General features: G+C 41.4%; 1 protein-coding gene and 1 non-coding gene across 2 annotated transcripts; both read left to right on the top strand.

Annotated features, from left to right (window-relative positions):
• The first annotated feature begins 7,132 nt into the window (after nt 1–7,132).
• TRNAC-ACA lies at nt 7,133–7,204 on the top strand. Its single transcript has one exon. It is a non-coding gene; the product is annotated as a tRNA-Cys (tRNA).
• A 25,311-nt stretch (nt 7,205–32,515) lies between these two features.
• Nucleotides 32,516–36,529, top strand: LOC122432416 (lysine-specific demethylase 6B-like). Its single transcript, XM_043454324.1, has 4 exons — nt 32,516–32,556; nt 34,218–34,858; nt 34,897–35,393; nt 35,638–36,529. Exons 1-4 carry the CDS (start codon nt 32,516–32,518, stop codon nt 36,259–36,261), a joined length of 1,803 nt encoding a protein of 600 aa, XP_043310259.1. The 3' UTR covers nt 36,262–36,529.
• The last annotated feature ends 35,560 nt before the right edge of the window (nt 36,530–72,089 follow it).

The raw sequence follows: 72,089 nt of genomic DNA, 5'->3' as shown, positions 1-72,089 counted from the left end.
AAATGTAGCAGAGACCCCCAAACTCCCTAACTGTTGCTTTAAATTTTAGCCTGCACAAGAACCGTTTACTTAGAGAATATCAGAGATGGAAGGAACCTCAATGATCAAACCCTAACCTCATATATTGTAGAGAAAAACACTGGGGACCAGTGCTCTAACATGATTTTCAAAGATCAAAAATTTCTTTAAACTCTTTGAAAAAAATCTACATCTCTAGTCCTGTAAGTAGTCAAGAATATTACTGACACAAGAGAATGTATAATGTACCTTGGAAATATGTTCTTCAAAGATTGATGAAGATAAAATGCTTAATCATTTAAAGGGATATGTTTCTGCTCTCAGGAAAATTAATCCAGAGCACCTCATTACCTGAAGCTGCCAACTAAATGAGTCATCATAAGAGTTAAATTATTTTTTCCTTGTTTGTATGTTCAGTTTAATTATTGCCCTTTTTTCTCTCCCCAAGCCTACCTCCTTTGAGAAAATGCATAGGTTATTTGACCAAAAACACATTCTTACAGATTACAAGCATTAAGTCATTGTTTACTCTAAAACACATCTCCAGTACTACAAGCCACATTTTTATATTAATCCAGCCTCAATTCTCTTGTGCATAGGTCCTAAATCATAAGCTAGCAGCTCTTATATAGAACCTTGGAAACTTAAATGCTTAAGCCAGTCCAGATTGTTACCTGACAGAAATCTTTTGTCCAGAACCTTTATCACACTCACAGCTTCAGTGAAACTATCTACGTTCCATCTTTGTTGAACGATTTTGTCACTTTTTTAAATGGGATAAATAATGCAAGTCAATATCAGAACACTCTAGATCTTGGACTATTGATCTAGTGGCTCATCTACTACTAGGCTGGTGTCTGATGCTTTCTCAAAGTAGAAATATAAGGAGAAAATCTGCCAACAGCAATGATCTATGGGGCTTGCTGAGGTAGAACACATTCTCAGTACAACCCTACCCAATTTTGGTGAGTGATGCCATGCTGAAATTTAACAGGTAGGGGAAAAAAAACACCTCGATAGGAGACATTTCCCAAACTGACAACTGCAAAGAATTTAGGACAAGCAAATCCAAATAGATGGGAAATGTAATTACAGGAAGACCTCTTCTAATAGTGACATTCAATGCATCCTTGCATGTAACATTTTGACAGTCAATCTTTTTTCTCTCTCTCATCTCTATACTGCTATCCTTTTTTATTTCTGATAGATTGTGAGAGATCTAACATATGTCTTGAGAACAACTCTATTTTCTGCTATTGAGAACTGTTCCTCCCATCAGGAAAGCGTAGTCTGGTATATATCTCTTTGCTAGTGACACTGGTTTTATCCTCTGGTAAAATAAATGGTAGGCTGGTAAACTCCTCCATCTCATGAAATTCTTACTTCTCTTCCACAGCAAAGTCAGCAGCTTCTTGTTTCTTTGCTCCTCTCATGATGCCATCACTGTATTCTAAGACTTTTTCACACAACATCTAAGCTATGAAAGTCATTCATTTAAAGTCTACGAGCTAGAACAAAAGCAAGTCAAGTGTTTGCTTCTGCTCTGTCTTCAGTGGGAAAAAAAGACTTAATCTTATTAAGCAAATTAATAGTGAAACTAAGAATGCAACCCAAAATATGTACACATACATCCTTTAGAAACTAATCTAATGAATCACTGCTAAAAGAATGGTGCTTATGATGATTCTCCTCTCTCTTGTAAGACTGCCAGGTACGTAAAAGTCAAACTTCCATACCTGATTTTTTGGACAACAGAATGTATGAAGAAACAGGTACTTCAAAAACAAACAAAATGGAAAAGTCTTTGATCGCCCATTTTTCCCTGGTAACCCATCCTCTCTTCTCACCGCAGCCAAGATTCCTGAGGTTCCACAGTTCTCTTTACCCCCAGAAAGTGACATAAAAAATTCAAAGGAAAATATTGTAGTAGAAAATACCCTTCAAAACTCAAGTTAGTATAGAAGAAAGTTAAGACGCTGGTGCCCATGTGTTTTGTGGCACAGTGTTCACTGACCTCTCCTATGCCACACCCAGGACCACCTCCTATCAGGACCAGGGAGATTCTAACTCAACACCAAGTAACACAGACTTCCCTGGTGGTGAAAACTGCCTCCCAATGCACAGGATACAGGTTCGGTCCCTGGTCAGGGAGATAAGAATCCCACATGCCTCTCGGCCAACAAGCCAAAACATAAAACAGAAGCAATTTTGTAATGAATTCAATAAGGAGTTCCAAAAATATTTTTTAATTAAAAAAAAAAAAAAACCACCACGTAATAAAAAGTAACTTGGGTTAAGCCTGGTAACCACTGAAATCACACTTGGGGAGCTCTTGATCCGCCCATTTCTGCCAAAAGGGTACATTTTCTACCACATGGATAAATAGAATGAGAGTTCTAAGCTTGTTCAAGAGATACTTTCTGCCAATAATCACATTTCCTGTCAGTCATCTTTTGATATCTTCCTGATTCCACACACACATATATTGTAATGGAATGAAATACCTATTTTAAAAATGAGATAATAACAATGCAAGATTCACTAATGATTTTTGATTAAAGGGATGAAGTCTGGTCAGGAGAGGGGAAAAAGAATTAAGAAACCTGCAGTCTAGGAGCTCAGGAAGACTGAACATGGGTTTGATGGAATCAGCCAGTGAGCAAACACAATGGCTTGGAAAGGAATCTAAACAGGGGGATGTTGACTTCAGAGAGTAAGGAAGAACTCCATGCTGGATGAATTGGTTTTGGTAAATTTTGGGTCCTAAAAATAACACACACAAAAAAAAATTGTCAATGACCTGTAGAGCTCTAATGGAAAATGCTAAAAGGCTGACAAAGAGAGTGGTAGGAAAAAATAAATAAAAATGAACTAGATGCAAAGAAATGTCTTTGTCCTGAATTTCTCTCATAGGTCTGTAACTACCTGATACCTAAAGTTTTCCTTTCTGTAATGCACATGTTATGCCAAGACGCCTCATTCTTGTAGTAGCTTTGTTCTACACAGTACAGCCCAACTGTTGTATAAGCTGATGACATCATTCATTCATTCACAATTACTAACTCCTACTGTATGTCACGCATTCCATCAGGGACTGTGTGTATAAAACTGTATGAAACATATACTTTTCACAGTAGCTCAGTGTCCATACCTGCTGTGGAGTGAAGCACTGAAACAAAAAATAACAGGGCTTTAGGGATGCATGCCAGAGAGCCAGGCCTCCACACCTACCCACGTCTTTCTCCAGCACTTCGTCCCAAATATCCAGGCTACGATTTCCTAATCATCTATTTCGGGTTGAGGACACAGTACTTTCTGATCCAACTGAATAACACTATCAATTGAAATTAGAGTCCTGCTCCTAAATAATACTCTTGGTCCACTGTCCATTTGGACACAGGAAGAAGGCAGCCTGAGACAAAGAAACACCTCTCTCCCTGACTATGTATCCTGGAAAAATGTCTGGGGATTGAGTAAGGAAGGCCAATGTGCTTTAGTGATTTCTGACTAGGGCATTCCTCCCCCAAAAGCCACATCAATTAACCCACTTCATTTCAGCCACTGAGTCGACATAAAATTGAAATAACTTACAGTTACTGCCAATTTGGGATCTATCGAAACCAATGATCCAAGAATAAGAGGTTCCACAACCCATTATCCAATTCCACTCCATTCCTTTTAATTTGGTAAAGTAGAAAATCTGGTAGCTTTGTAATGTTTTCATGACTTGCTTATAGAAAAACGTCACAATCTACCCATCAATTAAGTAAGCCTCAGCTCCATATTATGACCTTGAAATGTGATCATTCTTTCAATGGAAAAATCAGAATTAATTCGATGTGCATTGATTTTTAACCTCCTCCCTTTTCTTTCCTTTCCAACAACATCTTTATTGCTGAACCAAAAATCCCAGAAATAGACACAGGATCCAGACTCTCTCACAGTCTGTCTCTGGTAAGGAAATAGCTATAAGCTATAAATAAGAGCAGTGATTGCCAATCTTCTGAAATGTGCAGTATCTTATCGCCACTTAATTTTAGGTTACACTCTGGTTCTGCTTTTCCACTTTGCCATTAAAGTGACTGAGACCTTAGTGCTGGGCAAAAAGCACGGTTCTCATGGTTCTGATGGAGCCCAGGGTCCCTGAGCGAGCAGAGAACACCATGGACTCCCAGCCCTTCCCTGGACCTCTCCAGCCTCACCTCTCACCTCTCATCCATTTACACTCTACTCTCCAAACAAACCAGATCGCGATGCAGTTCTTCTCTTGGATCTGTGCCTTGTACATTTACAAATGCTGGACTCCTACTGACTTGGCATCATCATAGCAATCATCTCACCCAAGTGCAACGTGCCATCTTCCTGTCCATCTCCCCTAACAAGACTGTAACTACCAAGGCTACTGGTCTATAGTGCTTGGCATCTACTAGCTCTGTACTTTGATAAAATACTGAATTGATGAGTGAGCCCTCCTAAGCATGGGTCAGAAGTTCCACCACGGAGCACCTTATTGGCTTCCAAATAAGACAGAGCTCCTCAAATGTAGGGGTAGGGTCTTTTCTCACATCATAACGCCTAATCTTGTTCCCAGAACACTGTTGAATAAATATTCGTTAGATAGGTAGGTAGCTACTAGCTGTTGTGGATGGAGGGAGGGATGGATGGATAGATGGATGGGTAGATGGATGGGGGCAGAGAGAGAGTGAGTTTGTCTTTGAGGGAGATGAGAATAACAGTCAGCACTTGTCAATGAATATTCAAGTTGAGGGTAGACAGGATGAACGTCTTCTAGAGTCCTCAGTTAGAACAAGTTGACTCTGGAGTCAGTCTGATCTTTCCAGTTAGACTGTCTCAGGTTCAGTTTTCTCATCTGCCAAATAGGGCTAATGACTGTCCCAAACCTGACAGGGTTGTTGCGAGGATTAAACGAGTTTTAGAGAAGTGCTTGACACAACCTAAGTGCTAAAATACTGCAAACCAGAAAAACACGTGTGACTGCCACTTACATTTTCAAATCTGAAACGTCCTCCTAGTCCTGCCAGAAATGCTACTTGGGATAATTTTCTCTCAAAAGCCTGTTAGAAGGAAGACACCATTCTGAATGAATCACTGAGGCATGGAATGCAATTCCATCTAGTCACCTCGGTATTTAACCAGTTATTTTCCCAGGAAAAGACACCAAGGTAAAAGTCATAAAAACCGGCTTACAGAATGAATCTTCTAGCAGTCCCCAACCCAAGCTCACATTGTTGGTAATTTGCCCAAAAGCCAAAGACACTGAACATGAAGGAAACACTTTAGTGGGTGTTCTGCCAGAGAAGGAAATTACTGGTCTTTTTTTCTTTTTCTTTCTTCTGAATAAAAAATTAGCATTTCAAGGATTACCATACTAAAAGGACCACACCAACTGTATTTTTTCCCCAGCCAACTGGTTTTTTTGTTTGTTTGTTTTTAAGATAAGTTCTAATCTACAATATTTACACCATCTCCCCGCTTTTGTCTAACCCAAGTCAAGGCAGGAACCGCTGAGGCCCTTGAGCAGTAAGTCTTCAGACACTTCCCCGAAAATGCAAATGAGGGAAGGATTTTTTTTTTTTTTAATGTAAAGCTCATCGCCTGAAGAAAGGCAGTGCCTCTCTCATGCACCCACCTCCTTCTCTCAATCCCATCCCTCTCACGATCCAAAGGCTTTTAACATTTTCTTTAAAGCAGCCCAGGAATCTGCCCAACGACGTGTTACTACTGGGGTCCAATTTGTCCTGAAGTTTACAATTAATGCAGTAATTAAAACCCTTCTGAAGGGCTCTTGGTTCAGTCAATGGTATTTTATTTTCCAGAAACGGAGGCTCTCTTTCTATAAAAGCACAACAGGAGGAACATTTAAAAACTATATTTCAATTGCAAACAACATGGCAGCATTCCCAAATGGCAAAAAGACAATAAGAAAATTATTGGGGGGGGTGGGGGCTGGGGAGGGCGGTGTCCCTGAGGTGGTGCTAAAGGTGTAACTTAAATTCTTTTCAGCAGCATCCATGCACCACTGCTGCTCCTGCAGCAAAGAAAACTCATTCGAAAATGGAGCAAATTAGCAGAATTAAACAGATGGGCGCCCTGGGTCATTATCACACCACTTCATTAATGCATCCAGGATGAAGGCAATGTAACACAACAAAACCACGAGAATTAAAGTTTACAAAAGAAAGCAAGCCTGTGCTTTTCTATATTGACTGAGAACTTAAGATTTAATAAAGACTGACCATATTAATGGTCGATTTTCAAACACAAGTCAAGACTCAAGAGTAATCAAGTTTAGAATTCAACCAGTCAAATGAAGATTTTGGTCATATCTACAAGGAGTGTTCCGGGTAGCTCAAACGGTAAAGAATCTGCCTGCAATGTGGGAGACCTGGGTTTGATCCCTGGGTCAGGGAGATCCCCTGGAGGAGGGCATGGCAACCCACTCCAATATTCTTGCCTGGAAAATCCCCACGGACAGAGGAGCCTAACAGACTTGGGCTCCTCCCAAGGGCCCAGATACTTTACTTTACTCTTTGGTCCCAAAGAGTAGGACAGGACTGTACGACTAACACTTTTCATGTCTACAAAGTCATTCCTTGCTTAGCACTTCTCTCTGAAGCTGTCTGACACACAGCCAGGCTCCTCTCCCTGCCACCCCCTGCCTGGAGCTCCTTCAATGGCCCCTTCTTTGTTAAGACACTTCAACCAGTCCTCCGCCCAACTTTCCAAATTCACCACCCTTTTTTTTCCCCTAGATGACTCACCCTCAACAAAACGATCTGGTTTCCATCCTAGGTGCAAAGTGTTGGTTGGCCTTCCTGCTCCAGACCAGGCGTCTGTGCAGAACGGCCTAAAGGCAAGCCCTCCCCCTGGCTCTGGTTAACTTTCCAGCCAATTTCTTAACGAGCTTTCATTATCAACTACACCTTCTCTCTGACTCATTTTCCACCCTTCCTCACTCTTTTCAGATATACCCACTGCTTCCCCACACAGAGTTAATTCTTTCACCACTCATTTAATTCATCTCTTTTTCAAAGAAACCCAACACATCTTGGAGTGGAAAAGTATCCTGAGTTAACTGATTGCTTCTTCCACTTCCCTGGTGGCTCAGACGGTAAAGCATCTGCTTACAATGCAGGAGACCCAGGTTCGATCCCTGGGTTGGGAAGATCCTCTGGAGAAGGAAATGGCAACCCACTCCAGTACTCTTGCCTGGAAAATCCCATGGATGGAGGAGCGTGGTGGGCTACAGTCCATGGGGTTGCAAAGAGTCGGACACGACTGAGTGACTTCACTTTCACTTTTCTCCTTGTGGGGAATTCTCAGGAGTGGGAAGCCTGGCCTGCAGGGGAATTGCTGGTGTCTCTCTCTCTCTCTGCTGGAGAAGGAAGGGGGCTCTGAGGAAAGAGGATGGTCAGGGACAAGTTAGGTCAAAAATGACAAATGTCGGGACTTCCCTGGTGATGCAGTGGCAGTCCTGATGTGAAGAACCGACTCACTGGTAAAGATCCTGATGCTGGGAAAGATTGAGGGCAGGAAGAGAAAGGGGCAAAGAAGATGAGATGGTTGGATGGCATCATCGACTCAATGGAAATGAGTCTGAGCAAGCTCCAGGAGATAGTAAAGGACAGGCATGCCTGGCATGCTTCAGTTCGTGGGGTCGCAAAGAGTTGGACATGACTTAGGGACTGAAAAACCACCACCAGTGGTTAAGACTTCACCTTCTAATGGACTGGGTGTGGGTTCAATCTCTGATAGGGTAGCTAAGATCCCACATGCAAAACAAAAAACAGAAGCAATACTGTAACAAATTCAGTAAAGGCTTTGAAAGTGGTCCACATCAAAAAAAAAAAAAAACAAGAATGACTTTTGTCTATCACCTTGCAAAAGACTATAGCATTTCTCCCTGCCTCTCCTTTCTCTGAGCCGATCAACCAGAGAATCTTGATAATTCTTTTTACAGGGAAAGGTCACATTCTCCTAATCAGAGTTTGAGTTGTGAATGAAATAGGATTGAATACATCTACCTGTTCTCTTTGCTTTCTGGTTTCTTCCGCATCATCTCAACCTGCAGCTCCCTCCTCTGATTTTCATCTCCAAAAATAGCAAAGGGGAAGAATGAGAGGAGAAAGCCACCCACCAGAGGAAGCAGAGCTGTGCTTTGGAGAGTCCCTCATCTACTCAAAGTGCGATGCAAACTACAAACCTGCCCAATAATTGCACACAGGCCTGCCCTCTGCCTCATGAAAGTCCTGCTCCTAAGGAGACGAGATGCTACATAAAAGTCTTTCACATTTGAGGGAAAAAAGTGCAGTAAGACATGCTTTAAAATACTCTGTTAGGTGCTGCTGGAGACCCACAAATGTATAACCTTCAATCCCTCACCCACAGCCTAATCAGGCAAATAAGCACACAGACATCATCACTCACTGCTAAGTGCAGAATGGGTACCAAACACGGAGAAAAAGTAAGACTACTGGACCGTCCTAGTGACTTGAAGTGGGAGAACAACGTCGGTTCTGGGTCCTGCCCCTCACCTCCATTCCTCTCTGGGGTTCAGCTGAAGGAAATAATCATTGGCATCATTTTTATAAATAGGTGGGTAAGTTTTCAAGTGTTTTGACTACTTCCAAATCCAGAATTCTTTGGTAGACACTGCCTGGGTACGAGGTTTAGCCACACTGGCTCACTGAGGTTTCCCAGAGTCTCCAATTCAATCTATCCCGGGTCTGTGGGGTGGACCCACAGCGCTCCAGGAAGCCAGCCTCTCTGAGCATTGACGCCGACCCCTGAGCACGCGCCCGGGGGTCCCATCCACGCTGTGAGCAGGAAAGGTCAGCGGGCCTGCCCTGCAGAGTCCTCCAGCCATCCCTGGGAACACAAGCCCTTCCACATTTGGCCACAGATAGTGAAAGGAGGCCCCAAATGACACATGGCCCCATGAATCACAGGGCCAAATCCTCCTAACATGGGAGGGGTTCATGAGGATAATGCTGGGGAGAGGAGCCCAAAGGACTCCCTTCGGTTCTCTTCCCCATCAGCAACGAATCCTAGCTATGTTTTATTCCTCTGACCTACAAGTGTTTCTAACATTCTTCAATCCATTCCATCTCAGTTCAGTTGCTCAGTCACGTCCGACTCTTTGCAACCCCATGGACTGCAGCACGCCAGACCTCCCTGTCCATCACCAAGTCCCAGAGCTTAGTCAAACTTACATTCATTGAGTGGGTGATGCCATCCAACTGAGAGAGTCAATTCCTAGGCAGGTTGATAAGAAGTCTAGGGGTCCCCATGGAGAGAGGAGTCTGGAATTCTCAAGGAGGAAGAAAGGACAAACTTTTTTTCCCCTCTACATTCCTTAGGATTATATAGCAATAATGTATCCTGCTTGAGGACAGTCTCTGGAAAAAACCTTCTGGCTAATTCTGTTATCTCAAAATGTAAATCATGGGAGTAGGTCTGGTGAGGTCTTTACAACCTCTAGACATTCTTTTGATTCATTGTAATAAAACTAATTTGAGAGTATATAATTCCAGTGCTAAGGCTAGCAAGGGGGTACTCTTTCTACCCCCTTCTGATGTCTATGTCAGAAGCTTTCTCTATCTCCTTTATACTTTAATAAAACTTTATTGCACAAAAGCTCTGAGCAATCCAGCCTCGTCTCTGGACCCGGATTGAATTCTTCTCCTCCGGAGGCCAAGAACCCTAGCGTCTTTACGTGATTCAGCAACAACCGTTCACAACCATCTCATCCTCTGTCATCCCCTTCCATCTCAGTAGTGATAATAAGATCTAAGGAAACTTTCCTTCAAAGTTCTCTTATGCTGTTAGACATGGAGGAATTAAGATACAGAGAGGTGCTCTATCAGCACCCACTACAAAGTTAGCTGGACGAGGCCCTGTAGGGTGAAGCACTTGACTTTTTTTCATTTACTTACTTTTTATTTATTCATTCAGTCAGTCAGTCATCATTCCATCTCTCACATCACCCAAGCCCAGCACATTAAATCAAACAGGCATTTACAGAGCAAACAAAACCCAGAAATGGAGAAACAGGAACCCAGGAATGTCAGGTGGCAGGGGGAACTGGTGGGCATTCAAAATGCAAAGACTGCGACATTTGTTTTATCTTTTTGAAATGAGGCTGGAAACCACAAGGGCTAACTAAGCCTGTGATAGCCTTCTCACAAATTTTCAGGAGCCCGTCATTCATGGAGACAAATGCATTTTTTGAAGGATAGCTCATTTTCAGTTCAAATCAGTCACTCAGTCGTGTCCGACTCTTTGCGACCCCATGGACCGCAGCATGCCAGGCTTCCCTGTCCATCACCACTCCCAGAGCTTACTCAAACTCATGTCCATCAAGTCAGTGATGCCATCCAACCATCTCATCCTCTGTCATCCCCTTCTCCTCCTGCCTTCAATCCTTCCCAGCATCAGGGTCTTTTCCAAGGAGTCAGTTCTTCCCATCAGATGGCCAAAATACTGGAGTTTCAGCCTCAGCATCAGTCCTTCCAATGAACATTCAGGACTGATTTCCTTTAGGATGGACTGGTTGGATCTCCTTGCAGTCCAAGGGACTCTCAAGAATCTTCTCCAACGCCACAGTTCAAAAGCATCAATTCTTCAGTGCTCAGCTTTCTTTATGGTCCAACTCTTATATCCATACATGACTACTGGAAAAACCATAGTTTTGACTAGATGAAACTTTGTCAGCAAGGTAATGTCTCTGCTTTTTAATATGCTATCTAGGTTGGTCATAGCTTTTCTTCCAAGGAGCAAGCGTCTTTTAATTTCATGGCTGCAGTCACCATCTGCAGTGATTTTGGAGCCCCAAAAAATAAAGTCTGTCACTGTTTCCATTGTTTCCCTCTCTCACATTTTCAGTTAGAAGCACAATATCAACTTATATGGGTTTTTTTTTTTTCTTATTATTTTAAAATTAAGCAGCAAAGTGCTTAAGTGCCACTTAGAGCTCTTGATCTTGTGAAAATCTGGAAGCCTCTCCCAGGCCCACAAGTGATTTATTCCTGTCTACCAACTGCCCAGCTTGACTTTATGGTTTCATTTACCCTGAGAGTGCTGGCCCCTGTCCTGTGCTGGAAAGTCATTTGCTCTCAAAAGGTATTGTCTGGTCATCCCCTCTTCTCCTTAAAGCCCATCATGTGGTCAGGGGAAGACGAGAACATGGGTTAAATCACAAGATGACCTTTTTTCTTTTAACTTCAGAAACTACTTTGAGAAAAGATGGCCTTTCTGAGACCCCTGAGCCAACAGACTATAAAATACAAACCTACATCGTAAAGATAAGGACTTATTCAGCAATGTGTCTGAGTGTTTAGCCCTTAAGGGCTCAAAGCATACTTACTGGGAAAAAAAAAAAATGACTATGAATGTGAAGATCGCAAGCAGTGGTCTGCTGAAGACTTTGTTGGCTTTAAACATTTTGTTGAGGATTTAAAACAGTGGACATCCTTAGGATACTGCTTAGTAAAGGTTAGAACATATTATTTAGTTAATAACTTTGTGTCAAGTCATGCACTATGCAACTATCCATAGAAATCAATGATACTGGGGTGAACATGCTGGTTGGTTGCTTGCTTGGTTGGAGAAGCATTTGTTTCACCCATGCATATCTACAAACTGTTACAAATGCATTTGAAACTAAGGGCATGGGACTTCCCTGGTGGTTCAGTGGGTAAGACTCAGCACTTTCAATGCAGGGGGCCTATGTTTGATCCCCAGTCAGAGAACTAATAAGATTCTACATTGCACAAACAAATAGCCAAAAACAAAACAAATAAAAATCCTCCCTGAAAATGGCTATACTACCCAAAGCAATCTATAGATTCAATGCAATCCCTATCAAGCTACCAACGGTATTTTTCACAGAACTAGAACAAATAATTTCACAATTTGTATGGAAATACAAAAAACCTCGAATAGCCAAAGTAATCTTGAGAAAGAAGAATGGAACTGGAGGAATCAACCTGCCTGACTTCAGACTCTACTACAAAGCCACAGTCATCAAGACAGTATGGTACTGGCACAAAGACAGAAATATAGATCAATGGAACAGAATAGAAAGCCCAGAGATAAATCCACGAACTTATAGACACCTTATCTTCGACAACGGAGGCAAGGATATACAATGGAAAAAAGACAGCCTCTTTAACAAGTGATGCTGGGAAAATTGGTCAACCACTTGTAAAAGAATGAAACTAGAATACCTTCTAACACCATACACAAAAATAAACTCAAAATGGATTAAAGATCTAAATGTAAGACCAGAAACTATAAAACTCCTAGAGGAGAACATAGGCAAAACACTCTCCGACATAAATCACAGCAAGATCCTCTATGACCCACCTCCCAGAATATTGGAAGTAAAAGCAAAAATAAACAAATGGGACCTAATGAAACTTAAAAGCTTTTGCACAACAAGGGAAACTATAAGCCAGGTGAAAAGACAGCCCTCAGATTGGGAGAAAATAATAGCAAATGAAGCAACAGACAAAGGATTAATCTCAAAAATATATAAGCAACTCCTGCAGCTCAATTCCAGAAAAATGACCCAATCAAAAAATGGGTCATAGAACTGAACAGACATTTCTCTAAAGAAGATATACAGATGGCTAACAAACACATGAAAAGATGCTCAACATCACTCATTATCAGAGAAAGGCAAATCAAAACCACAACGAGGTACCATTACACGCCAGTCAGGATGGCTGCTATCCAAAAGTCTACAAGCAATAAATGCTGGAGAGGGTGTGGAGAAAAGGGAACTCTCTTACACTGTTGGTGGGAATGCAAACTAGTCCAGCCACTATGGAGAACAGTGTGGAGATTCCTTAAAAAACTGGAAATAGAACTGCCATATGACCCAGCAATCCCACTCCTGGGCATACAAACCGAGGAAACCAGATCTGAAAGAGACACGTGTACCCCAATGTTCATCGCAGCACTGTTTATAATAGCCAGGACATGGAAGCAACCTAGATGCCCATCAGCAGACGAATGGATAAGGAAGCTATGGTACATATACACCATGGAATATTACTCAGCCATTAAAAAGAATTCATTTGAATCAGTTCATGCCCATCGAGTCAGCGATGCCATCCAGCCATCTCATCCTCTGTCGTCCCCTTCTCCTCCTGCCCCCAATCCCTCCCAGCAACAGGGTCTTTTCCAATGAGTCAACTCTTTGCATGAGGTGGCCAAAGTATTGGAGCTTCAGCTTCAGCATCAGTCCTCCCAATGAACACCCAGGACTGATCTCCTTGAGAAATTAATGCAGTGTTGCTTGTTTTCCTTTACTGAAATTCTGGTTCACTAATTCACTTAGGGCCAAGAACAGACCCAAGTAAGCTGAGGAACCTTCATCAGGATAGATAAAAGTCAGTCAGACCTCTGGGAGTGGCCAGGAAATTCCTTTGATCCGCTAAGAAATGTCTGGGAGCTAAATAGATTACAATGGCATTGTAAAAGGATTCTCAAATCAACAGCTCTGAGAGTTTATTTCTCTTCAATATAAGTAGGCGAATATCCTGTGCAGCAAATAAAGAAACGAATGAAGAAAAGAACCAAATTACATAAACTGGGGAAATACTAAATCATCATCATAATAGCATTACAACAAGCACTGTAATTATTTTCCATCTTCTAATCGAGAAGCAATAATACGTCAGATAAATTTATAATACACTTAGGTCCTGCAATAGTTTTAATGGGTGGTCGCTATTAAACGTTAGTCATAAAAAATGTAAAAACAATTAAGAATAAGACCAGAGACATGAACTTCAAAGAATGATGGCCAAATAATATCATAGAAAATAACTGTTACTCCCAACAGGATATGAAAAAAACCTTACCTCAAGATAAACACAGAAGCATGTTTTCTGATAATAGCAAAGAAGCCAGGGTATTCTCTTTTCTGCTCCTAAAACCAAAATTATATCGCTTTCAAGTAAGAGTGCTGATATATATTTTTCCATGCTCCTCCCCAAAAAAAAAAAAAACCACAGTAGTAACTTCTTCCCCATTGGGTGAGATTCTTTGGTGAGAGTTCTATTATCTCTAGTGGCAGGTGGGCCTTATTATACAGAAGTTATTCAAGAAGAAGAGTGCGTACATGCTAAGGCACTTCGTTTGTATCTGACTCTTCAACCCTGTGGACTGTAGCCCACCAGGCTCCTCTGTCCATGGAATTTCCCAAGCCAAGAATACTGGAGTGGGTTATCATTTCCTTTTCCAGGGAATCTTCCTGACCCAGGGATCAAACCCAAATCCCTTACGTCTCCTGCATTGGCAGGCAGGCTCTTTACCACTAGTGCCACCTGGAAAGCCCCCAAGAAGGGGCAAATGTCTAGTATTTTTTGATACACTCCCTGTTCTAATTGTTTTTACAACTCAGGACACACATATATGCAACATACTCCTGCAAACAATTTTTAACACATTCTGAAAATGTAAAATGAAACAATCCCATTTACCACAAAAGTGTTATCTTAATATGCTTCCTAAAGGTTTGGGTTTTTTTGTTTTTTATTTATTTACTTATTTTTTGGTTTGTCACAAGAGAGGTGCTTTCTCCTGCCTAAGAGAAAGTCTTAGATCTAAACTCTTGTGACACGTAATAGCTGCTTTCTGATCAAAAGCATACACCTATCTTTTCTCCTCTGCTGGATCATAAATTTCTCAAACTTCTCCATATCCTGCCTAACAATTACACCATGCAAAGAGCAGTCCATGATCAATCAATAAATAAGTACCCATGGAATTAGGGAGGGTAGGGAATACATGCTATGACTTTCAGTATCTACATTATAAAGGTCATCACATACGCTACCTTTGTTTTTTTTCTAACAGCCAAGTAGAGAAAGCCCCCTGCAGAAGGAAATGGCAACCCACTCCAGTATTCCTGCCTGGAAAATCCCAAGGACAGAGGAGCCTGGCGGGCTACAGTCCAAGGGGTCGCAAGAAAGCAACTAAACCACCAATAGAGAAAGCCTGCACTTAGTATAAAAGGAAGTTTTCTAACAGGCCTGATTTGGTTCTGAATCTCAGCTTCCTCACTCACTCAGCTTTGTGTCTTGGGCAAATGCCATAACTGCTCTGAGACTGTTTCCTCTGAAAAATGGGTATAAGGATGGCAACCTCTGAGTTATAACTGGGATGCAGTGAGGTAACAAACAGGAAGGACTCTGCATAGGATGAGCAAACCAAATAAGCTCATTCATAGGAAGAAGACAGAAGCAGCATTGTGCCCAATTTAGCGGTTATTAAGGTGGGTTTTCATCTTGCTCAATTTCCTAAGATATTTTAAAGGCAAAATATCCACTCAGTCCGATTCCATGGAGACCACAGCAAGATGGGAAATCTTCCCAAAGCCCATGGTGGCAGTTGAGCCGCCACCAATGAACTCCGGTTAAGCAAGCAGAGCCTGGCAGGTGGATCTTTTTCTGTGTTGGAAACTTCCCTCAAAGTCATTCTTGGATCAGGGCCCACTGCAATTCCCCTCCCCAAGAGCAACTGCCCTGATCAGCATGCTCAGTGGCGGGTGGAGGGGTCTCCACTTCCCTCCCAGGGGGGCCTCAGACACATTCTCTCAGCCCCCATCCCACCATCCTGTCTGCCTTCGTGGTGCCCACTGTCCTTCCATGAGCATCCCTGCTTGGCGTCCATTATTACGCATTCTCCACGCCACGTCCCAGAGCTCCTGTGGATAGGGAGGGCATGTTATCACTTAGCGTTTCTAGGAAAGACTTTCTTTTTTCCTTCATTCTCTGCGTCTTTCACCTGCCACCATCTACAGCGTCCTGCAGGAAGAACCTACTCTGCAAAGCCAGCATGGCTGAGCCTGGACACACACTCTTCAGTGACCAAGCAACTTCCCAGACGCGACTCACACAGAGAGAGACTGCCTCGGGAAGCAGAGATGCCCAGCCTTCCGAGAGCATCTGAGACACCAGGAGGTTGGAATTAACTTGCACACACCACTATGTTTAAAATGGCTAACCAGCAAGGACCCTCTGTATAGCAGAGAGAATTCTGTTCAAGGCTGTGTAACAACCTCAATGGGAAAAGGATTTGAAAAAAAGAAAAAAAAAATCACTTCTACAATTATCTTAACTTAAAGTTAAGAAACACCTGGAGAGTAGTATAGGTCTAGGGTGGACTCGGAAATCTGCAGTTCTAACGAGCACCAGGCTGGTCTGGGCTGCTGGCACACACACCACCCCGGAAGCAGCACTCTTGTTAAAGAACCTCTGGTGCCATGGACTAAGGAAACATGAATTCGTTACGGGAGTGGAGGGCACGGCACTCAAGCAAGTGATGTTTCTGCCCCTTTGCTACCTCCTGCCATGCCGCAGCCACAGGCATCCCCCTGCCTCCCACCAGGCTCCATGGTGGAACCTCTTGCTCTTCCCCTTGTGTGACGAGGGCATTTACCACGACCGAGGTGCTAGAACTACACTATCACAGCTCACACACACTCATCTCTAAGAGAGATGCATTATTCGCATTGTATATCAAGTTTAGAGCCATCAAGGAATGTCTCCAAGATCATGAGCGACAGATATAGGTCCAGAAGGCAAGGCCTGACCCTGAAGCAGGGTACTAAGTCCAGGCCAGCCTCCAGATCTTCCCTTCCAGACCCCATCATGTCTCATCTGCTTCCTGGAGAAATATTCGTGACCATGTGTGGAGTTCCCTCATTCAGACTCGAACGTGTTAGAACAAACTTTTCACAGACAGACATGGTATCAACTCCTAACAGGATGACCAGGCTTGTTCCTTGTGAACTGTTGAAGACATGAAAGTGTTAGTCATTCAGCTGTGTCCGATTCTTTGTGACCCCATGGACTGTTGCCTGCCAGGTTCCTCTGTCCATGGGATTCTCCAGGAAAGAATACTGGAGTGGGTTGCCATTCCCTCCTCCAGAGGATCTTCTCGACCTAGGAATCAAACCTAGGTCTCCTGCATTGCAGGCAGATTCTTTACCATCTGAACCACCATGGTTTGGTCCAAATGGATCTGACTTCAAAACTCTCAAAAAGTATCCAGTTCTCCCCACTCAATCACCCATATGGACACTCCCTGAAGATAAACAGGAAAGGTTTCCATTTATCTGCATGGAAACAGGTGCTCCCCACGACAAAGAGGGCATGATGGCCTTGCTCAAAGGATGGTGGCCCCTAAATTCTCTCTGACTACACTGCTCCGAACCTCATCATGGTTCTAACAGAGGAAGTCAAATGACCTGAATGCAAATAGATGTTCTGCCTCCAGCAGCTGCCTGACCTTTAAGTTCTGCAAATCACTTGGAATCTTGGGTTAAAATTGGAAGAGAGTGATATATCTCTCAAGATGGTGTTCAGGAATAAAGGAGGGAAAACATGTAAAGCATATTTGGCACACACAAGAAACTCCGTCAATTCCCTTTTCTTACCCAGCTTCTGATTGTCCAGAAAATCCCCAGCGTTGTGAATTGAAAACACCTTAGACACCACAAGAGTCCAAGGTCTCCAAATTACCTGGAGAGAGTTCCTAAAACACAGAGTCTCGGGGAAAAAAAAACCTGAACCAAATGAACTGTTATCTCCAGGAGTTAAGTCCAGGGATCTGTACATTCTAAAGTGCAAACCCTGTTTGGAAACCACTGGTTTGTCCAAGATCAGAATATCTGGTCAAAAAACTCACCTGTGGTTCCCTGGGTGAATGAGACCAAGGGGCCTGCTGCTGAAGTCAAAGGTTTCAGAGTTGTTCTTCCTATGTTTTGGAGATTTCTTTTTCATCCTTCGGCCCATTTCTTTTGATCTATAAATGTACGGTTTACATAAATCTGATTCTAGCTTACGTACACTTATTAAAAGTAGTCAAACCTGGGTCGGGAAGATCCCCTGGAAGAGGGCAACCCACTCTAGTACTCTTGCCTGGAGAATCCCACGGACAGTGGAGACTGGCAGGCTACAGTCCATAGGGTTGCATAGAGTTAGACACGACTGAAGTGACTTAGCATGCACATGCAAACCCAATGTAAAAAACAAATCTTTGCATGAAAACACTACCATGGCAGAAATGAAAATAAGAAATTCAAAAGTGTTCTTCCCATGGTGGCTCAAAGTCCTCATCCAAGTATAGCCATGAATGCATCAGATCAGCAGCTGACTAGACAATAAAGACTGTATACAGATGGTCAGGAGAAACGTATTCAGTTACTGTCAGAATAATAACTTTGCATTTTTTGACTGCCGCTTATTAAAATGCCCAGTCAGAGCTTCAGATAAAGGTAGCTCTAATGCACGGTTCAAGGACACTTTGACTCAAATATTTTTTTCAAATTAGATTGATAGACATCACTTCACAAGTCTTTACGTGATGAAGCATTAAATTCCCATAGGACCTGGGTACCTACTAGAAAGATGGTAGTTAGTTCTCAAGTCGGTGTGCCAAGAAAACTTTGAACAATCATCTGTCATTGAAGTGGCTTATGTGGTAAGTAGGAAAGAGCTCCTAGCCACAGGGAAAAACACTAATAAAAAGGGTGGCCAGCAGTAACCCTTTAGCTACACTATATATAGCAATCTGATTTTTTTTAAAATCCTATCTTCATACAAACTACCTATTAGATCTCTCAAGTTGAGAGATTCTTCCCAACCCCACATCAAAAAAAAAGATGTTTTTTTAAATGGCTTCCTGCTACTTAGGTTCAAACACATAGAAGTATTGCTAAGACCCAGTCTTAATAACCCAGAGGCTGGCCGTTAGTACTTCAACCCACCCCTGTCTGGAGTCCACCCTTGGCACTTGGCTGGAACTCTTTAAAATGCCTTCATGCTGCTAATGAAGTACACTTTTAAAAAAAATTTTTTTATGTGGACCATTTTTTAAGCCTTTATTTAATGTGTTATAATATCGTTTCTGTTTTACGTTTTGGTTTTTTGGCCATGGGACAGTGGGATCATAGCTCCCTAACCAGGGATCGAACCCACACCCTCTGTGTTGGGAGGTGAAGTCTTAACCACTGGACTGCCAGGGAAGTCCCAGACGATGTGAAGTTTCACTTCACTTTTTACTTGGAGGACAACATACACTTTTAAATGCAAAGTGCTTGGCAGCAGTCAGCACTCAGGACATGCTTCTTTGGGCAAGCTCTCCTTCCCCCATCTTCTGAAATCATTTTCTAGGGACACAGCTAAGGGCTTCCCTGGTGGCCCAGTGGTAAAAACCTGCCTGCAGCTGACCACTTCCTCCATCCTGAATCTTTGTAGGTCTTCCTTTTGCTTCTCTGGCTGCTCTGTCCCCTGTCACTTTTGTCCCTTCCTCTGCCTCAGCTTTAAACGCTGCTTCATGCTTAAAGGCTTCTTCATGCTTCATCTTCTACTCATCTTTCCCCCCGACCCTCTTTCCCTAAGGAACTGTATATTTTCTGCACAGAGAAATACTACGTCCCTGTCCAAAACTCCCATGTTCTTAAATCCAACTCAGACTTCTTTTTGAGTTCCATCCATCCAAGTGCTGACTCGGCATTTCCATTTGGATGGATCAAAACCACACTGAGCTTCACCCTCCTTGGGCAGTATTCCCCTCCCCTTTCCTCTCATGCACACCAGGGCTTGTCCCAGAAACTCGGGAGCCACCCTCCACCTTCCCCTTCAGCAGCAATCCGAGCTGATAACCAAAATGAAAAGATGCCTCCAAAACCAGCAGGAACACTCTTGCTTCTCTTCGCCCCCACCTGCTTCCTCTCTAGAGCAAGCCTGCATCCTGATCTCAGCCAGATCCCCGTCTCAGCGCCCTGTCGCCCCACCATGTCCCTTTTCATCCATTCATCCATTTCATCCATTCTCTGCACAACAGCAATGTCTTCAAAATGGAAGTCTTATCACTCCTGTGCTTAAAAACTTTGCAGTGGTATTTCAGGCTTTTAGGACAAAGTCCAGAATCTGAAAAATTCCAGAATGATCTGATTTTTTTCCCATTACCTCTCAGATCTCCTCCTGGCCTCCTTTGCCCTGACTCCCCTCTCTGCTGGTCCTCTTCTCCCCATCAGGCATGGAAACGTCCTTCAGTCTTCCTTTCTCCTCCTTGTCTTCCCACTCTCATCAGAAATGTCACTTTCTCAAGGAGACCTTCTTGTATCTTTCAAACTAAGATTCTTCTATGTTCTCATCATACCTTGCACTTTTTCCCATATAAAACTTAGCACTTACATAATATATATATAATTGTGCTAAACTTTGTACATGCACACACACATATGTATGATTGGCCAAAAAGTTCACTCAGGTCTCTCCTAACACATTCCTTTCGACCCAAAACAACACACATGTACATGTATGTATTTCACAATCCTTTGTGTAGCTGTTCTTTCTGCCCCATTAGCTCGGAAAGGGCCATGCCTAATTATATCATCACTGAGATACCAGAAAGCAGCAGAAAGACTGGCAAACAGATGCCCAATAAATATTTGTCAAATCATTATGTAAATAAAGGACACTCACCACTTCTCTTTTTCTATCACTTACCCACACTGTTAAATAATTTCATGACTCTCATCATTTATTTAAGCAACATCCTCTGAATGGCCCTTACGATCTCTCTCATGGTTCAGGACTGCCTAGATCGAAGAGGAAAGGAATAGGATTGGGGGAGGGAGATGCTATACAAATTGACTGAAGAAGTGATAAGTGAATAATAAATTTCTAATCCATTTCAATGAATGAACAGATAGGTCCTTGATCAGCCTGTAAGTAAGACCCTGCCTTGAGGTTCATTAGTCAGCTGAAACCCAAGAACGAATGGCCCATGATGAAGATGAGGCTGAAGAAAAGTACCATACATATATTATCATTCTCTATCCTTTTCACATAATTCTTAGGTATATCCTTTATCTTCTTGGTATTTAATAAGAATTTTGAGAATGGAATGGTAACATGCAGAATGTAGATGCACAAAAGACTAATTATTTCACATAGCGTTACAACCATGCACTCATTTTCTCCATTCACCTGTTTTGAAGTGGTCCCGCTTCTTCCCAGGGTTCACAAAAGCAGCACAAGCATACACCCAGCTCACCATAAAATCACCAACAATTCTTCTAACAGGAAGTAGGTGGATGATATCAGGGCCTTAATCATTTTCATGGTCTTTTCGATTAGTATTTTAAAAAGAAATATGACTGAGTACATAATGACAGTTATTTAGCAGGTTCCTGGAGATACAACTACTAAAGAAAGTTAATAAAAGTGATTAAACATGGTGGAATGATTACTCATTAACACAGTTAGTTAATACAGTGGGCAGGTAGAACCTAACAATTTTGCTTTTTCAGGCAACTTGATCAGCCATTTTTAATTTATCCTACTAAGAAGAAATGTGATCATGAAACCCAATTAAGTTGGCAGTGATAAAGCCCGAGCGTATTTTGCTACAGTCATCTATACCAAGGTCCATCAAGTGCAGTGCAGTGCCCAGCTGGGTCTGACTCTTTGCAACCCCACTGACTGTAGCCCACCAGGCTCCTCTGTCCATGGGATTCTCCAGGCAAGAATACTTTAGTGGGTTGTCATTTCGTTCTCCAGGGGATCTCCCCAACTCAGAGATTGCACCCAGATCTCTCGTGTCTCCCACACTGCAGGCAGATTCTCTACCACTGAGACACCCCTATATCAAAATGATCTGTTAAACACGGAGCTTTAATAGGCATCTCAACATGCCAGTGAAAGGCAGTGACTATGGCCTAACTCTCTGCCTTTCCAGGGGTAGCTGATGAAATCAGACATAGTGAGCAGCACACCTTAAAGATTCAGTACAAAACCAACCCGCAAAAAGCTAAGTCAAACACAGGAATGAATACATAGTTTATATGGTATTTATCTACCATAAACATGCACGGCTATTAGGATCTACTCTGCACATAACTATGGGGCTCTCCCACTGCCATGAGGCACCAAAAGGCACATTTGTCTACTTTTCAAAGGATAGCTGAGCCATTGAGAATAAAATGACCACTGCAAATTGGAATTCTGCCTATTTTAACCAATGTGGTCAGAAGTGACATTCAGCTATGCATCAGGTGTCAGCATCAGTCTCTCTCAGAAGAAATTAAAGACTAGAACATCTTGTGTTTTGTCTATTAACCGGCATGAATTTAACTGTTAGATTTGTGCTGTTATATATTTGGGACACCACTTGTTACAGGGTGTCCTAACTAGTATATCTACTATGAGAAAGGTCATGTTCTACAGGGACAGAGTCCCTTAGGTCAGTCTTTGGTAGTATTTCTATTACAAGTACCATGTATTCCTTTTCCTTATTGAAAATAAGACAGTCACTCTAGAAACTTTAGAAATGCAGCCAAATAAAATCAAAGTTCTTAACATTAAGAACTCTAAAGTCTAACCAGTAACATTTTGTTATATAGCTTTCCAGGCTTTTATTTCTCTTTAGATTGACAGACGGATGATACAGATAATATCTAATAGTATTAAAAGCAATCATACACAGACTGCATTATAATACCTTTTTTTCACTTGACAATGTACTAGGAACATTGTCAGTCCTTATACTTTCTTTCCTCTACAACGAGATTTGTAAAGATGATACAATAATCCATTATATAGCCATACAGTGTTTGCTTTTTGTTCAAGGTTTTGGGGGGAGGTTGTTTTTGGAGGGGAGGTTTTGGTCACGCTGTGTGGCATGCAGGATTTTAGTTCCCCAACCAGGGGTTGAATCCACGCCTCCTGCATTGGGAGCGCAGAGTCAACCACTGGACCACCTGGGAAGTCCCTAGCCACACAGTTTTCTGTAACCATCCTCCCACTGAGGGACATAGTGTTTGGGACAATAGGTAGCAAAGGTACAAGACGCAGATAGAGAATCATGCCATTATGGGGAAGACTGAACAGAAACGCAAACGTATGGATCCTTCCAGCCAACAGGCACATGGAGAGCAACGCCATCACTGCAGCACAGGGATCCATGTAGGAGAAGGAACTGGATAAGAACACTTGGATAAAAGTTGAGTAAGTCATCCTAAGGAGTCCTGATCTTCTCCTGACGGCAACTGAAGAGGTTTAAGAAGGGTATCGCATGATCTTTTGTTTCAGAAAAGATCACTCTGGCAATAGTACAGAGGATGAATTTAAGAAAGGGAGAAGGTCCGAGCAAAGGTAAGAGACTGTAACAGAGAGGATGGGAACTAATACACAATCAGTGGAGCTGGCGTAGAAGGAAGGCATCGGAGATGGGTTAAGAGGGTAGAGTCAGTACGATCTGGTCACCAATTGGACCTGGGGCAGAAGGAGAAGTTTCTGGCTGGGGTAACTAGGAAGACATTGATCCGACCACACGGTGAGGGGTTAACTAAGTTCTCATGAGCACCTCTCCTCTATCTGGCTCAGAAAGCTGTCAGTCCAGGAAGCCACTGGGAGTAAGAGCAGTGACTGTGATAGGCGCAGTGACAGTATCCAGGTGCCTCGCAGCGGACGTGATGAGATCCTATTTGGTATGTTTACCATAAAGTTTCTGTACGACATTTGGGCAGATTATCTGGTAAGTGCTTGGATATACAGACCTGGAGCCAGAAAATAGGGTCCACAGAGATACGGACACAGGAGCCATGAGTGATAAGCATCGTTAGATCTGCTGGAAGAGGTGAGCTCACGAGGGGCGAAGGGAAGGGAAAGACTCAACTGGATGCAACGCGGCTGAGCCCCGCCCGGCCCCCTCGCAGCCCCCATGGCTCTGCCAGGGCCTCTTCATGCGGTAATTGAAAAAGTCAGATCGAATTATTTCTCATTTGACAACTTGTTTCTGCTCTGCTCAACCTCTTCACCAAAGGACTAAAATATACCATCTTCTTGCCCCAACAATAAGAATCGTAAGCTGAGAACGAAGGTCTCTTAACCCAACCCTGCCTGAAGGTGGGAACTCTGCCTATCATCATCAACACGGGTACCCATGTGGCTGGAAACCAAGATCCCCTAGTCTCTATGCTGGCCTCCCCCATTTCCACAACAGGGCTCATTATGAGAACCTGAAATAGTGCCAGATTTACACTGTTAAGAGAAAAATTCATAGTTAAGCACTTTGAATCTTCTTTGTCATTTTGTAAAACAAATGACTGAATTTTCTTGCTTTAAAGGTTTACAGCTGTAAGTTAACAACTCATTTTATGGCTTCAAAGACAGTATTTGCTTCTTGAAAAAACAATGCCCATGAGCACAAATAACTCTATTTTAGACAATGTAATAAAAATGACCCAAAAGGCAAGAGAGGTGAAAATCTTTGGAGGAAAGAGGAGATATTTTTTCATGAAAGTCCCCTCTCCTTAAGCTCTTTCTCACTTTCCATTTGTCCAAAAGTTTTACCATTGTTTTTCCATAACTGCTCTCTGTAGAATAAGACGAAAAAATGAGAGAGGATGAGAAAAGTTCACGGGTAGTAGCAGAAGGGGTTTGCATGTTGGCTCACTTCTGAGATGACAACCAGATGAGTTTGAATGGACCGTGAAAAGCTCTTTAGTTCCACTTTCTCACTTTGCATATTAGGGAACTGAGACCCAAAGTGGTAAGGTTACTTACCCCAAACCATCCAGGTACTGATCTACAAAGCTGGAAGTGGAAAGGAGTTTTCTTGACCCTGAGACTGGGGTACTTTTTAACTCATGAATAAGCTGAGGACACTCCAAGAATCTGGGTGCTAGGATACCATGGTCTCCTGGGAGAGCAAGACATATTCACAACTAGAAAAAATTGCAAGACATCAGTTTTTTTTTTTAAAAACAAAGATAACATAAGGGAAGTTTGTAATGGCACCATATATGAAGTATATGGAGTAAAACGTCATTTCTAGGGTGTTCTGTGTTCAAAGGCTAGAGTGCATATATATCCGGCAGGATCACTAGTAGGATTGTCATGGAAGCAGCAGGATATAGCTGCCCCTTGAAGGAGACAAGTTCCATGAACAGAAATGAGGGAAAAGCAGAACCAGGCAGAGGAAATGGCATATGTATGTATAAACAAGAGGATTGGGAAAGAACACAGCCTGTTTGTGAAGCAGTTGGACTAGATCAAATCATCCACACAGTAAACATGAGAAAGATTAGTCTTAGTTTGGATTAAGGAGGACAGTGAATGTCGGGCTCTAGAGTTAACAATGATGCATCCATAGAAAGTTTGAGAAAAAAAAAGTAAGTCTAATAAAAGCAGTATTTTAGAATGACTCGAAGCCCACTGCAGGGTTTAATGGAAGTTGATTTGGAGCAGTGGACAGAATAGAAGCAGGAAAATTAGAAAAAAAGAAAATTAGTTGAATAAATAAAAACAATTAAAACATTCCGATACAAATCCAAGTATGATAAAGTGTGTCTCTGGACTCTGTTGATAGAAATATGAACAGAAGTGCAATATTCTCATGGTGACTGAAGGTCAAGTTTACTCTTTAAACCTTTTATTGGTTTTTATTAAGCTATTATCTGTTGTAATTTTGTTATCTGGTGGCTTCAGATTCAGGAGCCTAAATGCTGGGCAAATTAAGAGTTGAATAGATTAACACCTCTTTTCTAAGAATTTTTGTTTATTAATGACACTGTAATTAGAGGCAATAACGTTGAATAGAAAACAACAATATAAAAACTGCTCACCACTTCATACCCATTAGGATGGCTATTATCAAAGCAATAGAAAACAATTCATGTTGGCAGGACTGTGAAGAAATTGGAATCCTTGTGCATGGCTGGTAGGAATGTAAAATAGTGCAGCTATTGTGTAAAACAATACGGTAGTTCCTCAAAAAAATCAAATATAAGAATACCATATGATCAGGCAATTACCTTTCTGGGTATGTACTCCAAAGAACTGAAAGTAGGGTCTTGAACAGGTATTTGTACACTCCTGTTCATAGAAGCATTACTGACAATAGCCAAAAAAATAGATGCAATCTGAGAGTCCATTGACAGATGAACAGATAAACAAAATGTAGTCTACACATGCAATGGAATATCATTCAGCCTTCAAAAGGAATGAAATTCTAAGACATGCTAAGACATGATACAATACAGATGAGTCTTAAAGACATTATGCCAAGGGAAATAAACCAGTACCAAAAAGGCAAATACTGTGTGTTGCCACTGATATGAGGCAAAACATAATCAAATTACAGAGACAAATTAGAGTGGTAGTTGCCACGGGCTACAGGAGGAGGGAATAGGGAATTATTGTTTAACTGGTTTGGAGTTTCAGCTTGAGAAGATGAAAAAGTTCTGGAGATCAATGGTGGTCATGGTGACCCACGATTGTGAACACTTAGTACCACAGAACTGCATACTTAAGAGACAATTTAAAGGGTGAATTTTATGTTATTACAACATGGGGGGAAAAAACACTCACCAGAATAAGAATGTGGTTCAAAATGCTTGGTTTCTTTTTAAATAAAATTCCCACTGCAATGAAAGAAAAGGTGTCAGTGTTTCTGAGGAAGAGATATGAGCCATCTTAGTGGATGGGAATGAGGGCCTTGGAAGAAAGAGTATCTCAGTGTCCCGATCTGCAGAGAAGTAGACAGCCTGGGGCGTTTCAAAGCTGTGGTCCTTGTGAGCTGGTGGCATCGACAATAAGCTCTGAACAAAACATCTCCATCCGGGCGGCCACCAAGGAGCCCCGATGGCAGAACCACCGCCCAAGGACAAAGTCTAATGACTAATTCTATCTGAAGCAATCACAGCCACCCTTCTCAGAAGACAGAACCTCCTCTCCAGGTTCTGCACTGAGTAGCAGCCGGAGTGCTCCCTGCGGTGGAAGAAGATGCAGCCACTCCGTCTGCTGCTTCGCTGAGGACACATCATCACCCCTGGTGTCTCCGGCGCTGATGGAGAAAGTGGAGGAAAAGAACCTCCTTGTTCACAGCCCAGATGGACAGGCACCATCCCATCTCCAGTCTACCCAATAGCTGCCATGATATTCACAACAAAGGGAAGAAAAGGTGAAAAGTAACTTATCCAAAGTTTGGGGTTTTTTTTAATTACTTCTTAAGGATATAAGCAGTACTTTTCCATCTTCAGTTACAAGAACTGAACTGAACAGGCCTGGGTCATCAAACACCTACAGGGGAAAATCAAGGGAAAACACAGAATTGAGAGCTGAGATCTAATACCCAACTGGAAATGTGATGGAACGATTTGGGAATGGTGAAATCACTGCGGATGGTGACTGCAGCCATGAAATTAAAAGACACTTAGTCCTTGGAAGGAAAGTTATGACCAACCTAGATAGCATATTAAAAAGCAGAGACATTACTTTGCCAACAAAGGTCCGTCTGGTCAAGGCTATGGTTTTTCCAGTGGTCATGTATGGATGTGAGAGTTGGACTGTGAAGAAAGCTGAGCGCGAAAAATTGATGCTTTTGAATTGTGGTGTTGGAGAAGACTCTTGAGAGTCTCTTGGACTGCAAGGAGATCCAACCAGTCCATCCTAAAGGAGATCAGTCCTCGGTGTTCACTGGAAAGACTGATGCTGAAGCTGAAACTCCAATACTTCGGCCACCTCATGCGAAGAGTTGACTCATTGGAAAAGACCCTGATGCTGGGAGGGATTGGGAGCAGGAGGAGAAGGGGACGACAGAGGATGAGATGGCTGGATGGCATCACCGACTCAACTGGCATGAGTTTGAGTAAACTCTGGGAGTTGGTGATGGACAGGGAGGCCTGGCGTGCTGCGATTCATGGGGTCGCAAAGAGTCAGACACGACTGAGCAACTGAACTGAACTGAACTGCTGAAGACAGTAGCAGGGAATCACTGATGCTCCAAAAATTTCTCTGTGCTAGGAAGTCTTTACAACACAGGGAATTTTGTCCCTCGGCTGGGGCTAGAGAGAACAGAGCATTTGGATAAAGACAGAATATTAAAATTCAGAAATAATTCAGCAAAAAACCAAATTTTTGGGAATTAAACTTTTCAGAAACCCAAAGGTTGATCCAGAGGAGGAAATGGTGTGCTAAGAGGATGTAGCTCTAAATTCTACTTCCTACAGAGACCATCTCACCAAGTTAGAGACCAGAAGAAAAAGAATCAGGGGTTTTTGTTTTGTTTTCTCCAAAACTCAACCTAGAACAGTGATGGCCACCATCCAAGGAGCTGAGATGCTCATTTATTTATTTGATTATTTAATATTTAGCCCACACAGAACAGTCAAAGAATAAGTCTATCAAAGAGGAAAAAAAGATACAGACTCAATGAGCGGTAGTTACAACCCAGTGGTCTTAGCAAGTCCCTCAACTTCTTAGCTTCAATGACAATTCCCAGACTAGAAACAAACATTTAGGATAAGAGTGTTACTGTTGTGGACCTTCCAAATTCAGTCAAGCACACGAGGCCTCACTCTGATCGTGAACGCCATGCCCCGGGCTAGAAGTGGGCGTGCCCATTACCCAGACTCCAGAGCCCTCGGCAGACACGTCCCCTCGTGCTGGGCTCTGTTCATCAAAGGACGTCATTCCCTCCTCTAGCTTCGCAGCATCACCTCCTAAACCCGGCCCCCAGCTCCAGAAGCAGGCCGTCCTCAGAGCTATGCTCTGCCGGTCCCCAGCACAGTGGACTGGAGCTGATCTCAAAAGCCAGAGCCCTGGGCTTTGTAGGGGGAAGCCCCGGAGACAGAGATGCAACCCAGGTTACCATCTGTGTCCCCGCGGGAGGGACAAAGAGCATATCAGGAACAGAAGGACATCTATAATTAGATCTGTGTGTGTGTTTGTGTGTGTGGGTGGGTGTGCAGGCCACACAGCCTGCAGGATCTCAGCTCTCCAACTAGGGATTGAACCCAGGCCACAACCATGAAAGCACAAAATACTAATCACTAGGCCACCAGGGAACTCCCAGCGTTCACATCTTGTGATCTAGGACCTCCATATATGGACACACTTGGACCCCAGACAGTCAAATTCCAAGGTGCCAAGGGAAGACTTGACAGTGTTACGATGAGCAATCACCAATACATACTTCGATGCCTCACAGACTCAGATCCACTTGTGGGCCCCATCGTTGACCTAAGGCTTTCCCCTGAAGAGTCCCCACCAAGGAAATAGACGCGAAGGGAAGACAGCTGAAGTCCAAGTCAGGAATTGAGAGTTCTGTTCTCCCATGTACCATTCAAGCTGTGTGTTAAGTTTCTTTTTGTTTTTTTAGTTATTATTAAAAACAGGATATAAATCTGACTAGGGCCTAAAAGGGAGAACCAAAGTTAGGATGTAGTTTCCCAGGAAACTATTTTCCATAGGGGAAGATAACCTGCTTCTCTTGAAGACCAAAAAAAAAAAAAAAAACCAATGTCAATAACCACTTGAAAGTGGAAGAGTTAGCCACTCAGTCATATCCAACTCTTTGCGACCCCATGGACTATAGCCTGCCAGGCTCCTCTGCCATGGGCTTTCCCAGGCAAGAATAACCCTTAGGCATCTCTTTCTAGGATGCCTAGATGGCAAGTCTATATTGGGGGATAACCCCATGGACTGTAACCCACGAGGCTACTCTGACCGTGGAATTTTCCAGACAAAAATAATGGAGTGGGTAGCCATTCCCTTCTCCAAAGGACCTTCCCAACCCAAGGATCAAAACTGCATTTCCCGCATTGGCAGATGGATTCTTTACCACTAGTGCCACCTACGAAGCCCATATTAGGCGATACAATCAGATCTATGCCAAGCAGAGATTGGTCAACCCATTTTAAGCTTTCAACTTGACCAAAATTTCTTTAAAAAAGAAAAATCTTCAACCTGTATGGGTCATTCGGAAATGGAGAGCCAGGAGACCAGCCTTCAGAAACAGGCATGCTTCAAGCACATCTCATCCCTAAACAAGATGAAACACAATGAGACTACAGTCTCTCAACTAGCACTTACCTCAGTAAGACTCCAGTCTGAATTCCATAAGTCTCAAATCAGTCAACTCTAAAGTGCCACTGGCTATATCACTAATCAAGTTATTCAAATACTGCAAAGTGACATATCTGAGAGAGTGGCTGGGTCATACATTCTTTCATTATGTTACTTCAATTTAAATTTCATGGTAACAGACGAGCACAGAGTAAAATGCGCATGCACAAATTTAGCGCATTCACATATGCATGTAAAACTGTCCACAATAGACATTTCTGTTGTTTAAAAATAAGAACATTAAAAGTTACTTTGCATTTTCTTATGAAAACTTTTGACTAAAACATGCTGTTACATTATGGCTTTGGTAACACATTACATGAGCCCATAAGAGCCCAGTTTTTTTAATCTTTTATTTTCTTTAGTTTTCTCATTATATACTTTCAATGACTATAATCATCCATGAATCCATACCACTATTTCTCATTATGCACTTTGTTTTCTATATTACAATTCATTTCGGAGAAGGCAATGGCACCCCACTCCAGTGCTCTTGCCTGGGAAATCCCATGGATGGAGGAGCCTGGAAGGCTGCAGTCCATGGGGTCGAGAAGAGTCAAACACGACGAAAGCGACTTAGCAGCAGCAGCAGCATAGAGAGAATTTTTTACATCATTTGATGTAAAAACCAAATAAAAAACCTAAGTATTCCTAAATACTAAGAGCAGATGAGTTTCAAGATCTTTGGACATCCAGCCAGTTCATCACTTGCCACTGAGATTTAGAAATAAGTTATAAAAGATGTTATGTTTATAATTAAGAAAAAAATAACAAGAATAAAATGGGCATCAAAGCAAAGGAGATTTCCTGAACACTGAATACATTGCCTTTGACAAGGGCAATAACCCACCCAATCATGTTTTTTGCTCTCATTTGCTATAAATATTCAGGCCAGCAGAAGCACAGACCATTGTTTTGACCCTCAGGGCTGTTTAAGCTTATGGGTCTTACTTAATACATTAAGACATATGGGAAAGTTTCCCTAGACTCAGAAGACTTAGGGATCTCCCACAACTGAGGAGAACTTCCCCCTAGTGCTTGTAACACATTCTGACTCAGATATTTAAATTTACCTTTTAAAATATTTTTATTCCAAAGAGCTGTTTTCCCAAATGACCTATCTAGGTTTCATCTTTTAACATAAAATATATATAAATACATACATGGTTTTTCTATTCAACATCAATGTTTTACATACACTCTAGAACTGACAGTAAGATTTATACAGTTTAAAGAGAGCCATCACAAACACTTGGGAATTATATTTACATGTGTATTTGTGAAATTCAAGCTGTCAAGTGTATCTGTTCCTATTGCTACCATCCAAATATAGCTTTCATTAAGAGTAATTCTCTTTAATTATTGGCTGGAAAATCCCTGCATTGTTGTCATTTTCATAACACCGTAAGGTCAGCACAGTTTATTAAACAGCTATTGAGGACATGAGAAAAACACAGACAGTGATCATAAATATTTGATAAACATGTTTGCATTATCAATACATTACAATACAATAGGGTATACCGAATATTTAGGTTGACTTGTAAGAACATAACTGATGCACAAATCTCGTATGGCCCCATGAGGATGTTATTCTACATCAGTATTTTACTCCTTTTTGGGAATCAGTCGCAGCCTAGCAGAACCTCAAGGCTTTGGAAACAAATGTAGTGCAGCAGACAATAATACGTTTGAATAACAGCAACTTAATTGAACAGCAAATTATTTTGCATTCCAATAAATATAAAACCTAGAAATGTGTCTCAACCTGTGCAGTGAGCAAGAGAGAAAGCAAAGACTGGGAAGAATTTAAATGATTGTAAAGGAAGTGTAATTCACACAAGCCCCACATATAAAGCAAACAAGCTATGAGATTCTGTGCTGTCATCTAAAATACACTAGACAGTTTGTTTCTCCAAAAGTCCATTGTTCAGACAAGTGTTTTCATACACAGGCTACTCAGGAGTTTCTTAGATGAAGGGTAGGGAGGAGAGGAAAAGGAATTCAAGACAGACCTCTATTAGTTCAACCCTAAGGCTAATCTGTTGCACGTGTAGTTTCTACATTCATAAGCCAGTTGTTGGAAACACTGCAGCTGAGCGCAGGAGAGCTGGAAACTGCTCCCCGGGGCATGATATCACAAAATGACTTTGCTGTATTCCCTCTCCAGCCTAGCATCAGGGCTCAGGCAGGAACACAACCATAGCGCCCCTGGGGCAGCTTCCTGTTGTTAGATAAGAACCCTCCGCTCCATCACTCTCCCTGAAATCTGACCAGAAGCACACGGAAGTGGTTCCACCAAGACAAATCAGCCCCTATTTTCTCTGAATGTTTTTCCCCCAATTTGTGTTCTCTCTCTGCCTGGGAGGTTCTGAATGACATTGTTAACCCAGACCATACAACTGAATGAATTCACAAGTTTTCACACCCTCACACATACACTTTTACAACCAATATTCCAAGTATGGTTTGACTTGAGTTTCCACTGTATAAGATTGCTTACAGTCTTTACTTACATCTTCAATGTCACAATAACGACCATGCTTGTAAAAATGCAAGAGAAACTTTTAGCAGGATTTCAGTTAGTCTTTAGCTAAACCTATTAATGTTTCATGCAATATCATACTTTAAAGTGTTTAACACTAAAATCACCAAACATACACGGTAATTACACAAACCTGAAGCTGTAACTTCATAATTTCTTAATCTACTACATTACATGCAGGTTTCCAGTTCGTTTAAAGGAAAACAAAAAACAAAACAAAACTGGTTTTGCTTAACGTGCCACAACTTACAACCATGTATCTCCTTTGGCTGGCAAACAAAAGGGCAAAACTACCTTCAGTGATGCTTTTTCAGTTTGGAAACACGAAAACAAAATAGTATTCCTCCAGGCAATTTTCCATTTCCAAACATCCTCTGGACCTTTATAAGAAGTTTACCCCTGAAAACTGACATCCTTTTGTAGTTAAAAGGCGTAACTAACACCATGGCTAATCTAGCAACACCGCCCCCCCATCCTAGGCATCATTGCCAACCACGACCCCCTTCATATTAACTTCCATCATGTGTAGTAAGTGATTCACAATTTATATGGTTTGGGGGTAAAGGCAAAATCCTTCCTGAATTGCATGTAGTAAAATGTGAAAATTGGATGATGGCATGACTGAAAAGGTTTTGTTTCAGACTCTCTAACAGGATACCGTATGTTGCAGGACATTGCTGTGATGCTTTTGTGTGCCCTAGTGAGACGGCTCCCAGCGGAGAGTTTCCCATGTTTTATAGTGACATCTATCAGCCAGACCCAGGGAATCCCAACGTCACTCAGCCTTCTTCAGCACCACTGTTCTGAGAACAGCTTCTTGCCACAGAGTGGTGCAGTCTTAACAGGTCCCTGGTACACGAAGTGCATTGTGAAAACCAGGCAGTGGAGAATGAGCCATGCTCTTCCCTCACATCAAAACCCAATTGTTAGGCATTAATGAACCACCGCAGCCTATAGGCAGCACAAATGCCAATCAGAAATGTAAACAAATAGCCATCACCTGCTACAAGCTGAAAAGAGCTACACACTTTACACACAGGCAGATCCAGCAGGGCATGGTGCTGAGTTTTTTAAAAATTCAATTAACCCAACCATCCATTAGATGGATACATAAAGACCAGGGGGGAAATCTATTATGCATGTGAAAATTTGTGATGTGTAATCATGTTAATTTATAGTTTGAGAAGAAACCCTGCTATGCTGTAGTGATTATATGATCATCAGGAAATTACAAATATTTAGAACCTAGGAATTACTTTTATGAATGGCATAAAGGTAATAACTCCTTCAGAGACGTAATCAGATTATCAACTGATTTCTCAGACCTGCTAACATTAAGGAGACCTGGGAAAAAAAGAGTTTTTTCAGTGGTAAAATCGGGAAAGGTCCTTGAAATCGGATTGTTAACTCATCTCCCCAAATTCTCCTTAAGGGCCTACATGTGAAGCTCCATAATGACGTTCATCTGGTCTGATACACTTAACTGCCAAAGCATCCGCCAAACGAAAATACAGCGAAAACAAAAATTCTTGGGATGATGTCACCAAAAAGATTACACCCAACTTTATACTTCTCACACACACATTTTCACAAGGTACAGATTGCACCTATCTGTCTGGACACTCCGTTTTCCCAAAAAAACTGCCACACTGAAAGACAAAATCTTGAATCTCGGTGCCTTGTCGGATTCACCACAGACACAAACCTCTGACCAAGTCCACACTCGGGACTCGAAGTGATGGCCAGACTGGAGAGTCCTGTCCGACTCACCCTTCCTCCTTCAAAGGAAAAGCCCCACACGGCCGCCCTAAAGAGCAACTCCTAATCAGAGCCAAGTTCGAGAAGGCACCGCAGGCAAGCCACCGGCCCCTTGCCATTCCACCTGGCGGACGAAACCCCAAGGAATTAAAAAGTTTCAGGCGGCCCCAACCGCGGACCAAACTCGGACTTTCCTCCACGGCAAAGCCTCGAAACCGGGAGACGGGAGAAGGCGCTTGCCTGGGGAATCCAATCCACCAAGAGGCTCCCAAACGCGCCCCTCCGCCGCTCGGACCGCGTCCGCCCGACAGCCGTCGAAGCCCGGCGGCCGCCCGGCGCGCCCCGGGGAGGTGCGCCCTCCCCGCCCTCCCCGCCCGGCCCGAGCGCGCCCCGCGGGCCGAGGAACTTACCGCACCGCCTGCACAGCACCCGGCTGACCTCCTTCTTGAGGTTCCGGCCCGTCTCGAGAGGGGGGAAGGAGGCTCGGAAGGCGGCGGGCGCGCGGCCGCTGCTGTTGGCCTCGGGCTCCATGAAGAAGATGTACCTGCTGTCCTCCTTGAGGCGCCCGCAGGAGGGGAAGGCGGGGTGGCCCCAGGCGCCCAGGCGCACGGTGAGCAGCGAGTCCTTCTTCAAGCCCCCGGCTTTCGCCGCCCACACCTGGTGCACCTTCACCAGATAGGGCGCCTCGGCTCCGGGCTCGGCGGCGCTGGGCGCGGGGCCGGAGGGCCAGGCGGGCACGGTCCCGTTGGCCGGCGGCGGGCGCTCGCCTCCCCACGCCCCTGCCTCGCCCGCGGCCGCCGCCGCCGCCGCCGCCGCCGCCGCCTCCCTGTCGAGTGCCCCCTGCTGCCGCCGCCGCGGCGGGTGCAGCTTTCCCTCGATCACCACCGCGGCGCGCTGAGCCAGCTCCTGCACCGAGCCCACGCTGGGCGGGGACGCGTAGCACACCGAGGCCCCCGCGGGAGCCGCCTCGTCGCGGGCGGCCGCCCCCGGCGCCAGGGCCGCGGTCCACAGCAGCAGCAGCGGCGGCAGCAGCAGCGGCGACGGCGGAGGAGAGCGGGCGGCTGGGCCGGTCCTCCCGGCGCGGCGCGGGGCGCATCGCCAGCTCATGGTGCGAGGTGCGTGCGGGCTCCGGTGGCTGTCGGTTCGGACTCGCCTCCTCGGTCTCTGGCGCTGCCTCCCTTTTCCTCTCCCCTCCTCCTCCTCCCCCCACCCCCCCGCACCCTCCTCCTAATTTATTTATTGGCGGGGGCCGTGGGAGACTTGTTTACGGGAGGGGGAGGAGGAAGGGAGAGAAGGGGTGGGTGGAACCACAGAAAGGCGAAGCGGTGGAAAGGGCAAAAAAAAAAAATTTTTTTTTAGGCGAAAGAGAAAAAAAAAAGCCGCCGCCACCGCCTTGGATGCTCGGATGCTGGGAGTAATAGGTCCTCCCCGCGCCGCCGCCGCCGCGCCCGAGCCCGGCTGTCGGGGCTCTGCTGTCACCGGAGGAGGACGTGGAGGTGGAGAAGCTGCTCAGCGGGTAACAGTCCTTTGTGTGAAGTGATGCTGCGGCGGCTGCTGAGGCTGCGAGCGGGCGGCGGGGCGAGCGCGCGAGGCAGAGAGCCCTGGAGGCGGAGTTGCGTGCCTGGAAATGGCTGGGTGGCCGCGGCGGCAGCGCCCTGCGCCTCGCCGGCCTGTTTACCTGCGGGGCGAGCTCGGCCCGCGCCTCCCTTCCCCATGCTGGTGCCCGAGCCCGGCCCGCGGGGTCGGTCCTCCCGCCGGGTCTCCCCCCTCTACCCCCGACCTGAGCGTCTCCTCCCTCTCGATCGCCCCGGTTGCTGCAATGGGAAGCCGGGCGGCGACCGAGGGCTGCAGTCCGAGTGGGCTGCGGAGATTTCCCCGGGACTCAGAGGTGACGCTTCGGCGATCCGGGACCTGTTGGCCGGCGCAGGAAGGCTGGGGGCACGCGGGAGACGCGGGGCCTCGTGGCAGAAAAGTTTTGGGTGAACTGGTTATTGGAGAGTCCAAAGGGAGCAACACGTTCGCAGGAGACAGGCTGCGATGAAAACAGCAACTTTCTGTCTCGCTCGCTCTCCTGCTAACGCGCACACACGGCGAGATCTTCAGATTGGACGCTTCTCGCTCGGCTCCCCTTGTGTGGCGCTTCGGGCTTGATTACCCTCGCCTTTTCTCCTGTGGAAATGCCCGGTTCACCGTGATTTTCTGACCCGTGGGGTACTGCTGATCTGACCATTGCTTGAATAAAATAGTTGCTCAATAAGGCTGTCTTGTATATAAAGTTTATAGCACTTTGTCAACTAGTCCGTTTTTTTTAAAAAAAAAAAAAAATAACTGAATGAAGTGAAGGATGCCTCTGTGATTGCTGGGAGAAAAAAAAAAAAAGCATCCCAGACAGGAGGAAATATAGGTTCAAGATGTTCCATCTGAATATCACACCCCGCCCGACCCTAACTCACCCCATCTCCTGCCAAATTTAAGATGCTACTTTTAAAACAAGAATCCATCATCTCCTAGAGATGTTCATTTCAGTCAAGTTCAGCTCAACAAAAAGAACACATTTTTAGCACTTAAAGGAAAGCCTTTCTCTTGTGCTCTTTTATGGTGAAGAATATATTCAAAGACCTAATAAAATTGAGTGGAAGTTGTTTGTTACTCAGTGGCCTACTAGATCCACCTTGTGAGAAGGTAAGATTTTGAAAGAACTCTAGTTACATAATATCCTTTACTCCGGGATTCTTTCAAGTTGCCTCTAGCAGTTTCTAGAAAGTCACAAAATAAGCTTCAGATTTTTCTGCATAAAAAGTAAAAGCTGAGTATAAGTCACCAAAAGAAAAAAAAAAAAGTTTCTCCGTTGGCATAATATAGTTGGCTAGAAAACAGTATTTTACTCTCTTCAAGTCCAGCTTGGACACATAGGGGTCCTGATGCTCACTGTGTGTTTCAACATGTGGGGGTTCGTGCTTCTTAGAAACCGATGGAGTGCTTGAAGGATAGTAATAGTGCAGGTCTGATCTCCATTATATGTTCTATTAAATGCTCGTGGGCCTACTGACTTATTGAAAGAAAGTGGTCAGTCCTACTGATGCCTTCACTTTTCTTTGTCCTGACCTCACACATTTCTGATTCTTGACCTGTTTGGAGTCACAGCTTTAGCCTCAAAAGTCTTCTCCCTTCCTGTCCACCTTGCAGACCTTGTATCAGTTATCTACTGCTATATGACAAACCAGTCCGAAATGTGTTGGCCTAAAACCTTATTGATTCATGTAGCCCAAGATTCTGTGGACTGACAGTTTTGACTGGGCTCAACTGGAGGGTTCTGGTCTCAGCTGGGCTCACTGATGGCCCTGCTGGGCGCTAACTAGTCGCAGATGGCCTCAGCTGGATAGCTCATCTTTTGATGGATGTGGTCTCTTTCCCTTCAACAGGCTTAACCTGGCCTTGTTCATGTCAGCCCGACATGTTCCAAGAGAGTGGCCAGAAGCATGCACGGTGTCTTGAGGCTCAGAACTGGCACCTCACCACTGCTTCTGTTACAAGGCGAGCTCCAATTCCAGGGGTACATGCTGAATATGAAGAGCTGAAAACTCACATTGCCAAGGGGCAGAGATCCAGAGAGGGGGAAACTGAGGCTGTTTCTACAATCCTCTGCAGATAGTGAGCCTCCTTTGAGGTCCACCTGCCCCCTGTAGCCTTCTTCCATAGACGCCAGATGCTCAAAAAGATAAAGCCCTGCATTTGCAGCCTCCTCATATTTGATCATGTTATTTTATTGAGCCCAAGCATTTCCATGTTACTCCCATCTCTTCAACTGGTAAGCTTGGTAAGAAGCCAAGACCCTGTTTTCAGCATTCCCCTGTTTTAACCCAATTTGCGGGACACAGTAAGTGCTCAATAAATGTCAGCTGATTAATAAGGATGACATGGTAACGTGCTTCCCACACGTTACCCCAACAGCACCCAACACTGTCTCAGAGATCAAGTCCAGAAGTGAAAACAACAATAATGTTTTAAAGCACTGCTTTACAGGCTCATTAAATGTGGATCCCCCCACTTTGTAGTTTACAAAGCATTTTATTTTTGATTAAACATAAACTGCTTCATATGTTTTTTAATGACCTTTTTATGTATTTTTTTAAGCCTTTACCTTTCTCCCATGTTTTCTTCTACTCCTCCCTCAGCTCAGTGGTGTTAAGGGGTATTTTCCGTGCACCGATGAGATCTGTTTGCACGAGTATTTCATTTCTTGCCTTGAGGGGGGGGTCTTCCTTTCCAGAGCTCCCAAACATTGAAAGGATGTTACCTAAAAGGGTACTTGGAGACCCTTTTGAATGAAAGGGGAAGGGTATTTTTTAAATTAGATCCTTTACTTAAGAACAATATTAAAATAGTATACATTGGCTGTCCACTGTAAAAGGTGAAGAAGCTGATACATTTTGGGGGGGGAGAGTGGGGAGGGGTAACTCATCAGTCACCATTTCCTGGTTTTTATCAGTAACATTTTGGAAGTTAATCAAATATTTTTATAATAGATGTTTTTACATAGTTTCTCTTTAAGAATCCTTTTTAATTTTTTTTTTAAAAACTTTTATTTTGTATTGGGGTATAGCCGATTAACAATGTTGTGATAATTTCAGGTGGACAGCAAAGGGACTCAGCCATACACATACATGTATCCATTCTCCCCCAAACTCTCCTCCCATCCAGGCTGCCTCATGACATTGAGCAGAGTTCCCTGCTATACAGTAGTTGGGAAGGATATTTCTAATATGATCAACATATGCTTCAGAAATGCATGAATAATTTTCAGTGTGATTAATTGCTTTTCAGAAAAAGAACAATTTAATTTGCCCACACCATTGTTTTCAAAAGTCAAAGGGGCTTGTTCTTGGAAACATCCTAAAACGAGGGTACTTATACCCTGCATCAGACTCACTCATGAATCAAAATCCACAGATTGCCAGTCCCATCCCAGAGTTTCTGACGGGCGGGGGCAGGCCCCAGGAATCTGCATTTCTAACAAGTTTCCAGGTGCTACCCATGCTGCTGGGGGAGAGACCACATTTGAGAACCACTGGCAAAAACTGTAGATTTATAACTTAGATACACAGGGCATAATGATGCTATGCTGCTGCTGCTAAGTCGCGTCAGTCGTGTCCAACTCTGTGCGACCCCATAGACGACAGCCCACCAGGCTCCCCCGTCCCTGGGATTCTCCAGGCAAGAACACTGGAGTGGATTGCCATTTCCTTCTCCAATGCATGAAAGTGAAAAGTGAGAGTGAAGTCGCTCAGTCGTGTTCGACCCTTAGTAATCCCATGCACTGCAGCCTACCAGGCTCCTCCGTCCATGGGATTTTCCAGGCAAGAGTGCTGGAGTGGGTGCCATTGCCTTCTCTGATAATGCTGCTATACGCATGTGTAAACAGACATAGACTTTGTATGCAAATATCCAACCTCCCCTGCATCACAAATGTTCCCCAGCCCAGCTTCCAGAAGGAAATGTGGGGATTGCCTCCTTGGTTATTAGAGACTGGCACTATTTAGCAGACGGATTCTGACTAGTTAAGAATGACCATGTATTGATAATAAAGGTGAGTGTTTCCCTGAGGACTTATCTCTTTGGTCAGTTGAAACCAAGAGGAAAACTAGAGATCAGAGTGGTTGTCATCATGTTACCTGGTAATATTTATCTGCTCAAGTGGGGAAAAAGCAGACAAAATTATGCAGGTAAAAATGAAAGACTATTTTTACCAGTTTAGAAAATCTGAACAGCAAGCCCACGGTGCAGTGACAACCTGTAAAGGTTTACCCGCCCCCAGCACTTTATGCCTGATTGTTGTTGCTCAGGTAAGCTGTGTCCAACTCTTGCAGCCCCGTGGACTGTAGCCCACCCGGCTCCTCTGTCCATGGGATTTCCCAGGCAATAATACCAGAGTCAATTGCCATTCCTTCTCCAGGGGATCTTTCCCCACCCGGGAAACATGTCTCCTGCATTAGCAGGGGGATTCTTTAACACTGAACCACTAGGAAAGCACTTACACCTGATTAGATCACTGCACTTGATTAGATGCTTCTAATTGGTGGTTCTTGAAGGGGCAACAGGAAATCCAAAGAGTCACTGGTATCCACTTTATCATCATTGACCACCAGCACAGAGAGTGCACACCTTCAGCCATAAATCAGGAAACCAGTGATCTCCTGTGTCCTGAATTTACAGTCTCCCAAAGCATCCTCGCTTGCATAGCCACCTGTCTTGGAGTAGATATAGGGTTCCGAAAAATTTAGGATTCTGACTGTTTACAAGCGCTTTTCACTAACAGGCTGTAAGATACTTATTTGAGATCTGGTCATAAAATTCACGCAGTGATTCACTGGTGTGCACCAGTCTTAGATCACTCCTTATTTCGACTGAGTCAGCTGTGATTGCTGGGCTGGGCTGGCAATCCTGTCTCTCCCATCATCTGTCCAGTTTGAATGAGTTCATGATGGTTTTCGATGGGTTATTGGTGATGGCAGTGTGTGTGTGTGCGCACATGTGTGCGCATGCACACATGTGTATTTTCTAAATGAGAAAGGAGGAACCTGGGGGGAGAAACAGAGGAAGGAGGAGGATGGAAAACGGAGAACACGAGGGGAAGTATTACCCAGGCTGGCTCAGAACAAGGGCTCATGCTTCTGGGGACAGAAAAGTAAAAGCTGAAGTGGCCGTTTTGATGGAGAACGTTGTAAGACTTTAAGGCACCACACCACACCTATCGCTGTCAAACTCAGGGGGAAAGGTGAAAAGCTGTGTGAAGGGGGAGGCTGCTTTGCATTTCTGGGAAGAAGGACCACTGCAGGTGTGGCCTGAAGGAACTGCTTGGGGACAGGACAGCAGCGGGAGTGCCGCCGCACCTGTGAGAGAAGTGGGGGGCTGTGTTCTCAGGACACTTGAGACGGAAGCCCAAACAGAAGGCCAGCAGCCAGGGTCCACGTGTGGCCACCCGGTGGTGGAGATTCCCAGCCACTACATAGCACGCCACAGAGGGAACGTGGAAAACAAGGGAGGAGCCGGTGATTACATCCATGTCAGCTAAGAAACTAGAAGTAAAGCTATCGATGTTAATAAGACTTCCTTAGTACCCCCCTTGGGGCCAACGAGATGATGAATCTTCATATTATTGTCGACTATATTACATATCATAATATTGTTGTTCAAGCTCAGTAGTGTCCGACTCTTTGTGGCCCCGTGGACTGTAGCCCGCCAGGCTCCTCTGTCCATGGAACTTCCCAGGCAAGGATACTGGAGTGGGTTGCCACTTCCTCCTCCGGGGATCTTCCCGACCCAGGAATCGAACCCGGGTCTCCTGCATTGCAGGTAGATTCTTTACCATCTGAGCCACCACGGAATCCCATATATCACAATACTATTGTATTAATCATAGCTTATTATAATACTATGATATAAAGAATCATTATTATCATCATTTTGCAGATTATTGAAGGCAGTTGTTGAGATCAAATACTGTTTTTATTTTATCACTTTTTTTCCCTTGAGCAATTTTCTTTCTTATGCCTCATTAGCGGTTCTTGTCATTCAGTCGCTGCGTGGTGTCCAGCTCCCCGTGACCCCATGGACTGTAGCCCACCAGGCTACATGGAGTTCTCCGGGGAAGAATACTGGAGTGGGTTGCCGCTATTAGTAAGGCACTATCAATGAGATACCATATAAACCATCCAATAGAAATAATGCCACTTGGGATACTGAATACATTATATATATTATTCATTTCCCTTCAAAAATTGATTTTAATATTTCACAGTGATATCACTACTGATACACAGGAATAATGACTATGAATTTTATTTATTTCTAAGAATATGTTTTTGGGCTTATTGTTGCTATTTACAAATATGCCAAACATGAAGAAAGAAGAGTCCCTTCTGGTAGGTTTTACATCAGCTTTTATTATATCTACTCATGAAAGAGTGGAGTAAATAAATACTTTATTATCCACCACCTAACCTGGGACTCCTTGTCAGAACATTATAAGCTTTCCCCATTAAGTTGATGCTTTGCCTCAGAAACACATCAAATGTTAGACCAGGAAAGAATCCTAGGTATCTGGTTCGAAGTTCTTAATTTTATACATGATAAAAAGGTTCAGAGAAGCTGAACTGCTTTCCCCAGGGTCATAAAGCTGTTTTCAGAATGAGGTTTAGAACTCAGGTTCCAGCTCTCCCAATTCTATGCTGTGCCCGTGAGCCACAAGAGTTTAACGAAGAACCCTGTCATAAGCCTCCCTAAAAAACTGGCAGCCTTTCAAAAACCATTTCTGGAAGGGATAGGATACACAATACTAGCACTTCAGTTCTCCGTCACAAAGGTCTCCGCTTACAAAGGAAGGAGGTCCTGACCCCTAAGCCTGCCCTGAGAGGCCCCCCTGTTGCTTCACACCATTCCCAAAAAACAACACACACCAGCTTGCTGTTTGTGGTCCCTGTTTCATGAGAACGTCATTTTTCCACAGTTAAGCTCTTTTCTGGCATAAGACACATGCCCCAGTTGGGACGTGAAAAAGTTAAAGGCTTTTTCATCGTCTTTTCCTGGAATGAATCTGTGTTAGTTTTTTTTTTTTAAAAAAGATTTAAAACTGGCCCCCATACAAGGTGAGGGGGAGAGAAAGACTGAAGAAAGAGGCAGATCACCCCAGACTGGTGGGTGTCAGATTTAATGAGTGAAGTCATTTCCAAAAGACTGAACCCCAAACACTGATTCTTCAGGGAAGGAATTCACCAACTTCTTAACCTCATACTCTGGGCTCAGCATCCCCAAAGAGCTTCCTTAACAGTCCGCAAAATAGCCTTACTCCATAATCTGTCCTTATGGAATCAGTTTATTGAACAGTCTCAACTGGGTGGGAAATGGCTTTACTGTTTTCTCCAGTCACTACTCAAATAACTCCGTCTCCTGGCCCTTGTTTCAGGCAGATCCTATAGCTTCCAGATTTTTACAAGTATGTGAAGGAACCCCACTGCATTCATGGTAACTACCATGCAGGGATTGAAGGGGTCTGGTCCAGTCTAAATCTCATGCAACCTCATCTCCAATCCCAAGCCTCTCTCCAAATACCCCAAATCGGGCTGCCATGTGGTAGAAGAGACTGGCCTGTCCCTCTCCTTTCCTCCTTATCCTTCCCCTTCTACTTTTGGCTTTTCCAAGGTCTGGGTTGAGGAAGATAAAATGAAAGGAAAAGCATATATATATATTTTTTGTTTGCTTGAATTACTCTGCATTTTAGTTCTTCCATGGTTATTACTGGCTGGCCATCAGTGACCTCTTTGGGGCAGACAGCCAAATAACTAGCACTTTTGTGAGGTTCACAGGAAGCTGCCTCAGAAACCCTGTAGGTCCTCAACACTGCACAGTCCCCAGACAAAGGTGACCCAGGTTTTGGCTTACCTCTTGAAATTTCCCCATCCCTGATGGTATATCTCCTTCCATCCTAACCAGGCACTGCAGCATTCTCTTGCCCCAGCAAGGCACCTTTGGGACAAGTACTTTTAAGGTAGCTTCTACCTTTCACAGCATCCTCTTGAGCCATGGGAGACTCAAACATCCTTTCCATGCCAAATGATGACAAGGCAGGCTACTACTCACTCATTTCACTGTCACTGGACATGTTCCATCTGCTGTCCTACCTTCAAAATTCTCCCAGGTAAGAAGTAAGTCCCAGTCTCTATTTCCACCTACTCCTCAAACATCAAGGAGTACCTTGATCCCTCTCCCCCATCTCCAGCTGTCTCAGGGAAGGCATAAGGGGTTCTATGTTTGAGAAGGGGAGAGCTGCCAATTTCTTCCTATTCTAGGGACACCCATATCTTCATGTAGCTTCCTTGAACCCTCTCAGTTGGTTGAAAGAGGTGTTAGCTTCTTTTACTGAAGTGAGTGGGGGAAACGTCACAGTCCTCCTGAGTTAAGCCAACAGCTCACTACCTCTGTGTACTCCTTGCTTCTCTCCATGGAATAGGGATGAGTTGTGAAGTAATGAGGAAAAGGGTGATGACCCCAGGACAAGCCCGGTCACAGGTTAGGAAGTTCACGAAGTATGCAATATCTCACAGCCCATATTATATTGGGTTGGCCAAAAAGTTCATTTGGATTTTTCCATAACATCTTATGGAAAAACCTCAACTAGTTTTTTTGGCCAACCCAATATTTGTGCTAGGCATGGAATTAGGGCAACACAGCAAAATCAACAAGGAAAGTATTTGAAATGTTCTATAAAGGAAAAGCAAAAGGGGAGGAGGGCAGTTCTTTTCTGAGGTCATTGATACAATATAAAAAAATGGGCCAAAAACTCATATGGTATACAGGAATGAAAATGTCTGTGAACCCTACTTTATCAACAGCAAAATTCAGCCTACCAAGAAGAAATATTTGGGAAAATAGCAGTAAGTTATTTTATCTTGATATTATAAATGCAGATGCAATGAATAAATGATTAAAATTGCATTTGATAGACTGAGCATCCTTTATATGTTATCATAAGCATTCAATTAAGTGCACTGTTGGGTCTGGAAACTTAGAAAAGGGTCAAGTCTTTAAATAGTTGTTTTTCTCTTCATTAAGTTAAATTAATATACAGGTTTTGGATTCCTTCCTCTACCCCCAAGGCAAGAGTTCTTAATTATTAAGCAATTTAATTTAGAGTTTATATTTTTACCACTTCAACTTTGCTGTTCTCTAGTTAATTGTGAAATTTCAAAACATTCATTGATAAGAATCTTTGTTAGGTTGACCAGATATCAAAATTATTTATAAGCAGCTTCTTATTTATACAAGTTTATGCATGCCTGCTAAGTTGCTTCAGTCATGTCCGACTCTGTGCAACCCTATGGACTGTAGCCTGCCAAGCTTCTCTGTCCATGGGATTCTCTGTCCGTGAGACTCTTTAGTCAAGAATTCTAGTGTGGGTTGCCATGCCCTCCCCAGGGGATCTTCCCAACCAAAGGATCAGACCCGTGTCTCTTACTAAGTTTCCTACACTGGCGGATGGGTTCTTTACCACTAGCTGGGAAGCTCTAAACAAGCTCCACATATTACACACACACACACACACACACACACATCGGGGAAGGAGAGAGAGGCAAAGAGACAGAGTTGTTAAGCCAAATGCCATATGACCAAACAACTCACTTTCCTTCTGGAAATTCTATTTTCCCATCTTTTCAACTTCTTACTCCCTAGAAATGCATCTAACTATATCTTTATTTTGTTTTCAGCTAGGATCTAGATCAATGAGATTCCGAATGGCTTCTAGATGCCACTGTTTTTCTGTCAAGTGGCATTGAAAGAGGAGAGGTAAGTTTCCCTTGATATAACTTATTCTTTTGCAACACTCTCCTGCCCTTAAAGAGTATCTCTACCCCTGATCCCACCCACTCATCACTCCTTTTTAATTTCTGTTACAAAATGTGGTCACAAGTATTCCTGCAGCTCAATATGAATCATATTTGAATTTTTCCATGGAAACATGGGTTTGGTTCAGTGCTGTTGTGGCAACCAGAGACTAACGACTCATTAGAGGGTTGGCCTAATGGATCCCACCACCTGCAGTTGTTTCTATAGGAAATCATGTTCAGAGTTTTGAACAATGGCCATGAAATGGTAAGTTAAAGATACCCTGAGTTTTTTTTTTTACAAATAACAGAGATATCCAAGAGGGAAAAAGCTCCTTAAAAAGTTCCTTTTCAAATGAACAATATTGCTCTCATGTCTCATAGAGAAGTATCTTCAGAATTTCCTACTTAATATAAAGCAGCAAACTTGCCCTTGAAATCCGTTCTTGATCCGATCAAGAATAAGATCTTTGTTCATGCCTTCTCCATGATCTAATAAATTAATCTGTGCCAAATGAATGTTTTCTTAACATCTTTACTTTTCCCATCTCCTTAACATTTTCTATTCTATTTCTGCCTCAAACTCAAAAGTTCTCATAACAAGTTAGTTAATAATGGAACCACCTTCTTTTTGTCTCTACCCTCCAACTCGATGAACTTTAGTTACCCTTAACCCTGCCATGGGCTGATGTCACCTGGATTTTGTCGTTCAGTTGCTAAGTCGTATCCAGCTCTTTGCAACCCCATGGACTGCCGCACACCAGGCTTCCCCACCTCCCGGAGTCTACTCAAACTCATGTCCTTTGAGTCAGTGATGCCATCCAGCCACCTACTCCTCTGTCGCCTCCTTCTCTTCCTGCCCTCATTCTTTCCCAGCATCAGGGTCTTTTCCAATGAGTTGGCTCTTCACATCAGGTGGCCAAAGTACTGGAGCTTCAGCATCAGTCCTTCCAACGAATATTCAGGGTTGATTTCCTTTACGATGGACTGGTTTGATCTCCTTGCTGTCCAAGGGACTCCCAAGAGTCTTCTCCAGCACCACAGTTTGAAAGTCACCTGGATAGGGTTACTTTTCTATGATTCACCAGCAGGTTGGCTGTGTCAGATGGAAGCCAAGTTTGAAACTGCCCTAAGATCTAGAAATCCAGGAGCAAAGAGCTTAGTTTTAGCATCCGTGGTTTCATGACAATTTGGGGAGAAATGTTAGAAGTTCCTGAAGTTTCAACAGACTGATTAGAAATTTCTTGGAAACTCTAGAACAAAAGACATTTTCTTACAAGTTTTGTTTCTTATCAAAGCAATACATATATATAGTCCAAGATGATACTTCTTTTATAAAATTTGTTAAAACAAATAATGTCAAGGTATCCCTAACTCCTCATTTCCCCATCCATTAAGTGATCACTTTTAACTTTTTTAGCTCTTCTGGTATTTACCCCCAAAACATGCTTGAACTGCTATTTCTAGATTTTTTTTTCAGTCCTAGGCATTGTCTATTAACTATGAAAGACAAAGAGTTAGCTCTTTTTTTCTCCTTCTAGCTCCCAAATGACAGCATACTCCCCATGCCCAAGAAATGCTAAAAACAAATTTTTGATTAGATATTCACTAGCTTATATTATCACATCTATGTATGTAATGCAGGACTAAACCATTTAATACACTATGATTGGAATTTCTCCCCTGCTCAATATTTTGATTATCCTGAAGCTAATAATTATTTGGTTTTTTTTTTTTCCATTTGCTTGACTTTCTACTGGGGTGGCCAAAAAGTTCATTCCGGCTTTTCCATAATATCTTCTGATCTTTTTGGCCAAGCCAATATGTGCTTATCACTAAGTAACCTCAAAGCCTTCCCCAACCTGTCCAAATACTCTCTCATTGCTTTTATTTACACTAGTTATTCTATCATCTTCTTGAAGAAATCTCTCCCTAAAATTCTGACTTTTTCCAACTTCTACGAGTTACACTTTTTGCCTGATAGTTTTCATTTACTATCAAATGAAGGGAGCGTATTCCTTTCCTGAGTTGACTTTCCTGTTTCTTAGATATAATGGCTCTTTTTTTCTTGGTTTGCTCCTTTGTTTTAAAGGAGTACATCCTTCAGCAGTCTCCCAAGAAAGCCTCTCAATGTTTTCAGACGGTTCTTATATGTCACTGGCAATTAATCTATCCTTATACTTCACTGGAATTTGGCTGAGCATAGATTTCTAGGTTGGAAATGAGTTTCCCTTAGAATGTAGAAGATATATTGCTCCACTGTTCTTTATCAGCATTGTTTTTCTGCAATCTACAGCCATTCTAATTCCTGTTCCTTTTTATAGGATAGGTTCCCGCCTCTGTCTGGAAGCTTGTGAGGTCTCCTCTTTTTTCCTAGTGTTCTGAAATATTATGATGGACCTTAGTAGAGATCAATTTTTAATAGTTGCAGACTCCTCCCGCTGACTCCTTGATCTTATATGCCTGCTACTTCTCCACACAGATATAATTCTGTAGGTTTATTCCTTGGAGGGGGTGAGACAAGGCAGGAAAGGAGGGGGTCTGTGTATTGTGGACCATCTTTGGCCTAGTATATGCCTAGTCATCTTTTAATCCCAACTCGAGGGTCTTCCCCTTTGAGAGCATGCCTGGTTCAACCAACCTGAGTCAATCACTCCTTTCGCGCCACTACTGTGGCTCCTGTTTATCTCTGTTGTGGACCTTATAACACTTTATTGCATTGTCTGCCTCATTTACAAAAATCAAAGTCAAGGATAATGTTCTATTTCATGATGAAGTATTCTTCTGATCCACAAAGGAAGTAAATTGACTTCTTCTATTATGCTAAGGACTTTATATGCGCTCATTAAACCCTTAAAATCCAATGAGAGATGCATTATAATGTCTAAATTTTACGGCTGAGGAAACCAAACCTTAGAGAGGTTAAGTTTCTTCTGCAGGACACACATATAAGCTGCAGAGGGGGGATGTGACCCCAAACCTACCTGTCTCCCAATGAGCAGCCTCTCCTCTTTGATTCTGAATGAACCAGTGTGTCAATTCCCCTGTGTGTTCCTCCCCACACCTCCTGTAGTGGTTTTCTAGGGCCGCTGTGAAAAAACTGCAACACATCTGTGACTGATAACAACAGAAATTCATTCTCTCCTAGTCCTGGATGCTAGAAGTCTAGAATCAAAGTGTCCCACCACAGGCTCTAGAAACAATCTGCTTCCTCCTGCTTCTGGTGGGTGGCTGGCAGTATTGCTCATGGCTGTGTCGCTTGAAGCTCTGCCCAGTTTTCACATGTCCTTCTCTTCTCTCAGGATCTCCCTTATGTACCTCTTTTTGTTTTAATGAGATCTTTATTTTATTTGTTCTTTCCTTTTTTGGCCATGCCACGTGACATGTGGAATCTTAGTTCCCTGACCAAGGATCGAACCCATGCCTCCTGCAGTGGAAGCATGGAGTATTAACCACTGCACTGCCAGGAAAGTCCCCCTTATATATCTCTTATAAAGACACTTGTCGTCAGGCTTAAGACCCTCCAGATAATCTAGGATGATCTCATCTTGAAATTCTTAATCACATCTGCAAAGATCATTTTTTTCTAAATAAGGTCACGTTCACAGGTTCCATTATGTGGGGACCATCATTCCATCCAGCATATCTCTACCCTCTTTTACTCTTGGAAAAGAAACAGCACTGTTTGACCTTAACTCTGAAACCTTAACTCTGAAACCTTAACTCTGAAATGGATTTGCATGGGAATTCTAGCTCTGCCTCCTACTGGCTGTGTGATGTTTGGTCAGTACCTGAAAACCATCAGCCTTTCCCTCTTCTTTAAAAGGGAAATATTTGTTTCATAGACTGATTTGGGGATTAAATGAAGTAAATCACCTAACACATAGTGGACAGGAGTCACGGCTCATTCTCTCACCACCTTTATAAATAACGCCTCTCTAAGGCCAAATCACAAGCTGAGTGATACATACTAGATTTTATTAAAAATCACTGAAAACAAAAGTTCAGATTTTAAAAACAGCCATTGTTTGAACTCTGCACATTTTGCTCTGAGTGAGTTTCTGTTTTCAATTTCCTGGGATCTGGTTCTGATCTTACTATAGGTAAAAGTTTCATGGCTTCATCATCAAGATATGAGTTTTTAAATATTTTTGCATTTTTCTCAAAACTAACAAATATTTAAGAGATATGTATTATGTGCCAGTTTATGAGTCTCAAAAAAGGTGTCAGTTTATAGATATACCTCACTTTTAAAAATCAAAAATAACATTGTTTAACTTGGCCACCAATTCTTTACCACATTTAATACTAGACTACTTTTGACTATTTCCAAGACTGGAATTTATCCTCAAGGAATGAATGTTTGATACTCCTGAGTACATTTTTTAAAAATGTGATAAGCAGCATAGATGGGTGAAAAGAATAACAAAACATAAATCAGAAGAACTTACTTCAAAATTCAGTGTGTTGTTACCAACTATGTGACCTAAGGAAAGTCATATAATCTCACTGAGCCCATTTTTTTCTTTTACAAAGAGTGATGCAGATACCTGCCTTGTTAACTTCTAGAGCTGCTGTTAATACATGTTCCATGGGAAAAACATACAAAACCTGGACTGGGCTAGAAATACAAAGTTGAATGTGAGAAACATAGACCCTCACCCTCCCTAGTGGACAGAATCAAAATAAAATTATACCCGTGAAAGCGTTTCAACGATGTTAAAGTGATGTGCGTTACTGGTCCCCTTATATCCCCAGCAGTGGTGCTCATCCTAGAATCATAGGATAATACAGAATCCAATCTTAAGCCACTTTATGACTGATCATGAGAGTGGACAATACAACACCTGCCCAGACTAAAGGGGAAAGCTCCTAAAAGTTAGCAAGGGCTAAATCTCACAGTGCATTGCAACAACTTGCAAAATTCTCTTCCACTACAATTTATTCCATTACTTGCCCTATGCAACCCTTAAAAATTCTAATCATAGTCTTCAAGGGACCATCTCGAGCAGTGATCCCCAATCTTTCTGGCACCAGGGACCCATTTTGTAGAAGACAACTTTTCCACAGACAAGCAGTGGGGGTGGGGGTGGGGGTGGTTTCAGGATGATTCAAGCACGTTACATTTGTTGTGCGCTTTATTTCTATTCTTATTACATCAGCTCCATCTCAGATCACCAGGCATTAGATCCTGGAGGTTGGGGACCCTTGCTCTAGAGAATCAGACTGAATATGCTGCCCTCCTCCCAGAGCAGAGCTGTCTGGGGGAGTGGTGGGCCCCTGCAGCCCACAGTGCTGGCCCAATGGCATATAAAACCCTCCTCTGGGTCCCATCACTGCCTTGTGTATGTTTATTACCAGAATGTCCTCTGTATCTTCCTGCATTAATACTATAAACAGATTACACCATCTCACATAGCAATTAAAGGAGAGATAAAGAAGGCCAACTATAACCTTGCTATTAGCACAAAGGCAAACTATAATGCATGTTAAATGCAGGACACTAAATGTTAAAGAGTGGTATAAATCCAAATAAGACACTGCTCAGAAGACTGAAAAGAGAGAGGAATGCAAACCAACCTCAAAGGGGACAACTTTGAGATCATGCCCTGCTAACCTCTACTATATTTGTTCCACTTTTAAGTCTTGTCCCTGCTGGCTCAGACAGTAAAGAATATGCCTGCAATGCAGCAGACCTAGGTTCAATCCCTGGATGAAGAAGATTCCCTGGAGAAGAGAATGACTACCTACTCCAGCATTCTTATTTAGAGAATCCCATGGACAGAGGAGCCTGGTAGGTACAGTCCACAGGGTCTCTAAGAGTTGGACATGACTGAGTGATTAACACTAAGTCTCTTCAATCCCATGAAAATATAAAGAGTCGTCAATGTATCCTGAGCAAGACTCACTCGGCACAAGGATGACTCCCCTCCCCAGCCTTCCTTGTGGTCAGGAGCAGCCCGTGATGAGTTTCTGGTCAATGGAATGTGAACAGAAGTTATGTGCATAATCTCCAGGTCTGGAAGGAAGATGACCCTTGCACATCTTGTGGGAAAGAATCTTACTGATCAAGCTAACCAAAGGGAGAGGGAAGAGGGGCACTTGACTTATTTGTTTACCCATTCAATACCGTCATGAAACTGAAAGTGGCTCAGTCGTGTCTGACTCTCTGCAACCCCAGGGACTGTACAGTCCATGGGATTCTCCTGGTCAGAATACTAGAGTGAGTAGCCTTTCCCTTCTCCATGGGATCTTCTCAACCCTGGGATCTACGAATCCAGGTCTCCGACATCGCAGGCAGACTCTTTACCAGCTGAGCCAACAAGGAACACCATCATGGGAGCATGTAAAAATCTTCCGCTATGTTTGAGACTTCATACACTTTGGAAGTTAAGACCCTCTAAATAATAGCTTCTAACAGCAATTCCTTTAAAAAAAAAAAATAGAGCATGTGTTTTGAAGATATTGTGAGCTATACTGGTGTCACTGAAGTTCTTTTTTTTTTTCTTTTGTTTTTAAAACTATTTTAAATTTAACTTTTATTTTATATTGGAGTACAGTTGATTTACAATGTTATGTTAGTTTCAGGTGACTACAGCAAAGTGATTCAGTTATATATGTACATACATTCATTCTTTTTCAGATTCTTTTCCCAGATAGGTTATTACAGAATATCGAGTAGAACTTTCTGTGCTACATAGTAGGTCCTTGTTGATTTCTTATTTTATATATAGTAGTATGTATATATTAATCCCAACCTCCTATGAGGACATCGAGTGTTGGTTACAAGCGTGGGCTTTACAGTCAGACCTGAGTTTGAGTTCACGTTAGCCACCAACTGGATTCGTGCTATTTATTGGGTTTCTCTAAGTTTTAGGGCTGACACTAAAAAAGTCTCAGTACTTTTTTAATGTACAATACTGGGATATTAATAGGGGTCTATTTCATAGTATTGCCATTTATCATAGTACCTGGCACACAGTAAGTGTTCAAGAAAAGTTGTCTATCATTAATAAGTGTATCTAGTGCCATGTAATTTTAAAAATTAAACTGTTGATAGTCATTAGTGCTGTTATGAAGTCATTCAGCTTTTCCTTCCAGACAAAGGGTGGGGTTATACCTCCCTTCCTACCTCTTAGAGTTATGTGTACTCACATGTTTAATTTTTACCAGTGAAATATGAGTGGAATAGACATGGATCACTTCCAGGTGGAAGTTTTAAGAGTCAGCATTTAAAATACTCTCTTTTTTTCTGCCACACTGGCAATGATCCAGCTAGTGGCTCCTCTGTCAGCTTGGGTCCTAGAGCCAACCTATGATGTAGCATGGCCAAGAAATAAATCCTTGTTATTTTAAGCAACTAGAGATGTTGCAGTTTATTTATTAATAGCCCCCTCTGACCTATACAGGAACAAATATTCACACGGGTAAGTTAGTTTTAAAAATAGTTTCATTGTTTTATAGCAACGTCTCATAATAATAGCTGACAATTGCAAAGGGCTCACGATATTCCAGGAACCACTGTATGCTTTACATGTGTTAACTCATCCATCCATTTCCACAATAACCCCATGAGATGCCTGCAGAGTTCTTATCCCCAATTAAGAGGAGCAGAGAAGTTAAGTATTTTGCTCAAGGTGACATATCTGGTGTCTAGTGTGGTAGAAACCAGTTTCCAACCAGCCCACCTAACTCTAAATGCTATGTCACTCATCTATGCATTCTGCTACTTCCTGTAGTGAATGCTGGTGTGTAGCTCCCAGGTAGCCTGCTTCAGGACCAAGGCTCTGGTCTCATCAGTTGTCAGAAGTACTGACTACTGATGGGCTGACTCCCCGAACACCGGGGAAAGCTCCCCCAGGCAGAGAGGGAAAGCTCCCTCAGCCCTTCTCTGAAGGACCAGCTGCCTCTGCATTGATGTTCAAGTTTTCCCTTTGCCTTTTTCTCCTTTCCTTACTTCCAATCTTCCCCAAAGCATTCCCAAATAAATTTCCTTCATGTAAATCTCATCATTTCTGAGTATGTTTCCCAGGGAACCAGAACAACAGTACCTCCCTGTTTAGCCCCACATGTGTCCTGAAACATACACGGACTACATGTTAACTCCATGCACAATTAATTGCCAAATGACTGTCACAGTTCATGTGAGTTCAGGGAAAATAAAGATCATCAGGCTGTCTGGAGAAAACTCAAATGATGAAACTTCTCAGGAGTTAATGGAGACGTAGACTCTTCTACTTTCTCTATTGAATTCAGGACACTTCATTTCTCAGAAATGTCACTTGTAGTTATTTAGATCCAGAAAAATGTCCAAAAAAGAACCATATATTTGTATATAACAAATGATAGTTGATCTGTATTATGGCATTTATTCGTACTTGTAGGTAGAAATGGGAAATTGTCTCGAGGTTACATAACTCATGAGCTGATGTTCTTCATCTCTTTCATGAAGATAGATGTCTCAGGAGGCTAGAAGTCATGGATCTCTATTGCACCAGATATTACATATCACTGTGTTCTACTTATACATGAGAATACTATTGAAAACTGATGTCTTAAATTGATTTTGATTTCTAAGAAATGATAAGGGAAACCTAAGATTTACTTTATAATCCATCCTCTCTCTCGTACATCTTAGCTTACGTGGCATCTAATTCCACTAAAATTTAAAGAGAGCCAAAGTATCACTTGTGATGTTATTTATACTTTTGCCGTAATTGAGTATTTCTCACAATTTCAGCTCTATCCCACTAGCAGTTGTCCATATTTACATGCTGTAAAACTTGAAATACACAAGAAATTCACAGGTGTGGTAACAAATCAGGTCAAATTATAAAATCAAAAGAGTCTAAATCTGTGTAATTTAAATGTTAGTTGCTCAGTCGTGTCCAACTCTTACCATCTCATGGACTGTAGCCCACCATTTTCCCCTTCCATGGGATTCCCCAGGCAATAATACTGGAACGGGTATCCGTACCCTTCTCCAGGGGATCCTCCCAACCCAGGGATTGAACCTGGGACTCCTGCATTGTAGGTAGATCCTTTACTGTTTGAGCCTCCAGGGAAGCCCATCTATGTAATTTAAGATAAACATTATTACCTATTTTCCTTAGTATAAGCGTATCTTCTGCACTGTACATTCTGCTTATATATCTTCACTACATGTGGTCAATAGCTAATGTTATATAGAATTCAGGACAAATTAGATTATTATATTTCCTTCTTTATGGATTATCTTGGTCTGCTCAGGCTGCTACAGCAAATACCACAAACTGGGTGGCTTAAGCAGAAATTTATTGCTTACAGTTCCAGAGGCCAAAAGTCAAACATCAAGGTGCCAACATGGCTGGGTTCTAGGGAGAGCCTTCTTCCTGGTTTTCAGACATCCATTTTCTCCTTGGACCCTTACATGGTGGAGAAAGAGAGAAAAAAATATAAAAAACAAACTCTTTGATGTCTCTTCTAAAAAAATGTTAATCCCACCATGAGGACTTTACTCTCATGACATAATTATTTGTTTGGCCAGAGTTTGTTAATATTTTTCTGTAACATGGAAAAACCCATACAAACTTTTTGGCCAAACCAATACTGCATAAAGGATCCATCTCCAAATATCATTACACTGGTATTAGGGCTTCAACATAGGAATTTAGGAGTGGACACAAATATTCAGTTATTTTTCACCTAAACAAAAAAGTAGGATTTCAAGAATAAAAACTTAAAATTGAGTAGCTTATATTGTCTACAGAATTTTAAAACTGTTAAAATCATTGTGGAGTTTGTGTTTACAAAACATGTAACAAAGCCCTTTGTAACCATCAGTTCAAAATGTAAGTAAGAATCTTATTCCTTATTGGCTACTTTAATTTTATTGAATGAACATTAAATTATGTTAATATTTCAGTGGGGATATATGAATACTTTTGCACTCATATTACTAACCATTAAGCAACTGCTTTATTTTCACAGAATTACAGATAGGAATAGAAAATATGCACCCTTTAAAGTGTTAATATAGGTTAATGAGAGGAGTAACTCCTTGGAGTAACCAGGGAAAGAATAGCCAGAAAGAGTGGAAATGTTAAATTATGAGATATTTTCAGGGAAATATAATATTTGAAAAAGTTGCAAGTGACTGAGACAATTCAAACTAATCAAAGAACTACCATAACAGTGGTGCACAGGAGATTTGGTTTAATGCCTAGAGAATTATCCAAAATTAGCATATCAATTATTTGCAGGTAAATAGTTGCCTTTTTCTCCAGCTTGAGGGTGTTCAAAAATAATCTGTTTACTGAAATAATTTATAAATTTCCCCCCAGCAATCTTGTGAATTAACTTGGACATATTAAAGCAAAGTTTGCTACATAATTCCCTTCCATCTAGTTAAGATACAGTTCTGAATAGCCATGATGTCAACTGCCCGTCTTCTGCTTCATCTTGGTTATAGGTCTCTCAGATAAGTATGCTTTTTCATTCATTAAATGTTGCTTCTATCAAATTAGATGTTGGCATTAAAATACCTCGACATCAATATCAAAATATTTAAAACAAGGTTTGAAAAGGCCAACAGTCTAAATATAGTAAGATATTTCCCTGACTATACCATAGACCATCAGGCTCCTCCATCTATGGAATTCTCCAGAAAAGAATACTAGAGTGGGTAGCCATTCTCTTCTCCAGGGGATCTTCCCCACCCAGGGATCAAACCCCAGGCTCCTGCACTGCAAGCAGATTCTACACTGCCTGAGCCACCAGGGAAGCCCGGACTATACCTTATGTCTTATGAATAATTAGTTGATGCAGACTTGGCATTGATGAGATAGGCTTGTTCAAATGCCATGTGGACTCCTAAGAGAGAGAGCATCTCAAAAGTTTCCTTGACTCTCAACCAGGCACATTCACCAACAATGGTCCCTGAGACAGAATGACTGAAAGTAAGAATAATCATCATGACCATAGAAAACATTTTTGGTTAAGAGGATATTTTATACAGAAGCATGATTTCTGTTTTCAAAATAATTACAAAATAGTTTCTTCTCAAAATAGTTATTGACAGTTTTAAATTTCATTAATTTTTTTCAAATGATTATGAATTCTCAGTAAAAATGAACAAATCTTAAAGATTTTATTGTAGTACATAGTTTAAAAAACAAGGCCATCATCAGTGGGGTATATCTTACTTCATATGAATTAGTGACTGCATAATTTTTTTCTATTTTGTTGGGGGGACTGCACAGCACAGCTTGCGGAATCTTAGTTCTGTGACCAGGGATCAAACCCATCCCCCTGCAGTGGATGCACAGATTCTTAATCATTGGACTGCCAGAGAATTCTCTACATAATTATTATAGAGGATGACATGGCATGTTGGTTCTGAACTTGGGCTCAGGAGCCAGAGTACCTTAGATCAAAGCTTGACTTCACCACTTCCTATCTGCGTGATGTCGCCGTTAGGTAAACAAGCCATTAACCTAACTTTCTGTGGCTCAATTTCCTCACCTAATAAATAAGATGATCATAATTACACCTACTTCATAAAGTGATGAAGGTTAAATGTGTTAATACATGTAAAGCAATTAGAACAGTGCTTAGCATGTGGTAATTACTCAAAAAGCAGTAGCTACCCAGTTTTGCTGGTTAGTTTTTCCATGCATAAGTTGACTTCTAAATTCTCCCAATTTTGTGTCCTAGTTTAGATATTCACGTAATTCATCATGTGTATGTGTAATGTTTTTAAAGCTTCCTACCACTGAAAAATGTATATGTAACATCTGAACATCAAAAAAAAAAAAAAGTGAGATTTGTTTAAAAGCTTCCTATTATAAAGAATTGTGACCTACTTACATTTGGTCTGTGAATAGCCCATCCTTTCATACCTGAAGTTTAGAACATAAGAAACACCACACTGGGTTGCACCCCCAGCTTCAGCTGCTCGTCATTCTGTTTGATAATAGTATCTAGAAGTAGGGCCCACGGATAATATGGCTGCCCTCCATAAAACCAAACTAAAGCATTCAGGAATGTACATCAACAACCTCAAATACCTTCCCTGGGACCCAGGAGGCATCTACCATTCATTAATTTTTGCCAGTCTTTCATGTACCATTTTTAATCAATTTCCATCTAGGAGGATGGCAAGCGAAATACATGTCTACATTCTTTTTATATTTATTCTGAAAATTGTACTCCTAATCTTCACTAAAAGATTTTGTCCTAGAATTCCACAAAAAAGGAAATAAATGTTCAAGTGATAAGAAAAGTCATACACGTAGCCTATGAGTTGAAAACCATTCTGGACATTTTGAACTTAATTCCTAGAGAAATTTAGTAATGTGATAAAGCCTGGAAGGGTAGGGGTCTTTTTCTGAAAACCCCATTATGATCCTGATTCTCATTGTTCAGATAAATGAACTCTTCACCTGGCCAATGAAAAAGCTAAAATTCTTGCAGTTCATTATAATAGAAGCAATGGATGTTTCCTGAGCATAGATTCTTACTTTATTTGCTACAAATCGTCCATTTGTACGTCAATATACACTGATTAGTTTTATGTTTCTGCCCTTGAGAAATGTTTTATAATTGTGTAAAATGCCTTCTAATTTTTACTTCCTTAAGGTGTGTGATAATTGTATGCATAAATTTGAATTTTAAAGACTTAGTTTCATTTAACAGGGGTTCGAGTATTCCTGTAAGTAAACAATGTTGGGAGATATTAAAGTGTTCAATACCTAGAGCTGCACTTTATACAGCAACGGAGGAGAGTTGATAATATATGTCCCTTAAATTTGGGGCTCCTTGGGTGGCACTAGTAGTAAAGAACCAACCTGCTAATGCAGGAGACAAAAGAGACCTAGGACCAGGACCTGGGGAGGGAGGATCCCCTGGAGGAGGGCATGGCAACCAACTCCAGTATTCTTGCCTGGAAAATTCCATGGACACAGGAGCCTGGCAGGCTACAGTTCATAGGGTCGCAGTCGGGCACGACTGAAATGACTTAACACGCATGCATGCATGTCCCCTAAATTTCAAGGTATGCTTTTCTTTTATATTTGCAATATTCCTTTTTATATAAAATAAAATAAGCCATCCATCATTGCTGTTTTTGTTTAAATGCATAAATTGAATAAATAGAGCTTTAATAAATATTATTCATGAAGAGCATTAGTCAGTCGCTCAGTCGTGTCCAAGTCTTTCTGACCCCATGAACTGCAGCACGCCAGGCCTCCCTGTCCATCACCAACTCCCAGAGTTTACCCAAAATTCATGTCCATTGAGTCAGTGATGCCATCCAACCATCTCATCCTCTGTCATCCCCTTCTCCTCCTGCCCTCAATCTTTCCCAGCATCAGGATCTTTTCAAATGAGTCAGCTCTTCGCATCAGGTAGCCAAAGTATTGGAGCTTCAGCTTCAACATCAGTCTTTCCAATGAAACGCCCAGGACTGAGCTCCTTTAGGATGGATTGGTTGGATCTCCTTGCAGTCCAAGGGACTCTCAAGAGTCTTCTCCAATACCACCTTCAAAAGCATCAATTCTTCTGTGCTCAGCTATCTTTATAGTCCAACTCTCACATCCATACATGACTACTGGAAAAACCATAGCCTTGACTAGACGGACCTTTGTTGGCAAAGTAATGTCTCTGCTTTTTAATATGCTATCTAGGTTGGTCATAACTTTCCTTCCAAGGAGTAAGTGTCTTTTAATTTTATGGCTGCAGTCACCATCTGCAGTGATTTTGGAGCCCAAGAAACTAAAGTCAGCCACTGTTTCCACTGTTTCCCCATCTATTTGCCATGAAGTGATGAGACCAGATGCCATGATCTTAGTTTTCTGAATGTTGAGCTTTAAGCCAACTTTTTCACCCTCCTCTTTCACTTTCATCAAGAGGTTCTTTAGTTCTTCTTCACTTTCTGCCATAAAGGTGGTGTCATCTGCATATTTGAGGTTATTGATATTTCTCCTGGCAATCTAAATTCCAGCTTGTGCTTCCTCCAGCCCAGCATTTCTCATGATGTACTCTGCATATAAGTTAAATAAGCAGGGTGACAATATACAGCCTTGACATACTCCTTTTCCTATTTGGAACCAGTCTGTTGTTCCATGACCACTTCTAACTGTTGCTTTCTGAACTGCATACAGGTTTCTCAAGAGGCAGGTCAGGTGACCTGGTATTCCCATCTCTTTCAGAATTTTCCACGGTTTATTGTAATCCACACAGTCAAAGGCTATGGCATAGTCAATAAACCAGAAATAGATGTTTTCTTGAAACTCTCTTGCTTTTTCGATGATCCAGCAGATGTTGGCAATTTGATCTCTGGTTCCTCTGCCTTTTCTAAGTCCAGCTTGAACATCTGGAAGTTCACGATTCATGTATTGCTGAAGCCTAGCTTGGAGAATTTTGAGCATTCCTTTCCTAGCGTGTGAGATGAGTACAATTGTGCGGTAGTTTGAGCATTCTTTGGCATTGTCTTTCTTAGGGATTGGAATGAAAACTGACCTTTTCCAGTCCTGTGGCCACTGATGAGGTTTCCAAATTTGCTGACATATTGAGTGCAGCACTTTCACAGCATCATGTTTTAGGATTTGAAATAGGAAATTCAAATTTAGGAATTCCATCACCTCCACTAGCTTTGTTCATAGTGATGCTTTCTAAGGCCCACCTGACTTCACATTCCAGGATGTCTGGCTCTAGGTGAGTGATCACACCATTGTGATTATCTGGGTCATGAAGATCTTTTTTATACAGTTCTTCTGTGTATTCTTGCCACCTCTGCTTAATATCTTCTGCTTCTGTTAGGTCCATACCATTTCTGTCCTTTATTTTCCCAAGCCCATGAAGAGCATTATGAGGCCCTAAATTTTTTTTTTTCCAAAATCTTGTTCTGTAGATCATGTGACCAAAGTTATGGCCCTGCAATTGTACCCCTAGGAATTTACCCAAGAGAATTGAAAATATATGTTCCCACAAAGACTTGCAAACGAATACTTATGGCAGCATTATTTTTATTAAATACAAAGTAGAAACAATCCAATGTCCATCAATTAGTGAATGGCCAAACAAATTGGAATCTATTCATACAAGAAAGCACGTTATTCACCTATAAAGAGGGATGAAGTGCTGTTATTGCTACAACATGGATGAGCCTCAAAAATATCATGCTAAGTCAAGAGCCATGTGGGAAAGACCATATATTGCATGTTTCCATCTACAAGAAATGCACAGAAAAGGGAAATCTATGAGACAGAAATTGGCAATGAAGATAAATGTGTTATATATAATTATCTTAGAAATTTGGGTTTTAAAAAAATGCTTAATAATAGTAAAATTATAAATAATAAAATAGATGCTATGGTAATGATACCTATATACTTATACTTTCAGTATTTTATTATTCATGTCTTTTTATACTGCCTGAGGAAAAATGTTTTAATTAAACAATTTCCTACAACAATTGGGACGATGCCACAACATCAAGTATGATTTAAATCTACATACTACAGCATTAAACAGAGATGACTTTAGCATGATTTTTTTTCTGTTAACTATTAAACTAAATTGCTTCTTAGTGTCCTTTCTAATGGTAAAAACATTAAATACCATGGGATGAATTTTGCTAGAGTTTGGTTTTAATGCTTCTTGCTAACCTTAAATAATAGCGGTGTCCATGCAGCATTCTAATTGCTCTACTTGTATCAGCTCATTTAATCCTCACAACAACCAGAAAAGGGACAGGCTAGTTAATTGCCATTTTCCAGACGAGGTTACCACTTACAGAGAGATTGAGGAACCTGCTCAGTGTCACACCACTGATAAGGGGCAGAGCTTGGATTCCAACCCAGGCATTCATTCCAAAGTCCACGCTCTTGTCCATGACACAGCTGTCTCTTATGGAGCTTTGTAAGGACATATTGGGCTTCCCAGGTAGCTCAGTTGTAAAGAATCTGCCTGCCAACACAGGAAACGTAAGAGATATAGGTTCGATCCCTGGGTGGGAAGATTCCCTGGAGAAAGAAATGATAACCCACTCCAGTATTCTTGCCTGGGAAATCCCACGGACAGAGGAACCTGGTGGGCTACATTCCATGTGGTCTCAAAGAGTCAGACTTAATGACTAAACAGCAACAATGAGGACATATTAATATCTGACTTACATTAAGAAGATTAAAAGTGCTCTAAATATTCAAAGAGTTTTCTATCGACAAGTCAGTTTTTAATGAATGAGTGGACCAGGGAACAACTGCTGTTATTTACTTAAATAAGCCAGAAAAACAATATAAGTATTATGCATTTATGTTGCAGGCATTGAGAAAGGTTACTTCAAGTGAGACTCATAAGTGGCTGCCCTAGAGGAGACTTTATCAAGGAAAAATAATGGCTAAGATGTGTTTGCTTTGGGGAAGAGGAGAGAATCCTTCCACATAATAAGAAAAGGTAATTGTCTAGTTTTAAGAATTTTTAATACCAGGACTTAATTTTAAGGAGGGTCAAAGAAATAGACAACTGGAAACTTACATTTAAAAACTGGACATTTTAAATTACATTTCTTAAATGGGGTTTTATTATTTGAATTTAAGAGTAAAATAAAAATTTTCTTAAGCTTGTTATGTTCTCCTCATTTCCATCAATAACCTCAACAGAAAAACAAAGATTACAAAGTGGAAGCAATGCAAATGACAGACACACACACACACACACACACACACACACAAAGTATCCTATGCGGGAAAAGCTTTCCTTCTGTAGAAATAAGCACAGGATTTGGCACAAGCTAGATTTAGGTTCAAACCGTGAGTTTACTGATACTTCATTTGGCCTTGTTCAAACTTCAGCATCACTGAATCTCAGGTCCAGTTCACACCTCCTTCACACTGTTGTTCTGAAGATTAAGGGAAACAATGTATGATAAGTGTCTTTCCTAAGAAATTTGAGCAGCAAATTTTAGTCACCCCTTCTTTCCTCCTGGAGTAGAATGGGGGGCCCAGAGACATCTGTGATTCCTTCCTTAATCTTTCTTCATGGTTGTAATGACATATAACCTGATAATATCTAAGGAAGCACCTTTAGTTCTTAGGAGAAAAAGTATTAAATGTGTGGCACATTTATATTATTTTTCCTTTCATCTCTATTTTTTTCCCTTTCCTCTCTCTTTCTTCCTTTCCTCTATTTTTTTTTTTTACAAAAAGTTTCTTTGATCAAGCTCATTGCAAAACAGTATCATAAATTTCTTAGTAATCCTAAACCCTGCTTTGAAAACATTATGCCTCATTTCACTGGCTAGATACCAATATTCAAAAAACCTGAAATTCACAAACGTGGGCGAATATTAATCCAAAAATGTGTGTAATACATGATCAGTATTTGTGGTATCCATTTATGCCAGACTACTGAATTGCACATTCCAAATGTGAGTTATAGTGTTCCTCTGAAACATCTACAGAAAAGATGCTGACACCTCCTGGCCTCTGTTGGCTTGGGTCTGGGCTGGGCTTTGCCAAGAGAAGCTGCTGTAGAGGCTGCTTTTGTGGACATTTTAAAACCTCCACACTTTGTTTTGGCCCAAAATTTTTATCTAAATGTGCCAATTGAAATGGTCAAAAAATTCCAGAAAATTCAGTAAATACAACATAAACCCAAAAGAGTTCACAGATATTAAATATCAACTATAAAATAAGTGTAGCTCTTACTAACACATTTCGTTGAACAACAAATTCTAGTTAAAATTTCGACAGACCACTGGTTATAAGACTCTTTGTGACCCCATGGACTGTAGCCCTCCAGGCTTCTATGTTCATGGGATTCTCCAGGCAAGAATATTGGAGTGGGCTGCCATTTCCTTCTCCAGGGGATCTTCCCCACCCAGAGACTGAACCCTGCTTTCTTGCATTGCAGGCAGATTCTTTACCATCTGAACCACCAGGGAAGTCCTATCAATTATAATACATGCAAATAAAGTAACATTTTGTGCTATTTAAGAGTTCAGAATTTAAAAGTTAACAAAGACATATCTTGAAAAAAGATTTTTTTTTTTTTGCTATTGAAAAAATTTCCAAACAGTGAGTATAACATGCATCTATAAAATTTCCAAAAGTTAGACACAGACAGATATATAAACTGAAAGGGAAAATTGTATATTGTTCAAAATGTTACTTTATGCAAATATTTTTAAATAAAATAAAAATTTGTCAGAACTGAACTATTAGAGTTGCAGATATTATAACACAGTAAGTCAAATGGGATTTCTTATACTGACAACTAAGAGTAATGAGAAATTGGATAACTTGTGAACATTATCAATTTAGTAATTCTCAAAAAGGATTTGTATAGTTAACAGAAGGTACAGCTCTTTTGGAACTGCCAAAAAAGAAAGAAATACCAAGAGTTTAGATTTAAATTATGTAATTCTCATATTTGTTACCAAACTCAGTTCAGTTCAGTCGCTCAGTCATGTTCGACTCTTTGCAACCCCATGGACAGCAGCACGCCAGGCTTCCCTATCCATCAACAACTCCCAGAGCTTACTCAGACTCATGTCCATTGAGTTGGTGATGTCATCCAACCATCTCATCCTCTGTCATCCCCTTCTCTTCCTGTCTTCAATCTTTCCCAGCATCAGGGTCTTTTCAAATGAGTCAGTTCTTCACATCAGGTGGCCAAAGTATTGGAATTTCAGCTTCAGCATCAGTCCTTCCAATGAATATTCAGGCCTGATTTCCTTTAGGATTGACTGGTTTGATCTCCTTGCAGTCCAAGGGACTCTCAAGAGTCTTCTCCAGTGCCACAGTTCAAAAGAATTAATTCTTCAGTGCTCAGCTTTCTTTATAGTTCAACTCTCACATCCATACCTGACTACTGGAAAAACCAAACTACCCAGGAATAAATTTAAAATTTTCAATTTTACATATTTAATATTTTCCAGAAGTGAAAAGCTTCAATATTTTCATTGACTTTACAGTGTAAACAAAATTCCTTTGACACTCCAAAAAAAGGTTAAAATGTTCTACCTTCTCTTCTGCTGAGGAGAAAGAACACTTCCCATATCAGTAGAAACAGTGAACAATGATCAGTAAAAAGCTTCCAGATCTTTAGACAAGATCTACTGATAATGAACACAGAAAAATTATAAATAAAGACAAGTAGATAGTTGATTATAGGAAGCTTCAAGATTTCCATGTTCATTGCATTCATCTCCTTTAGATCATAACTTTATGTATTCATTCATTCACTCATGTTTAACAAAGTGTGAACTAAATAGAGTACCTGACCTCTGGTGAGAGAGAAAATAAACATATCTAAACTAAAGCCAGAGACCAAGGAGTGATGTCCAAAAATTTAAAAGGTTGCAATATATGCAAATAACAAATCATTGTGTTGTACACTTGAAACTATGTTACATGCCAACTATATCTTGATTAAAAATATCCAAAAACTTGAAGAGTAAGGGAACTGCTTCTACTTCTAGTAAGAGGGGACCAAATTCACCCTTCAACCTCCGACTTGAAATAACAATAACAAATGACAAAAATATATGGAACAATCGTTTTCAAGATACTGGACATCAAGCAATAAAAGATGGTGATTTTAGAGAGATAAAAAGTAAATCAGGTAATCCATTTGATTGTCCCAGATGTATTGCCTTGAGGGAAGGGAATTTCCAGGCCACAGAACAGAGAAGAGGAACCCAAGCAAAGCCTGGTGGACAACCTGTGTAGAGATGGAACTGAGAATCTGGGTATATTAAAATGGCTCGAGTTGTAGAAGAGTACTGGAGAAGAAAATGCTGAAGGTCTGAAAAGGATACTCCTTAAGTACAGATTAGTACAAGGGAGGAAACTCCTGAGTTCAGAGAAAGTAGGACTCATGAAGGAAAAAAGGTTGATAAAGAATACTTTGTCAAAATTAAAAATTTCTGCTCATAAAGAAAATAAATAAATGAGAGGATAAGCCACAGATTGGGAGAAAATATTTGCAAAGCATCAATCTCATAAAGGATCTATATATTTATATATAAAGGACTCCCTAAACTCAACAATAAGAAAACACAATCCAAGTAAAAATTGACTAAACCTTTGAATGAAAACTTTTCAAAAGAAAATATATGAATGTCTAGTAAAACCATAAATTTACTCAGTATCATTACTCATTAAGAAAATGCAAATTAAAGCCACTACAAAGAACTAACATTTAAAAGACCAACAATACCAAGTGCTGGTGAAGAGTGGAAGATTTGGAACTTTCATACACTACTGGTGGTAATGTAAGATGGTACAACCAGTTTGGAAAATACTGTTGCAATTTTTTTAAAGTATGTATATATATATATATATATATATATATATATGGCTTATTCATATTGATGTTTGGCAGAAACTAATGCAATTCAGTTTAGCAATTATCCTTCAATTTAAAAAATAAATATTTTTTTAAAAAGCTATATTATATATATACGTGTGTGTGTACACACATACATACTAGCCATTCCATTCCCAGTATTTACCCAAGAGAGAAGGAAAAGCATATGTCCGTACAAAGACTTGCACAAGAATCTTTACTACAGCTTTATTCATAACCTCCCGAAACTGAAAAGAACCCAAATGTCCATCAAATAGTGAATATAAATCACATTGACATATAACCATGTAATAAAATACCACTCTGTAATAAAAAGGAATAAATCACTAATACACACAGCATGGATAAATCTCAAAAAAAAAAAATATGAGACGTAAGGAATATTAGCCACAAAAGGCTAACGTAAAATTCTAGAAAAGACAAAAGTATAGTCACAGAAAACAGATCAGTGATTACCAGGGTCCAGGTAGTTGTGTGATAATATTAATTGAAAAGGAGCATGAAGGAAATTGGGGTGGGGGGAGGGCAGTGGATAGAAATATTTTAAGGGAATATGGCCAATACTTTATAATAATCATAAATGGAGTATAATCTTTAAGATTATGAATCACTATGTTGTACACCTGAAACTTATATAAGATTATAAATCAACTATACCTTGACTTTTAAAAAGCAGAAGCGAGAGAAAAAGGCAAAAAACTGTTCTACATCATCATTTTGGCAGTGATTACATGACCATGTATACATTTGTCAAAATTCATCAAATTGTACATTTTAAATTGGTTAGTTTCAAGTACATTATGTCTCACTGAAGCTGATAATTCTTAAAAATTGCTTATTAGGAATTTCCCAAAGAGATGATGCTATTGATTCACTAGAAAAATACAAATAAATTTCTCTTTAACTATGTAACTGAAATGGTTGTCTTCATAGATTTAGCTGATATGTGGCTGGAAGAGAAAACACCCGCCCAGGCAAGAGTTACACACCAGCTCCAGACTTTCATTTGGTACTCTCATGTGGTTTTCTGATGGCATTTTAAACTGCGTTACACACACAAAACCTGTATCAATAGTTTTTAATTACTGTCCTTCCACAAATAGTTCCTGGCATTAGGAATGTAGAAAATATCTCTGCAAATCTTTATTAATAATATCCCTGAAGCCTTGACAAGGCTACTGTCCTCCCTTGAAAGAGTCCTTTAGATCCAGGGAATGGTCTATTACCTTAGAATCTGGACATTTAAGACCTTCTCAGAGAAAACAGTTTTGTTAAAGCTTTGTGCAACTAGAATTTCAAACCTGTAATTCTAGGAGGTGGGGGAATCATGTTCCTTAACGTTATCTTATAGCACCTCCTGGTGTTTTGGATAACTGAAGGTTTAAATCTTGGATGGCCAGTCTTTATTTTTCCCTCAAGCCAGAGTAATTAGAATGATTCTTAAGGATGAAAAGTGAGACTATGAATAAATGTATACATTGTTTACAAAGAAATGAATTGAAGGATTCTTGGTTTGGAACTGCCACTTGTTTTTCACAATAAATAAAACTAATGCCTACTTACAGGATAGTCTAAACATTAAAAAAGAAAACAGGAGGAGATACACTGGAGTTTTTAAGCAAAGAGTTTCTTCTTAGCCAGCCAGCCATCTCTAACCCCACATAGAATGCTCTTCATGGGAAGAACTTCTGCACCAGTCAGGGTTTGTCTCAGTCAGGTTCTGGGCAGCTTTTAGGCACAGAAAAGGGTCAGGACCAGTCTCATCAGTACGTAGGTTAGAACTTCTTGAGGCTGAAGAAATGCTTTGCCAGGAAAAGAACATGGCAAATTCAGACACCCTTACTTACTGATGAGAAGTTAAACTCAATGTCTCTTTCCTCATACCTGCACACTGACCATTCCATTTTCCCTGACTTATGTAATCAGCCAAAGTACGAGATGGAAAGGAAAAAAAAAAAGAAATAACTCACTCAGCACATTTTCCTGCATCTGAGTGATTTTGAAATAGTTTGGAGCTATGGGGAGGTTGCAGAGATGAAAGCTAAAGCGTCCTAAGATTATCTGTGGATATCATTTAAGCATGTTAGCCTGTACCCCGATTCCATAGGTAATACAGAGAGTCAGCCAGAGTTCCTGTCTTCTGTATGGAAATTGAACAAGCCAGATCAAAGCAGGAAGGGAAACATTCATCATTAAGATACCCACACACAAACAACAATATAGCTGATTTCTCATGAACATCATCCCTCTCATAGGTAGATGTCTTGGTATAAATGCAATGATAAGCTTGAAATTTGGAAATTAATAAATTGGTTAAAGTGATCCTTCACTTAAGTCTTTTCTTCTTCAGTTTCTGCTGTTTGTGTATTGTTAAAATACTTTTTACTCTACTGGAGAAAATCAGCAGGTGCTTTTTAATTATTCAAACTCCTCTAGAAACTGAATTACTTAATGTAATTACATCTGGGATAAAAAAAATTTACTAATAAAAGCTATTAACAGTTCTTAGGGAATCTGACATATATATTCACTATTTTGGAAAGAGAGAATTGATTTTTTTTTGTTTATATTGATGGTGTTTTTCATAAGAATTGCAGAGCAACAATCAGGAAAAGATGGTAATATTTATCTTAGTGATAAAATGTACTGTGTTCAACTCTGCAGATTTTATCCATGAAAATCCATTTTGTTTTGCTGTATTTTCATTCGACTGCATCAATAATGAGGGTTCCCCATGTTATCTCTGGCACAATGAATAATGTTCTTACTAGAGTAAAAGGACGTGTTAGAACTGAAACAAAACAGATGTAGATACCAGTCATAAACAACAAAGCAGCGGCTTCCCTGGTGGCTCAGTGGTAAGGAATCCACCTGCCAATGCAGGAGACACAGGTTCCCTCCCTGATCCTGGAAGATCCCCCGTGTCACAGAGCAACTAAGGCCATGTGCCACAACTACTAAGCTTGTGCTCTGGAGCCCAGGAGTAGCAACTACTCAGCCCACGTGCAGCAACTGCCGAAGCTTCCACATCCTAGAGCCTCTGCTCTGCAACAAAGAAAGCCACCGCGATGAGAAGCCCGCGCACCGCAACTAGAGAAAAGCCCGAGCGGCAACCAAGACCTAGCACAGCCAGAAATAAAATGAAAAAGACAACCAAGCAGGGCATGAAAGAATGCCCAACTACTCCTATGAAAAAAAGACAAGTGAACAGCGAACAATATAATTTGCGTGTTTTGAAACAACTTTGTTTTCTTTGAAAAAGCCAGAAACTTATTAAACTTCTTTTCCAGTTGTACGCTGATTTTGAATAAACAGGGAGGTGTTTGGGGATGGAAAATTTAAGGGCAGCTGTTTTGATATGGAAACCTCCACAATTTCATCCTTGAGCCAACCAACAAAGTACCCGTCATCCTTTTACAACTTCAGAAAGAGCCTCGAGCTAGCATTTCTGCCCGCCTTGATATGTAAAGGCTGCACTTGGCTGGGATTTGACTCTGGGGAAATTATTCTGAAAGGAGAAAGTTAGGAAGGTATAAGCACAGAGACTCGTATACACAGCAGAAACATTTGCTTTCTGGTGCAATGAAAGAGCAGCTGCACATTTCTCATGGCCCTCAATTATGATCTATGTGTACCAACACCACACACAAATTCTGCTTTTTATATTAGTGTTCCTACAACTGACAACAAAGCCTTGTGTCGAGGAGCTAAAACAAGGCAGAAAGTCAAGCTCTCATGATCCCAACAGCTCACACAGAGGTGACTATGAAGATAAACGGTCCTTACAAGAACACGCCTTTTGGATAATAATTTGTTTTTAGTCTACAACTTCTAGGACTTACCATAAATTGAGCCATTTTTTTTCATTTATTTTTATTAGTTGGAGGCTAATTACTTTACAATATTGTAGTGCCATTTATTTTTAAAAGTTAACCCCTTGGCTTCTCATTGAGAACTGATGTTTCTAATTAAACAATTCAGTTGATTTGCTATCCTCCTTATGTCTCATTTGTACTTCTATGGTAGCTCAGACGGTAAAGCTTCTGCTTACAAAGCGGGAGACCAGGGTTCGATCCCTGGGTCAGGAAGATCCCCTGGAGAAGGAAATGGCAACCCACTCCGGTATTCATGCCTGGAAAATCCCATAGACTGAGGAGCTGGCCCATGGGGTCACAGAGTCGGACACGACTGAGCGACTTCACTTATGTCTCATTTAAGATTGAAATTTGCTCACCTTGATCACTGCTTTTACAAAGTACTGTTATTTTACTTCTCAGCCAGTTTCTCCTTGTAAATGGATTTATTTTTCTGTCCATTCTGATGTTGGCCACTTAAAGGGGCTCTTTCGGCTCCCTCTAGGTTATCTTTAAGACAGGGTATACATGATTTTCATCATGCTTCATTTAGACTATGAGAGAGTGTCCCGGTCACATTGCTTATAATTCTCAGGCGCAGACATCAGACAGGGGTTCTCAAGCCAATGCCAGCACATGACAAAATTAACACTGCTTTTTTTGCAAAATGAAAAGACAAAAACCAAAGGGGGAAAACACAGGTTTTTATAATGCTGAATTTATTCCATTTGAGTGGCCATCTTTTGATTCTGAGAGCAATTTTTCTTTATGGCTAAAATTCTCTTTTTTGAAATGAAGGTAACTTCATTTCAAATGGTAACTGTTTTTAAAGCCCTACTTGACACAATAAAAATGCTCTATAAATTTCCATTTTCTGTGAACTTCTGCTGGTATATGAAATTTAAAAATCTGAACTCATCTAAGACAAGCAGGCCCTTGACTCTCTGGAATCACAGTATTAGGTAACAACTAAGAAATGGAGTCAGATGTTTGCTATGGGCAAGTAGGGGAGGCTTCCAACTAGCCTTTAGATAAGAATGGTTTGAATTGACAGCACTCAGTTCAATATTATATGCTAATTAGTTTTCCTATTTTAACACTTAGTTGAGTAGCTCAAAATAATCACCCATTATTTTTGTCTTCAAAATCTTGTGTTAACTATAAATTTACTCATCAAATTTTTTGTAATAAATAACAAATATTCCAAAGACAAATTTCAACTCCAGTATACCCAAACAACATCTATCAGTAGAGTTAGAAGAAATGAGTTCACTGGAGCTGGCCAAACTTGGTTCAGGCAGAGAGACCTCAGTTTCCTCAGAGAATCACTGGTTGCCATCATAGTCCTTCCAACTATTATGGGTGACATTGGCATCTCACTACTTTCATACACCTTGGATTCCCCTTTCTTTAGATGGGACCTACAAGAATAATCCCGACCCACCTAATAGGATGGGAACTGAGCTTTACATTACAAAATTGTAGCAATTGTTTTAGTGGTATTTTAATTCTGAGTTTTAGATCAACACATATAATTTAAAAGCTAAAAAGGTAAATAGCTATTCTCTCTGGAATGGCTTTCCTGGGAGGAAGCAGTTTAGTGTTTTGAATAATTATTGGTTGTAGGATCAAGAGGGAATATGAAAAGTACTGAACAGTGACAATTAACATCAGTTTCTCCAAAATCTACCCTTTAAGCTGATACAATTGATGTACTTCTATATAAACCCACACAGTATCTGTGAAGCCAAAAACACAACAGGAAAAACTGACGTCATCAGTATTTTATTACATCTGTGGATATTCTCTTTGTTTGCTTTTGCCTCATGAGATAACATTTTGGATCCAAGTGTTACACATCCACTAGCTGGATTTCCTATGTTCTGCAATTCTCTGAGTAACCTCCATTAATCTAGATTCCTCAAGGGGCTCCAAGGCCATTAGATCCTTTAAATGGAGAGCTGTTCTTTATAAGCCTCACAAAGACACACATTGAATTTCTATCCACAGATCAGAGAAAGGTATTGATTTAAAACAGGTGTAAACATAGTGTTGTTGTTTTTTTTCTGGTTTCTTTGATACGTTAGTGTGATGATTAGTTTATCTCTAAAAGAGCATCATCTAGACTTATTTTTTTTCTTTCTCAAAACTGCCTACTCAAGTGCCACAGCTTCATTCTGTATTACTAGGAAAGAGTAAATGCATTAGGAAACATACGCCATGGAGA

The sequence above is a fragment of the Cervus canadensis genome, chromosome 31 (genome assembly GCF_019320065.1).
Source record: "Cervus canadensis isolate Bull #8, Minnesota chromosome 31, ASM1932006v1, whole genome shotgun sequence".
NCBI lineage: Eukaryota > Metazoa > Chordata > Mammalia > Artiodactyla > Cervidae > Cervus > Cervus canadensis.
Note: the sequence above shows the minus strand (reverse complement) of the source record. Positions and strands in the feature narration are given on the sequence as shown.

Bases quoted from the DNA above. Each gene is read 5' to 3' on its own strand.
- LOC122432416 (XM_043454324.1), top strand. From the start codon at position 32,516: ATGCTTGTAAAAATGCAAGAGAAACTTTTAGCAGGATTTCA. The intron at 32,557-34,217 runs GTTAGTCTTTAG...GATTCACCACAG, and splicing joins AAACTTTTAGCAGGATTTCA to ACACAAACCTCTGACCAAGT. The intron at 35,394-35,637 runs GTGCGTGCGGGC...ATTTTTTTTTAG, and splicing joins TCGCCAGCTCATGGTGCGAG to GCGAAAGAGAAAAAAAAAAG.